Here is a 52719-nt window from a genome sequence, read left to right on the forward strand (position 1 = left end):
CCCGGTGTCCTGGAGGACTAAGTAGAGGGAGCTCGCAGGCGCCCTCTCTTGGCTGATGCGGGGAGGATAGACCATGAGGGCGTGGCCAGCAGCAAGGGGAGCAAGTAGGAGGCAACTGCCCCTGGGCCAGGTGAGCGAGATGGGGCTGGCCCCAGGTGGATGCTGAGGAGGGGGAGAAGTCATGAAGATTCCAGCCTCACCTCCCGCCAGCTGGAGCGGCTCATTCTCAGGGCTACGCCACCACCTGCTAGAGAACTCCCATAATCAGCTTCAGCCACCAACGCTCCCAGCCCTTGGAAGCCCAGAGACATCCAGCGTGCTCCCTAGGTCACCCAGCGGCCCAGATGCAGGGCCAGACGTTGGGCCCCAGTGCCAACTTCCTCGCTGACTCAGCTGTACTCTGCCACCTCTCCAGGGGCGAAGACTAAGAGTTTGTTGGCTCATGCTACTTCTATTGACTTTTTAACAAGTGCTCAGCAAAAGACACTTGCCCCAGCTGCTTCCGTGATATCTAAATGATCTCTGTAAGTGATCCCAGGCGTGTGGGCAAAGCCTGCTGTTTGAACTTTTCACATTTCGTTTGAAGTTGTCACTTTCGGTGTCCAGCTCGTCCTAGTTTGCCCAGAGCATTCCCGGATTTAGCACTGAAAATCCGCAAGACAAGGAGCTCCCCAGCACCGGGTAAACCAGATAGTTGATCATCTTACTCTCACGGGAAAACTGCGCGAGATATATACACACTGTGGGTAGGTGGGATCGGGGTCCTAAGCCGGAGTAGACAGTTCCTATCTCATTAGGTTACGTGAGGAGTAATTGCGATAATGTCCTGGTATTATTTGGGGCTCTGTAATAAAGTACTGCACAGTAGTTATAGTTGGATGGCACGTTTGGGCCTGAGCTTCCTAGCAGCAAAAGAGAAAAGGGAAACAATTTTTTTTTTTTTTTGCCTGACAAAAGTAAATAAATGTTCTGGTATACAGTAAGCACTCGATAAATGCTGGCTCTTACAGGGTAGGTGAGGGTGTCTCATAAGGGCATCTGTTTTAGGGAGAGAGAGTGTTTCAAGCTCGTTCTAAACTGTATTAAAGCAAAAATGACCTTGGATACTCCTGGCCCGTCTCTCCGAGGCACTGTGCGCGCCCTTGAACCCCACCTTGGAGCCCAGATGCAGCCATGCAGGAATCGTGACAAACATTTCAGGGTGGGCGACAGTCGTGAAAACACCGATGTCGACGACGATAAGACAGCCCCCCGTGTCCCATTTCTGCCTCGTGCTGGCCGTGCAGGACATCACTGAATCTGAAGATGCGGGGATCGTGACCCATTTCACAGATCCGGAAACTGAGGCTCGGCCCAAACCTGCAGTACCGAGACTCAAACCCAGGTCTGTGTGCCCCACAGCTCCCAGCTCCACGGTCCCCGGGGAACGCAAGTAAGGACACATCCACACGGGGTGAGCGATCAGGTCTGGGGCGGGTGGGGGTGGGGGTCTCACTGTGCCCTCCGCACTGTTCACAGTGAGTACCTCACCCTTCCTTAGATCCTCCCAGCTTCCGCGTGCATCGTCCGGTGTTCTTTTCACCGTGGACCCTCTTGTCCTGTCACCGCCTGGGCTGGGTAATCAGCATCTTGCCCCATCCAGGATTTGGCAACGAGCGCCTCCTAGCGGCCTCCCTGCTGCCGCTTCCCGTGACGATGCTCGCACGGGCCAGGCGCCACGGGCATCCCCATTTTACAGTTGAGACGGATGAGGCTCCACCGGGGGACGTCTTATTTCCGAGGTCCTGCAGGAAGCTTCGCGTCCAGGGAGCCAGACTCCAGTCCCCAAGGCGGTGCCGCCTGACTCTGCACTTGGCCGCGTGGTGGCATTTTGCTTTATCATTTCCCGGGCTCCCTGTTAATTGTCCGCACCAAGCCATTAGCACTTCCTTTAAATACGGCTCGATGTGTAATTGTCCGGACTGCAGAACCGGTGACTCAAAACCTCCCTTCCTAATTGTCTTTCTTGCACAATTAGTGCCTCGTTATACACGGCTCTGTGGGTGTCTGCATTTCTATAGTCGACGGCCTTGTTTCTAATTGTCCAGACTCTTTAATTAATGCCTGGTACTAGGGCGCCGTCTCTGCTCTGTGTTGTGGGAGCCACTCTCAGTCCTGGGGTGGGAGCTGGCGGTGCCCACGGGAGGAAAATGCAGCTCCTGCCTACAGGGCGGTCACTGTCTAGTTGGGAAGACAGGCAAACGCGGGGTTCGGATGGTGCTGGTGGGACCCCCCAGGCCCTGGTTGTGGAGCGGGGCACAGAACGAGGGGGTCCTCTGCTGGAGGAGGGGCAAAGGGGGCGGGGTCGCACAGGAGGCGTAGGAGTTTGTGAGGTGGAAGGGAATTCCGAGCAGAAGGAACAGTATGTGCAAAGGTTTGGGTGTTGGAAAGAGCTTGGCGTTTGGGTGGGGAGCTAAGAGTTAGGGACACAGTCTGGCCGGCGTGTGGAATTATGACGGAGGACAATACAGGGAGACAGCGACAGATTTATGCGGGTCCTCGATGAGGACATCGAAGGCCAGGTTGTGGGCCTTGGGCTTTCTTTTCTGGGGATGGACAAGAGGGTCTGAGCAGGAGGGACACTAAGCACTCCAGATGCTACAGGGAGAGTAAATTGAAGGAGGCGAGGTTGGGGGCCGTGAGAGCAGGAGAAAGGTGACGTCCGCCATCCAGAGACAAGGTCAGTGCGGTTGAGCGGGTGAGCGTAATGCGGGAAGAGGGGCTGGGTGGGACAGGTGCTTACGGGGTGGAACGGGCAGGCCGTGCAGAGCGGCAGGAGGTGGGAGGAGGGGCAGCAGACCCCCGGGTCCTCGATCAAGGTGGCTGGCGGGACCATTCCCCAGAAGAGGACGCGAAGGTTTATAATAAGGACGCCAAGTTCCATCTGGGTCCTGCCTCGGGGGGAGGTTCTGGCTTCCTGGTCTAGAGCACAGAAAGCACCTCGGGGTGGGGTTCGGACTTGGCAGGAATCTCCGAAGCCGATGAGTTCACCAAGAGAGAGAAAGCGGAGAGCCGTAAGCGAGAGACCGGTGCTTGTCATTACAAGCCGCTGAGATGCGGGGGGCGGTTTGTTGCGTGGCATGGCCGCGGCATTAGCTGACCGCTACAAGCCTCCGTAACGGCCTGAGCTCTGTGAGGTCAAGCTCCTTTTGACAGACACGGCAATGGAGGCCCGAGACGCCCTCACCGCTGTCTATCCATCTGCAGTAGCTCCGTCTACACATCTCAGAAACCCCCGACCAGACAGGAATCCGGCCTCCAGCAGCTCCTCCGTGAGTTAAGAAACCCAAGGGGTTCCGGTAGGTTCTGTGGTAAATTACCCGTGAAAGTGCCAGGGAAAACCTAGCTCAGGGGGAGAGGAAGATCTGCAGTGATGTATCTACGGGAAGAAAAAAGATCTGGAAGCTCCACGGCGGAAGGTTCTATAAGAACCTTTAAAAAGCAAACACAGGAGACATGAACAGTTTTTTAAATGACAGACAATACAATGGAAGATAATATATTTAAAACCCATATCAGTTGTTAACAGACCGTAAAAATACAGCTACATTAATCTGCGCTGTCTGTCACGGGCCCTCAGAGCAGCTGTGTGATTTTATAGTTTCTCTCCTGGAGGTTTCCCTGACACTTTCGCAAATACGTCTCAATTTACTCGGATAAGGACACGAGAAAGACTGAGCTTCTCTTTCTTCCTGTCCCTTCTTCCCCTGGCGCCTTCCCACACGGCTGGGAGATCCCGCGGTGCCGGCCACGCCGGTCTTTTTTTTGATATATACATTGATAATTCTTTTGCTTGGAGAAAAGTTTCTACTGAGTTCTGGGGCCCCCGAATCTCGGGGTCGTGGGGAAAGGCCAAGGGGGGGGTGTCGCTGTGTGTCTGCGGGCACGTGCGTCACCCTCTCTGAGGTCCGCACAGACTTGCTCCTCCTCCTGGGCTCCTTCTGCCTGCGCAGGGCGCTCTCCTCCTGCGAGGCTATCTCCACAGCCCTGTGGGACCCCCACCCCCATCTCTCCCACCGCCACAGCCTCTGCCTCTCCTCTCCCTCGCTCACTCAGTTCCAACCACAAGGGCCTCCTGGCTGTCTTGCCAACACACCAGGCACGATCCTGCCTCGGGCCTTTGCACTTGCTGTTCCCTCTGAAATGTCCTCCCCCCATTAGGGGCTGGCTCTTCTTCCTGTTTCCGCTCTTAGCTCAAATGTCACCTCCTCTGAGAGGCCCTCCCTGACTACCCCCAGCTGAAGAAGCTTTCCTGGTCCTTTCTTTCACATTGTTCTGTTCTCTTTCCTCTTTTAAAATATTTTCTTCATTTGTTTGTTGTTGCCCGTCTCACACTAGGCTGAGCCCCGTGAGATCAGGGATTTGGCGGGAGGGGTGTTGGTCGCGACCGTCTTCCTGGTGCTCAGAACGGTGCGCGGTACACAGTAGGTGCTCACTGCAAACTTGTTGAGAGAATGGACTAGCAGAATGAGCAGGACACTCCCGGCAGGAGGGCTGTCAGGCACAGGCCTGGAGGTGCGGATTGGCCAATCGTGAGCCCCAGGGTTCTGGTGTGGGACCCCCAGACCTCTCTCCTTCCAAGAAGTGGTTTATATCTGATGATTCAAGCAGGACAGACCCCACCCCCAGCACCGTGCCAGCCATTCTGAGCTCTGCCTCCTGTGTGTCCCCCTCCCCCATGAGAGCTGGGGACAGCTACGTGGCCCAAACAAAGGGGCCCCCTCCTAGGCCCAGCCCGCTCTGCTGCCTCCCCAGCCGAGGCATCCCAGATGCTGCCCTGCACATGAAGCCTGCTGGATGCTGGGGAGGGCCCGGCACAGATGTCCCCAGGATGGAACATCTGGGCTGCGTGTTGCCGGCAGCTGGTGGGAGCTGGGACGCCACGATGCACGGTGACGTCTCCAGGAGGCCGGGTGGCCCCCGAGCTGCTCCCGGCCCGCCATCTGTCTGCGGCCAAAACTAGCCCTAGAATTTACCCACGCGGGGGAGGAAAGCACCCCATCCTGACTGTCATCCCTGACTCCATGTCCCTCCCTCCCCACTTCCTTCCGGCTGTGAAACCTGGGGCTTTAACTCCAAACTATGCCTCGAATCCAAGCACTGCTCTCCAGCCCACTGCCACCTCCGCTGCCTGGCCTGGCCACCATCGTCACTCGCCTGGACGAGTGCGACAGCACCTCCCAGGTATGGTCCCAGCTGCTTCCCTGCCCTCAGCACCTCTAACTCTGTTCCAGCCACGCGGACCTCCCTGCCGTTCTTTGCATACTCCAGGCACAGCCCAGCCTCAGGGCCTTTGCCTGTACTGTTCCCTCTGCCCGGATCTGCTCAAATGTCACCTCCTCCAAGAAGCCCTCCTAACTTCCCTTGCATAGTGAATCTCTCTGTCTTAGTGCATTGGGCCTGCTCTAACGGAACGCCATAGACTGGAGGGTTTGTAAACAACAGACCTTTATCTCTCACAGTTCGGAAAGTCCAAGGTCAAGGCGCTGGCGGACTTGGCGTCTGGCGACGGCAGCTCCCGGTTCATAGACGTCCACCTTTTCATGGTGGAAGGGGCCAGGGAGCCCTCTGGGGTCTCTTCTGTAAGGGCTCCACCCTCACGACCTCTTCACCTCCCAAAGGCCCCGACCCCCAACCCCATCACATTAGGGGTTAGGTTTCAGGGTACACATTTGGGGGGACACAGACATTCCGTCCATAGCAATCTCCATGTCCTCTGTGACCCCATCCCCTCCCTCATCACTCTGACCCAGCCTCGTGGGTCACCTTGCGACCCTCTGTCGGCCCCAGGGCCTTTGCACTGTCTGGCCCCAGGGCCTCCGTGCGGGCTGACCCCTCTGCCTGGAACCCTCCTCTCGTTTGCCCGGCCAATTCCTGCTCACCTTTCAAGCCCTAGTTTCAATGTCCCCTCTTCCAATGTCACCTCTTTGCCTGTCCTCCCTGGTCCCTTCTCTGGATCCCCCTAACCCCAAAGTACCGGGTGTGTCTATGCCCGGCCCCGTCCACCCACTACCCCGGGCCCCTCAGTCACCTCTCAGCATGGGACAGACACGCGGGGCCATCAAAGAATATCTGTCACCCTAAGTCACTTTCCTTCGTGACTTTCTCAGCCTGAGTTCCCTTCCAGATGTCCAGGGATCAGGGGGCCAACTGCAGCATCTGTTTGCAAGGGACAAAGTGGCCGGGGGCCCGAGGGGACTGTCCCGAAGCTGGGTTTGCACGGCAGCCACCTCTTAAACTCGGGTTGTCAGTTTTGTTGCGGTGGCTCTACAGTCCCCGTGGAGATGTCAGAAGGGTCTGGAAGCCCCCGGAACTGCCTCTGGGCAGCGGCCGTCTCTCCCGCTGGCTACCCAGGGTCTCCGCCACCTCCTGGCAGCTCCCTCTCAGTCCCAGACCCCTGCCCCCATCTCCACCTGGGGACATTCGGTCACATTTATCAGAGGCACCCAAGAGCCTGGTGGTGACGCTGGAGCCATGTGGCCTGCGTTCGAATCCTGTCCGTTCTGCATGAACTTGGGCAAAGCATTTGATCTGTTTGAACCTCAGTTTCTCCATCTCTAGAATGGGGATAATGATACCTACCTTGCTGTAAGGACTGAGTGAGTTATTATATTATATCTACAACAGGGCCTGGCACACAGGAAGTGACTTCACAAGTATGTTACCTGCTGTCATTTTTTTCCCCAATCTCCCAGTCCCAGCCCCAGCCGTGTTCTCCCCTGCTTCTAAGCACAGGGTCCTGGCCCTCAGCCCCTGCTCTGTGGCAGCCCCCACTGCTGAGTGAAGGTTCTAGAAGAAGGCAGAGAGGCTGCCTGGTGGCATCATCGAATGCCACATTCGCGAAGCTAGCCCAGTGCATTGCTTCTGTTGGAGACTTTTGGGAGCTTGGAGGGAGTGGCTAAAGGTCCCGGCCCCACCCAGGTGACTTGGAGAGGGTCCGCCCGAGGAGCGAATGGGTTAAAAATCAAGATTCCCACCAGACATCCCACGTGACATGCCTGGGGACCTTGAACACAGCTCTGGCCCCTAGAAGTGACCCCGAGGGTGACCTTTACCTGTAAGCTCTGCCAGCCAATGGGGAAGCCCGCTGTGGGTGCCTGGAAACCGTTTCCATGACACCCAGGAGCCTTGGTCCCTGGAAAGGCCTGGTCTGAGGATGAGGGGCTGGCGGGTAGAGAGGGGGGAAGGCTTGCTTGGTAACCATGGCAACACCGGCAGCTGCGGGAGGCAGGTCTAGCAGGCACGGAGGCACGTGCCCTCCGTCCCCCAGGACCCCAGAGCTGCTGCCCCCATGTCCCTCCTTCCGGCACAGACAGGGGGACTGAGGCCCAGAGACACCTGCCATTGCTCTAGGCTTCTGAGATGAAAATTGCGCCCTGTGTGAGCCAATGTGCGTGTCTTTGGGAAGCAAAGCAGAGACCCTGCAGGCTTGGCCAGGGCAATCTGGAGGGCTTCCTGAAAGAGGGGAGCGTTTCCAAAGTATCAAAGGTAAAGGCTGTTGCCACGCCGGCACCCCACCTGTTCCAGAATGTATTTAGTATCTGCCTTCCAACTGACTCATGTCTTCTCAAGCAAGTGTATTTAAAAACAGAGTCTCTGCTTCTCTCCTGGAAATGAGAGCTGGTCACACCTGCCACAAGCACAAGGTGGGCGGCCAAACGCACGCGGTGGAAACAAAACACGGGTATTCTGTCTAGAGAGATGTCGCCACCCGCCGGGGCTTGGAGCCTGCAGCCAGCTCTCGCTTTGCTGAAAGGAGGATCAGCAAGAGACAGAGGAGTTAGAGACCCAAGTCCCAGAGGAGCCTCTCTCCTTCACGTCATCAGAGGCAGCGAAGAGGAAGGGCTCGCTTCTCACTGTGCAAAATTCACGCTACGGATTTAATAATCCAGAGTCACTTTGGGCCCCGGCGTTGAGCGGAATCCTGAGCCGCGGAGTGAGAATTCGGCTGGGCGGAGGCACAGCAGAAGCGGGCAACGGACGAGGAGGTGGTCCAGCCTGAGATGTTCTCCCCAGGCCAGAAGGACAGGGGCCTTCTGGTTTTTCTGGCATATTCCAACAGGGGAGGGGAAACGCAAGTGAACGATGGGGTCCAGTGGGAGGGGCTCGGAGCTCTGGGTCTGGGTTCTGTGGGGGCGTCCGGGACGCGGTTCCAGGAAGGAGCTGAGAGGGAGTGGAGATGGAGACTGGCAACAGAAGGAGCCGATGCGGGGGCAGCGACGAGCAGTGACTCTTGTGACCTTCTGAGACCCGGTCCTGCTGGGGACCTCTGGGAGACTGCGTAGAGCAAGCCTCAGCGCTCTCCTAATTGTATAGTAAAGGCTCTGACAAGTCCTGCAGAAGAGACACCTGGCGAGCAGTTTCCCAGAGAAGCTCAAACATAAATTTTTATCCACAGCAGTTTCCCGGACACATTTTTAGAGGCATCGCGTTACGCCACTGCCTTCTCTTGGTCTCCTCTTGAATCTAGATCGTGACAGGAAAGAGACAGCAGGGTCACCAAAAATTGACGATGAAATAAAATTAATAGTAATTATTATTCTTTCCCCCAAAAGGACACTGTCCGGCTTATGTATCTGAAAAGTCTGAAGGTCTCTGCTTTCAGGTATGGCTGAATCCAGGAGCTGAAATGATGCTATGGATGCTGTTTTTTAAACATATGCCTTTATTGAGGCATACTTGACATATCGATGTGCAAAAGTAAACACTTTGATAGGGTCGAACATATAACTGTTCCCATGAAACCATCACCGCAATCGAGATATAAATATATTGTCTCCTAGAGTCTCCTCGTGCCCCTTTATGATGCCTGCCCAGCACAGAGAGAGCCTGGCACCGTGACAGCACGTGGACTTTGCGCGTAAGAATCCTGGTACCTCAGGTTGTGAGCAACGGAACTTAAACAGATTCGAGAAAACAAAACAAAAACAAAACCCCCCGTCTAGCAACCATGAAGGCCGGGGGCCAGCTTCAGGCATAGCTGGACCCAGGAGTCGAGGCGACGTCAATGGAAGTCTGCCTCTTTCAGTGACAGCTTGGCTTCCTCTGGGGGGGCTTCATCCACAGTCAGGCCCCTCGCTCAGGGCGTCGAGAGGGCCCCAAGCTCCGGGCTCACCTCTCTCTTCCCAATCAGCAACCAGAGCAGAAATAAGGACCCTCCTGCCTATCGGTTCTGGCAAAGTCTACGTCTGATTCTGATTGACTAGGTTTGAGTCACGTGGCCACTTCCAAACCGATCACTGTGCTGAAGGATGTGACAGTCCCACTAACCAGCCCAGGGCTACCCCAGAGCCAGAAGCATGAGGGGAGGGGTTAAGCCGACTGGGGAACGAGGTTCCCCCCCAGAAGCAGAGCAAATATTTGTGTCCTCAGGGCATCTGAGCTGGCCAGGATAGTCACAGTTTAAACCTCAGGCTCAGTGTGACAGGCTGTGTGGCCTTGGGAAAAGGGCTCACCCTCCCTGAAAGTCTGTTTCTCCATCCACGAGAGAGCTGAGGGGAGCCTGTAACTAGGTCCTTGGGATGTGGGGTCAACTTGTCTGGAACTCCCAGAAGCCTGGGGAGAGCCCTGCCTCCACCTGACCTCTGCCCTGTGACCCCGTGAACCACAGGCCCCCAATACTAAGCGCTCACCATTTGCCAGGCCCTGTCCACACCAGGGGCCACTCCAGGGCTGAGTCTCAGCGGATCCTAGAGTAAAATTAACAGACAACATAACCGGCCTACACATGTAATTTCAGAGAACATAACTTTCTCTTGAAATACAAAGGAGAAATAAAAAGAATATTCTTTATAATAAACTTCTATGTATTTCAATATGTAAATGCTCCAGTGAGACCATAAAAGAAGACACAGCAAGGCCGGCAGAGGCCTCTGCCTGGCGGGCCCGACGTCGCTCGCTGGGACAAGGGCAGTGACCTCTATCCTGGTGCCCTGCGACCGCCCTCCTGCCCCACAGCCTGTCTTCCGCACAGCAGCCACCAGAGGGCATCTGTGAGCGCCCGACTCAGGTCCCCGCCCCTCCTCTGCCCACAGCCCTCCAAGGCCCCCACCTCCCTCTGGGTAAAATCCACAGTCCTCCCCGTGCCCACAAGGCTCTGCGCGACCTGCCCTGGCCCCTCCTTGCCCTGGCCCCTCCCTCCCCCTCTCTGCTATTCATGCCGGGTGCGGTCCTGCCTCGGGGCCTTTGCACAGGCTGTTCCCTCATCAGGATTTCTTTTCTCCCAGATTTCTCCTCGCCCTTGAAGGCTCAGCTCAGCTCAGCTGTCACCTCCTTTCAGGCTTCTTCCTGACCCCCAGCTAAATGTCTCCCTCTCTTCCTCCTTCGCTTCCTATCACATCCCTCCATTCTCTTGTCTTTCCCATACGCTGATTTTTTTCTGTAATTCACCTGTTTCTTTGCAGTCTGACCACCCCCCTCCCACTGGCCCAGACATCCCGAGGGAGCTAGGACAGCGCCAGGCTCGTGACAGGCGTCCATCAATGAGCGCACTTGCTCAGGCCACTTTCCGCTGAGGCTGCCGAGGTGCAGGGGGCTTAGGTCGCCAGGAGAGCTGGCCCAAGACAGCCCACGACGGGCGCCGTCGGCTCTGGTCCCTCGAGGACGCGGAGCGTGAGCAGAGAGCAGCGGGCGGCAGTGAAGGAGTTAACCTACACCATTGCCGCCACTTGAGTCACCAGGCCTGGGTCATTTTGTGCCTGTTCACACATCCTCAAGCACTTTCTGGCTCCCTCGGTTCCCGGCCCCCCCAGGGGGAAGCGTATTCATCTCCATGGCAACCATGTTGTCTCCTATCTGACTAGGACTGAGTGACAGCCATTGGGGCCAGATGAAGTTGCTTGCCGCCCACGCGAGAGAGGAGGGAGCCGGCCTAGAAGTGCCAAGGATTCAGGGGTTCACTTTACCAGCAGGCAGGAGCCGAGGGGGAAAATCTTCCGGCTGCCTGCCACCCCACCGCACTATTATAGCTCCTTGGTGTCAAAGACTCTGCTGGCTTTGGAGCTTCCGAGAAGATCTCAGAAGTGTCAGACTGAGTGTCCCAACGGAGAGACTGCACCTAATCCGTCTTTATAACTCCCAGCACTGAGCCTGGCACACAGTAGGTGTTCAACATGTCCTTGACAAGGAAAGGGAGGGCGGGGAGGGTGGGATCTTGGCCAAAGCACTTCCGTTCTTACCTAGCACTCTATTGAGTTATCTTCTGCATTTTCCTTATCAGCCAGCACTTACTTCCCTGATCAGTTAACCTTTTAGTTATCAGCTCACACCTCAGTTATCAGCTCACACTTTAGTTATCGGCTCACACCTCAGCTATCAGCTCACACTTCAGTGATCAGCTCAGCTATCATCTTTTTCAGAGATGTTCAGGGAAGGCTGAAGAATGGGGGGCTGAGCCTCAAAAAGCAGGATTCTCAAACCCCTTCGTCAACCCAGGACTCCTGGGGCGGAGAGAGTGGACTGGTTGTTCAGGGAGTGGGGGAGGGGCGGCTCTGAGACCAACGGGAACCGCAAGGTGAAAAGCCCGGGTTCAGGTCTCAAGGAAGAATCTTCACACTTGTGGAACTATCCGAAACCTGAATGGGCTTCTTAAGTGGTAATGAGGTCCCCATCACAGGAGATAACCAAGACAAGCTAGAGAACTGTGCCCCAGAGGCCATGGAGGGAATTGGAGTGGGAGGATTCCCAGACTCCTTTCCGTCTGACTCTAAGGTTTGGTGACAATTCTAAGTCAGGGACTCAAGAGCAAATCCCAAGCTTTCATAACGCTCGAGGTCTGTGTGGTCATTCTAAGATCTGATTAGTCGTGATCCTCAATTCCACAAACATTTATTGACAACTGTGCTCGAGCCAGGCCCTGGTCTAGGAGCTGGGGACACAGCAGGGACCAAAACAAAGAACAATACCTACCCTGTTGGGGCTGACAGTCTAGGGTGGAGACAGAAAGTGTCAGTTAAAGCAATGGGCTGTAATCTACCTGGAGGTAGAGACAGGCGGTGGGCCAGCGAAGCCGGGGAGGAGGGCCACGGGGAGTGACGGCCAGAGGGAGACTCCTCAGCTTCTAGGTGACTCTGAGCCGAGACCTGAATAAAATGAGGGAAGGAGCTGTGTGAAGCCAAGCTTGTTCCAGACACAGCAAACGGCCAGGGCAAAGGCCCCGAGGCAGGAAAGTGCTCGGTAGGTTTGAAGAACAGCAAGACGATGAGGAGGGTTGGAGGTGAGTTGGATCGACCTCACTGAGGAGGGGGCGTCCGAGCCGAGAAGGAGCCAGAACTGCAAGAGTAAGGGGTACCTGCGAGAGTCCTGGGGTGGAAATGAGGTTGGACAGAGGAGAGAGAAACACACACACACCCACACACACACACACAGATACACACACAATCAGAGATGGACTGAGACAGACAGACAGACAGACAGACAGAAATCAACAGAAAGACAGGAGTCTCTCACTGGTAGGTGCTATGGGTTGGATTGTGTCTCCCACAAATTCATTTGTTGACGTCCTAACCCCCAAGATCCAGAAAGTGCCCTTATTTGGGTCATTGCAGATATAATTGGTTCCATTAAGGTGAGGTCATACTGGACACGGCGGGTCCCTAAGCCAATATGGCTGGTGTCCTTATAACAGGGAAATTTGGACACAGACACACAGAAAGGGAGGACGCCATGTGGACGTGCAGACGACCAGCTACAAATCTAGGCGGGAAGCCTGGAACAGACCGTTCCCTCACAGCTCTCACAAGGGACCAGCCCTGCCAGCACCTTAATCCTGAACCGATAGGTTCTGGAACTGTGGGACCATAACTGTCTGCTGTTTAAGCCCCCAGTTTGTGCCCACCAGAAACCTGCACGGGGGTGAGCCGAGTTAACAAAAAACTGCACTAGGGAAGTCAGAACTGTTTGTGCAAAGCTCCGTGTCTGCCCAGGCCTACCTCCCTTCTGACTGGAGGAATAGGATGCAGGGCTGAAGATGACCCACTGTGCCCAGAACCTTTCATGCCTTATTGCTCAGCATCCTCCCCATGACCCCCCAAAGCAGGGACTTACTGTTCTTCTTACAGATGAGGAAACTGGTAGGCAGGGTACAAAGATGTCCTCATGAGTCTCCGCCTCCTGGCCTGTCTGCCCTTGTGTAATCCAGCCCCCTCCCCTTACTTCTAATAAACAGAACACAGCAAAAATGATGGACGTCACTCCCATGCCCGGGCTATAAAAAGGCCGTGGTTTCCATCTGGCTGGACTGTGTACTGATTCTCTTTCCTGTTACAGGACCCCGTTTGGCCTCACCCAGATTCCTGACCCACAGAAGCTGAGATCCTAAGTGTTGTTTTAAGCCACTGTGTTTTTGCAGAAATTAGTTGCACGGCAATCACTAACCAATACAGATGATCACTTACCTCGGTCACACAGTAGAAAGTAGCAGCTGGGATTTGAGCCATAGATACTTGTCCCACCCCTTGCTCACAATAATAGCCAACTGACCCCTTGCCCAGACTTGCATAGCGTTTGGTCCCCCCACTCATTTGAAAATTAACTTGAATTCTGGTTATTTCTTTCTGCTCCTTGAATCCATCAAGCTTTCTCTTACCTCAGGGGCTTTGTTCTGGCTGCGCCCTGTGCCTGGAGCACCCTCCCCAAGGCTGGCTCCCCCATGTGCTTCAGGTCCCAGATCAATTTCACATCCTCAGAAAGACCCTCCCTTATCCCCCCGCCCCAGCTAAGGTCATCCCTCTGTCTCTTTCTCTAATTCATCACCCATTTTATTTTCTTTAGAATCTTTATCAGAAAGGATTCATTTCAGAAAAAAAAAATTTTCTTTTATATCAGCTGTCTGCTTCACAAGGGCGGGAACTTTTGTGTGTTTTAGTGACCACCGTATCCCCAGTGCCCATCACAGGGTCAGGCATACACAGTAAAAGCCCACGCGGGGCTGGTTGGGGCCTTATGCATGGCCCTTCACAGCTCTGAGACTCAGTTTACCCATCAGTGAAAAGAGGCGACCATCCTCCCTTGCAGGGACAATTACTGGCCCCTGCAACAGGCTGGTAGGAAAGCCCAGGGCTGGGGCCACTGACTTCCCCGGGTGGGGTGGGAGGGCCTCCCTTAGCCCCAGGGCCGCGTTGCTGTCCGTGGTGCTGAAACGCGCACGTGTGAGCGGCTCCCGCGCCCTGCTCGCCACGGCTCCTGGGGAGGGAGTTTATATCCCACACCCGCCTGACTGCGGAATCCGGGGTTTCAGGAACCCACGGGGCTCTTCCCCAAAACTCCCACCTCGGATCCTGTCTTGGCGGCCTCGGGTAGGAAGAGCCTCCCCCACTGGGGGCCCTGACCTCCCAAGCCCCACCTGACCCCAGCGTTTGTTCTATCTACCCAAGTGAGAATTCAGGGGATCATGAGCTGAAAGCAGCAACATCTGATCTAGTCTCTTAGTCTCTCTGTGTCTCTCTGTCTCTGTCTCTCTATCTCTATGTCTTTTTCTGTCTCTCTGTTTCTGTCTCTATGTGTCTCTCCGCATGTCTGTCTTGTGTCTCTGTTTTCCCGTGTCTGTATGCTTCTTTCTGATATTTTCCATATATCTCTTTGTCTCCCTCCGTCTCTGCCTACCTGTCTGCCTGTCTCTGTCTGTCTCTGCTTCTGTGTCTTTCTGTCTTTTTACATGTGTCTTTATATGTCCCTGTCTCTCAGTTTCTGTGTCTCTGTCTCTCTGTCTCTTTCTGTATCACTCTGTGCATCTCTCTGCCTCTCTCTGTGTGTCTCTGTCTCTCTATCTCTATGTCTTTTTCTGTATCTCTGTGCATCTCTCTGCCTCTCTCTGTGTGTCTCTGCCTCTCTATAGCTCTCAGTGTCTCTCTGTCTCTCTCTGTCTTTGTCTGTCTCTGCCTGTCCATCTCTCCATGTCTCTGTCTCTCTCTCCCCCTCCCGACCACTCTGAAAGCTCCAAGCCCTTCCTGCTGCCTGCAATACCCAACTTTCTCCAGCAACTGGGGGGAGCGGTTAGTAAAGACCCTCGCTTCTTACCCTTCCTAAACATCAGCCATCGTACGTCCCTTCGCATCGGGGCATACGTGGTCATTGTTCCCTGCCCCAGCTCTGCCTCTTCACTCCAGTTACCCCCGCGCCTCAGTGTCCCCATCTGTACGATGACATGATTGGTAGACAATCTCTCAGCACTCCTCCGATTCCCAAGGACCACTCCTTACTCCCCGCCTAAAAAAAAATCTCATTAGTCCCCAAACACCTGGAAGCAGAACATGATGTGTGTGAATAATTTATTTTGTGAGTCATTTTAATATTTTATAATAATTGTATGGTATGAGCTGTTTGGTTTTGTGAAGCTGTTTGGGTGTCATTAAGATAGAGCCAGGATGGGCCTTGCCACTGCAGCATCTCTGAATCAGCCAAGGCGACCTGTCCCTGAGGGGCACACAGTAGGGGCCAGGCTGAGGGAGGGAGGCAGTCTCGGGGGATATTAAGGTAGACCAGGTGCCACTAGTGGTCAGTGGGCTCTGAGTGAACCAGTGCTGCAACTATGGATCAGCCTCATGTGCTTTTATTCATTTATTCATTCATCCATCCATCCAAACAGTTACTCACTCGCTCATTCAAACTCTGTTATGATCTGAATGCTTATACCCTTCCCCACCAAATTCCTATGCTGAAGCCCTACCCCTCGGTGAGTTGGTTTCTAGAGGTAGGGCCTTCGGGAGGTCATTAGTGTTGGATGAGATCTTGAGGGTGGAGCCCCACAATGGGATCAGCATCCTTCTAAGAAGAGGGAGGGACCAGAGCTCCTCTCTCCTCCATATGAGAACACAGCAAGCAGGCAGTGTCGGCAAGTCAGCAGGAGCCTCTCATTAGGAACCAAATCTGCTGGCACCTTGATCTTGGACTTCTCAGTCTCTAAGACCGTGAGAAACCAATGTTTGTTTTCTGAGTTACTCAATCTCTGGTATTTTGTTACAGCTGCGTGAGCAGACTAAGACATTCTCCAATCGTCCTTCATTGAACTCAAGTCAAGCCCAAACTACCCACCATGGTCTAAGAGAGCCCCCCACATTCAGCCTCTGCGTGGCCTTCCTGCCCTGACCACCTCTCTGCCCTCCACTCTGCTCCAGCCACACCGGCCTCCCGGCTGCTCCTCCCACCCACGCACACATTCCCACCTCAGGGCCTCTGCCGTCTCCCGAATGCTCTTCCCTGGCTCTTCCGGTGATGGGCTCCTCCTCGTCTTTAAGCCTCAGCCCACGTGCTGCTGCCCAGATCTCACAGTGGTAGGATCTGGAGAGGGGGCATGCAGTGGGAGGGTGTGCTCGGCAGGGAGCTCGTGCGGGCAAGGACTTGATGCCAAGAGCGTTGAGACCGAATCAGCTGAATGCAAGGACGTGCAGGTGGGGCGGTGGGCAGGGCTGGAAGAACCAGGCTGGGGGAGATGACGAAAGGCTGGGAGCTGGGCCGGAGAGGGTCTTGGACATCGGGATGAATAATTTAGGCTTCATCCTGGAAGAAAACATTTCAGTCCAATCCTAGCCAGAGTCACCTGGCCATTTCCTCCCCCAGAGGACCTCATTATGACCTGCTCTGACTGGGCTCAGCCCACCTCTCGGCATCTCACTGTGAGCCCCAGCCACACAGCATGAGCAGGGAGCCGGCCAGACCTTACAAGGAACTCAGATGACAGGCCCCAGGAAAGCCAGAGCTCTGGGTTTGTGCTGGAAATTCTCCATTTGTCCATCATCCTCTTCCCCACATCCCCTCTCAATGCTTTCTACCCATGCCCTCGGGGTGGGAGAGGCTCGTGGGTCCGCCTAGACGAAACTCTCAGTCTCCTATTGGCCAAATCTTGTTGGGTTCAACCAATGGAAAGGAGCGGGGGGGCGGGGAGGAGAGAGACAGAGACAGAAACAGAGACAGACAGAGACAGAGAGGTCCGGGTACTTACTCTCCCAGATCCCGCTCCGCTGCACAGCTGCTGTGCACTGTGCCCCCTCCAAGTGTCAGCTGCCACCGACTCCAGCGACCCCTTTCGCCCCCTGCCCACTCAGGCCTGGACGTGGTCACAGCTCCCACCACACTGCTCCCCGCGGGTTCCCCAGACCCCTGCCCACACCTCTGTGAGTAACTCCTCTACAGCTTCAAACGGGAGGCCTGGAGAGATGCTTCGATGTATCAGGGTCTTGCAGAAGTGAGGCCAAACCGACTTCTTTTTCACTAACTCTCTTTGAGTGAGTCAATGTAAAGGAAAATAGAAGAATGTTATATGTACGCATCTGTGTGAACTTTTAAAAAAACCCTCCAAATAGTCACAGATGTCCAGTAGTATAAGGATTTTAGTAATACCAAATAGGAAAAATAAAGCCAGTGGTTCTATTTGTTTTAAAACTGAGAAAACATAGAATGGTGTATCGTATACCTATCACAGAAAATTCATACAATTCTAGTTTACATATACCTATGATTCCCAAGCATCTATCTAGGGCTTGGTTGCTATATCGATGTTGAAAAATAATTTTGGAGAAACCAAACATGCAAAGACATAAAACTCGCTAATCTACAAATGCATAATGTGAAAAATAATTTTAGATATAAAATTTAATGTGCATTGCTGCCTGAGACTGGCTGTGAGGAGCCTCTATTAGCTCAGTCTTGGAATTCAGATAGAATCTCGACCAGACTCCGCGCTATTCCCACCCGCGTAAACGTAATTACGCATGTATGTGGATTAAACAGAAAATAACTATTTTAGCTGGATGCAAGAATCTATAGCTAGTCCTGGCCGAGAAATCATGAATGCACCTAGAAGACCAACAAACATTCATAGTTACGTGATCCTGAAGGTTTTAAGTGAAAATTCAAGAAATTGGGGTCATCTGCCTTTCTCAAAGTTTATGAATATAGATACATGCACTAATGCAGACGCAAAGTGAAGTTGTTTTTGTTAGTAAACAAGATAATATATCACGAGAGTGGTCCCCGAATGCATCTGGAGTTGGTCTTTATAAATTAAGTTTAGATTTATGTGCACCTTTAACTCATTACTCTTGATATTGTCAGCTCGTTGGGCTATTGTAAATCCTGGCACTCACCAGCACAAAGCAATATGCATACAGCGCTGTACGATGGTGAATTATAAAGCAGTTGTCACCAGTCACTTTCCCATACAAAATGAGAATCGATAAATCAGGAATGAGGTAGCCCGAAGCAGTAGTGATATTCACTTTCACAAGCCATAGAATCGCTAAAGTAAAACAGACGATAACAAATGCTGACGAAAATGTGGAGAAATCGGGACCCTCAGACGTTGTTGGCGGGATTCTGAAATGGGGCAAATACTTTGGAAACGGGCTTCCCCAGAGTTATCATCAGACCCGGGGAGCGATTCCACTCCTAAGTCAAGAGAAATAAAAACATATGTCCATGCAAATTCTTTTCTATGCATGCTCATAGAATCTTGTAGATGCATACTCACAGCTAAAAATTTATAGGTCTGTGGCCACGCCGCCCTGAACGAGCCCGATCCCGTCTGATCTCGGAAGCTAAGCAGGGTCGGGACCGATTAGTACTTGGATGGGAGACCACCTAGGAAGACCAGGTGCTGTAAGTGTAAAAAGAAAAACAAAACATAATAGCTAAAAAATAGGAAAAAAACAAATGTCCATCAGTGAAAGAATGAATAAATAAGATGTACGTTATACAATGAAATATTATTTGACCACAAAAAGAGCGAAGCCCTGACACTCATCACAACACGGAGACCTTGAACACAAAAAAAAAGCCGGACGCAGAGGCCACACAGTGCGTGACTCCATGTATGTGCCATGTCCAGACCGGTCACGTCCACGGAGACAGGAAGCGGGTTAGTGGTTGCCAGAGGCTGGGGGGCGGGGAGGGAGTGACTGCTAATAGGTTTCTTTCGGGGCGATAAAAATGTTCTAAAATTATATCATCTAAATATTATCCTATTATTTGATTGACTAATTGATACTATTACCAATTATATTACCTAAATATATTATCATAATAGTATCTAAAATTATATTATGATGGTTGAACAACTCTATGAATAGACTAAAAACCGCTGAATTGTACACTTTAAATGAATAAATTGTACATCTATGAATTATCTCGATAAAGCTGTTCAAAAAAGAAAAATGAATATAGAAATATCTCATACACCTGTTACTCAGTTTCCCTCAGTGGTAACATCTTACAATATTATAAACAGGAAACTGACATTAATACAACCTTTTGACCCTTCAGGTTTCAACAGTTTTACATGCACTCGTGTGTGTGTGTGTGTGTGTGTGTGTGTGTGTGTGTTTCTAGGCACTGTCATCCCATGTGCATCCACGTGACCATCACCGTGGCCAAGACACAGACCAGACTCCGTCACGAGGGCTGTTCATGCTTCTACAGCCACCTGCCTCCCGCCACCCTGAAACCACTCATCTGTTCCCCGTCTCATAATTTCGTCGTTTCAAGAATGTTATGTAAATGAAATTGTATAGCGTAGAACCTTCTGACACTGGCGTCTTTTATTTCATATAATTCCCTGACATCCATCCGAGGTGTCGCGTTTATCACTAGTTCATTCCTTTTCAGACCTGAGTGGTACTTCACGGAACGGAGGGACCACAGCTGGTTTAACCGTTCACCCATCGAAGGACATCTGAGTTGTTCACACACACGCACAGGTTTTCGTGTGAACGTAAATTTTCATTACCCTGGGATAAATGCCCAGGAGTGCAATTGTTGGGTCATACGACAAGCACATGTTTAGTTTTTTCTTTTTCTCCACGTGTTTAATTTTGAAAAACAAAACAAAATTCCACCAGACTCTTCCAGAGTAGCTGTACCTTTTTACACTCCTACCAGCAACATATGGGTGACTCAGTTTCTCTGCATCTTTACCAGCATTTGGCATTATCGCTATTTTTCATTTTACCCATTTTGACAGGTGTGTAGTGATATGCCAACCGTGGTTTTAATTTGCATCTCCCTAATGGCTAATGATGTTGAGCATCTTTTCATGGGCTTATATGCCATCTGCATATCCTCTTCAGTGAAATGTCTGTTCCTGTCTCTGTCCATTTTTTAACTGGGTTGTTTGTTTCCTTACTGCTGAGTTTTGAGAATCTTTTATGTATATATTTTTTGAGAGTCCTTTATATATTTCAGATACCCATCCTCTGCTGGGTATTTGCAAGCATTTTCTCCCAGTCTGTGGCTTGTGTTTTCATCCTCTTAATTGTTTCTTTCAAAGAGAAGTTTTAAATTTTGACGACGTACAGTTTATCCATTTTGTTTTATGTATCATGCTTTTGGTAGCATATCTAAAAAAAAATCTTTGCTTAATCCATTGTCACAAAAGTTTCCTTCCATAGTTTATAAGTTTCATAGTTTTAGATTTTACATTTAGATCTATGATCAGTTTTGAGTTAATTCCGGGTCTTGAAGATTTGGTCCTGTTTTCATCTAAACGTCTGATGGTTTCACATTTTACGTGGAGACCTGCGATGCGTTTTGGACTCCGAGTGCTACGTATGGCCTGGTAGGGTCTTCTCCTCCTGAGCCAGTGTGGGCTCTTGAGAGAGAGGAGGTGTGGTTGGGAGGACGCCTGGGGCCAGTGGACGCAGGTGGCTCACGACAGCCTCACTCTGGGCCTCCGTTTTCCCCATCAGGTAACAAACGGACGAGACCTGAGGATCTGTAATGTAAGGTCAGTTGTGACTAAATGAGGTCACATCTCTGGACATCTGACTTCATGGCCCCTGGGCCTCCAGACTCAGGTGAAAAGCTCCGGTGCCTCTGGAAAGCGCCTGAGCCTGGGTCCCAGGGCTCGGGTTTTCAGAACAACTCCGAGGGACAGTGACTGGGCGAGACGGAGCGAGACTCCAAGACACTGTGGCTTTTTTCCTCCCGGATGGCAAAATCAGGTCATTTTTCAATTCTAGTCATTCTCCTTCATACATAAAATGCGCCAAGAGCCACTTTCCCGAAAATCTAAATTGAAAGTAAATAGCACGGGGACAATTCTCGGTGATAAAACCGCCGATTCTGGAGCTTCTTGGGATAATATTTATTCTCCCTTCTTGCTAATGGCTCCAGCCGCCTCCCAGGTTATTACAGTAATGCATTTGCTTAACCTGACTGGGCTGCACCCCACCCGGGGCTGATCGCCCCACATGGACCCCCACCCCCACCGCCTCCCCCTCTGCCAGACAATTATATTAACCGCTGATGGTTTGCAATTACTATAAATCAGAAAGCACCGGGCCAGATTTGTTTCTCTTTATCGAAGATGTTGAAACTTCATGCATCGCAAATGTCATCGCCCCAGACTGGATTTAACTGAGACGCAGAGAGTTGGCTCTCAAGGGATTTTTGCTTGGGGTGGTGCTAGGATCATCCCCATTTCCCAGATAAGAAAATGAAGGTTCAGAGACAAACGCCGCTTGCCCAAGGCCACGCAGCTGGTGGGGCACAGCACCAAAACGGCACTGAGATTTCTTTCCGTTTTAGCCCCGAATGGAGTTTCTGGAAAACCAGAAAACAAGTCGGCAGCGAGTCTGCAGGATGAATGGGGGTGCGGGACAGGCGGAGGGGGAGATCGTCATGCAATTCTTAAAGGCGGGAGGTCAAGGTCTGCCAAGGATGTGGGGTCAGAGGGTAACTCCTGGATCCTGGCCAAGCAGCTACAAGGACGGGGCTGCCCTCGGCCAGACTGGGTGTGGGAGCGGGTTTGGGAGGAAGGTCGGGCATAAGGTGGCCACGTTCAGGGAGAGGCCTCCGTGAGCCCCACCCACCCCCATGGAGACACTGATGGGTGGCAGACTCAGAGTCTGGCACTCGGGGGAGCCCGAGCAGAGACAGGTCTGTCGGTGTCATGAGACGTAGACCAGCGGCCCCCAGACTTTTTGGCACCAGGGACTGTGCTCCCACGAGAATCTAACGCCGGAGGATCTGGGGCGGTGATGCCAGCGCTGGGGAGCGGCTGCGAATGCAGATGAAGCTTCGCTCACCCGCTGCTCACCTCCTGCTGTGCGGCCCGGTTCCTAACGGGCCACGGACCAGTACCAGTCCACCGCCCAGTGGTTGGGGACCCCTGCTGTAGACATTGTTAGAGACCCAGGAGTAGACGAGGCTGGGATCGGGGGACGCCCTCGGGAGGAGACCGAGGTGTTGGGGTGAGGGCGAGAGAAACAGAGAGAGGTGGAGACAGTGAGTGTGAACAGCTCTCTCGAGGAGTCTCGCCATGACAGGAGGCAAAGCCCTGGGCCGTATCCAGAGAGAACTGTGGTCGAATTTTCCTCTGTAAGATAAGAATGGCCCGGCCGAGCCAGAAGACTTAACGGAGGAGAAAGGGGTTGTCTGGGGAGCCCCGTCCTCGGGCGAGGATCTGGTGCTCGCCTCATACCTCTGTCGATTCAGCTACGAAATGGGCACGAGACAAGCATCCTCCCTGGGCTGCTGGTCCCAGCGTGGTCCAGGCGTGAGACAAGCATCTTCCCTGGGCTGCTGGTCCCAGCGTGGTCCAGGCGTGAGACAAGCATCCTCCCTGGGCTGCTGGTCCCAGCGTGGTCCAGGCGCCCAGCAAGGGCCGGGGCTGACAACGAGTCCCTCTCTCCTGGGGTGCGTCTGGGAGGCGGTGGCCCCCGGCCTCGGGCTGTGGCAGCATGCAGCCCCCTCCCCTCCAGGGAAGTAGACAGCTTCAAGGGAAAACTTGGTGCTGGATCCCCGGTGAGAAAGGGCCCCACAAGTCAAAGTGCTTTTTCAAAAATAAATAGCTTGATTAGCATAAGGTATGCAAATGTATGCTAATGTGACAACTATTAAAAGATTCCAAATGTCATCGAGGGAAAACACGCCAGTCCCGGCTGGGAGGTTGGGGGATGGGAGGGGAGGACACAGCCCTGACTCTCGAGAAAGGTCGGGGTGCTCAGCCCCAGAGCCACCAGGCCTCAGGACACACACGGGCTATTCCAGCCTGGACCCCGAGTCCTGAAATGACGCCCTGCCCGCCCCCCAGAGCTCTCTCCGTAGTCCCTCCCTGACACACTCTGCCAAGGGTTTGAAAACTTTGTCCACGGTGACAAAGCCTCTCGCTCCCGCGTTAAGGCACAGGTTTATTATTCCACAGGAGAAGAAAAACAGCTCGGGTGACAGACCCCGGCATCCTCCCTGAGAACAGGTGAAAACGGAGTCTCCCCCACAACAAAAGACACCCCCAAACTCCCAAGGACCTGGGAGAGATTTTTGCTCTCCGTAGCGAACATACTTAGCCTCTCTCATTTCGGGAGAAATCTTCCGTCTTTATCTTCCTCGCTTGTTTTTTGAGATGAAATAAGACCCAAAGAGGCTTGGAGGGACCGAGGTCGCACAGCCGGCCTAGCTCAGTGATTCCCCTACACCGTTCCGCACACGACAAGAGGATGGTTTAAAGCATTTTCAGATGAGGAAGCAGCATCAGCGAGGCGAAGCGACTTGCCGCGGGTCACAGAGCGGCTGCGCGGCCGCCTGCGCCTGAGACTGCCATCCGTCCCTGTTCCACCATCCAGCCACCCCCCCAATGACGTCCTGAATATTTCTTTCAAACCGACCAGTTCTTAACATCTTAAATCTATTGAAAAGGAAATCGTTGATCACGACTGTAAATAAAAAGCCCGCATCGCTGAGCCTAAGCGGAAACCGACTCAATAAAAACAAAATCGTGCCGTTAACTCTGATGAGAGACGGTGTCTCCGTGGCTCTGAGCTGGGCCTCCTCACGCCCTTTGTCCGACAGGGAGAACCCCCCACGTGTCACAGGGGTGCGAGAGACTGCCTAACACCCAACTAAGACTTTCTTCTTCAAGAAGTAGTGAGGGCAAGAGCTCCCACTGTGAGATTCGTGTGTCACCTAAAACCACCTCATGGCCACCAGGCTGGCGTCTATCTACCTGGAAGGCAGGAGACTGTCCCAATACCACAGAATTCTAAATTATGATTAGGGTCTACTTGGGGGGCTCATACTGTCGGCGTCCATAGCCATATCAATGTAGCCCAAAGATGGAGAAGGGATGGTTTCACCCCCGCACCACCCCCACCCACCACCCACGCATCCACCCATCATGCGTGTTCCCACCCAGCCATCCATTCACCTATCCAGTAAATATTTTTCCAGCACCTGCTGTGTGCCAGGCACTGTTCTAAGATGTGGCGACACAAAGTCGTGACCAGGACGCATCAGGTCCCCACCCAGCAGGAGCTTCTCAACTACTGAGGATCTTCTTCATCGCTTGACAACATCGCAAGGTGAATGAGAGAATGTCTCTCCATTTTTTTAGTGGTAAGGACCATCCTGGTGGACATGTGTGGCCTTTCCTGGCCCACATTCTCCACCCTGCCTGGTTTTGCTGCCGCCTGGGGGCGCTACCCCACACCAGAGCCTGTGAGAGCCTTTGTCAAGACATGTCCCCTTTCTTCCGGGCACACAGCAAGACTGATCACCCAGCGCCCCTGCAGGTGGCATGCAGCCGATAGAATGTGGGTGGGAGCGATGTCCCCGTCACCTCCGGTCCTGGCCATGCTCTCCGCATTGGTGATGGAGGAGTCATAAGACAGAAGTGGCCGGTCGCAGCGTCCTCAGATGAAGAAAAGCTCGTCTGCTGACCAGGAATGCATCTCGTGCGCTTCACGTAAGCAACAGATAAACTCCTGTCGTGACAGGTCACTGAGCTTCGCGGTTTGTCACGGCAGGGAGCGTTGCCTTAACTGGCCCGCGCCTTGTCCCCTCTCCAATCCTGCGGTTTAACTGTACCCCCAGCTCCGGGTGGGGCTTAGGTCACTTAAGCCCATCGCTGAATCCTATTCTCACTGACCTCCTGACCGGGTCAGTCACGGTCACGTGGCCGAAGGATGCAGATTGAGAGAGCTGATGGGAGTCCGGGGCCGCCGCATTGGGGAGCGTGGGGACTGCTGAGCCCAGTGCAGCACGCCCAAAAACTGGGCTTCTCACATTTGCTACAGGGAGAAAAAAGTGAACTTCATCTATTATTATTATATTTTAAATCTCTGGCCTTTTTCCAGGATGGTCCACTGGTTTCTGCAGCTTCGACCACCCAGATGATGCCCTGACCGCCATCTCCAGCTAGATTTGGCCCCAGAGGTCCAGCTAGTTCGTCCCCGACACCTCTTCTTGGATGCCCACCAGGTACAACCTACCCAACCCCCAAAGCATTGCTTTATCCCCTACGCCAGCCCTTCCTCCTGTGCCCCATCTCAACGGAGGCCTCAGGATTTTTCTGGAAAGCTGGAAACGAGAGTCAACACCTCCGTACTCACCGATCCTTGTCGGTTTAATTATTGTCTCCAGCCCACCCCATCTCTCTACCCCCGCCTGCCTCGTTCACACAAACACTGGCTCCTGCAATGGCCTCCTTGACCACCTCTCGGAGTCCACACAGCGGACAGAAAGACTGACCCTCATACTGCAGACCTGACCCTTCCCCTCCCCCTCCATAGCTCTCCATGGCTCCCCAGTGCCCTCAACGAAAACTCTAAATGATTTTTCGAAATCCCTCCTAATCTAATTACTCTGTTCTCCCCCGCCCCGCCCCCCACTCCTCCACGCTCATCTAAGGTCCACTCATCTCTCGATGTCACCTCCGGGGAGCTTGGCCTGAGCCCTTGCTCACCGCTGAGAGGACTCACCTCTGGGCTGCCACACGTGTCTGAGCTTCACAGGTCTCACTGCCCAATGTTGCGACTGCCTGGATGCGTGTCCTCGGGTTCCAGAAGGATGGGGACTGAGTTTGTCTTGTCTGCCACTGACCCCAGCCCCCAACCCAGCACCCAGCACCCATTAGGAACTTAATAAATCCTTCTGAACGAGCGGCGATGGAAACGGATGCTGTGAATGCGCTGTGTGTCGCAGACGTGGGGGTGCTCCACCTGCACGCCCCCAGCACCCACACTTCCGTACCGGCTGACTGCACCCTTCCGCAGTCACCTGCCTCTCGTGCTAGCTGAGGCTCACTCGGCCAGAGTGAGGGGCAGGCGGAATGTGCCAGGGAGGCCAAGGAGTTGATGCTTCAGGAAGCGGCCCTCAGCCAGCGACAGATAGCGTAACTACCCCCAGCTCCTGCACCTCAAGTACATGCTCTACGCCATCTCCCAGGGGTCCCCAGTGGGACCGAGCCCCAGCTGCCCTTGGCGGTCACCTGCTTATGACAGTGGGCTTCTTCCCTTCCCCCTTGGGGCTTCTTGCAGGAAGCCCAGCCTGAGACATCACACAAGGAACATCTCTCAACTCTCTAGCACAGTTGCCAACACTTCCAGGAAGAACTTTAATGTGCTTTGGGGAAAAAAGAGAAAAACAACATTGCCTCTTGCTCCCTGTCAGCTGTGGACTTCACTGTCTTCATGCACAGACCGCGACATTGGAAGTTGTGTATTAATTGCGTCTCTTTTTTTTCAGGAACGAGATGCTCTCTCGCAATGTGTGTGTGTGTGTGTGTGTGCGCTCGCGCGCGCACTTAATGACTTTCTCATTTTGAGATCGGGCCAGATAGCGTTTTGAAGAAAGTCTGCCCAGAGCCTGGAACATATAGAAAATTCTCTCAGCTAAATAGCACTCCCACTCACCCGCCCATCCATCACGGACGCACCGCAGAATGAAAAACAAGCATATTGACTGGATCTATTTCTAATCGACAGCCTAAGATACTGTTTGAAATCTGCCATTAGATGCGGGAAGCTGGAAGTGTCTGTGTCTCGTTTCTCGAGGGTGTGGGGTCTATGGGAGAAGAGAAAGAATCGTGTCGGCATGCGGCAAGCATTTATCGAGCACCTACTGTGTGCTGCACCCTTGTCTGGGTGCTGGAGACACAGCAGTGACCAGGACAGACCCAGCCCCACCTAACCAGTGTCAGAGACGGAAAGGTCGCCCGTGTCCCATGATGAGGGCCATGACGAGAACGCTCAAGCGGCTCGGGGGACACAGAGGAGACGTCTGATCCAGCCCGGGAGATCGGGGAGGGCTTCCCAGAGCCGGAAAGAGCTGAGAGTTGAAGGCTGAGTAGGAGTTAGATGTCAGACCGAAATACGAAATGGGGAAGAGCATGCTGGGGAGGAGGAACAGCATGTGCAAAGGCCCAGGGGCAAGGGAAGGTAGTTCGGTGTGACTGGGTGATGGGGAGGTTGTGGGAGACGAGGGGCGAGAAGCTGGCAGCGTCTCGAAGGCCACGGGAAGGCGTTTCGACTTTCCTCTGGACACGTGGGATCCGCGGAAGAATTTAGAACAGGAGCGTGAGTGACATTTGTTAAAAATCATTTCGGCATAAAATTATCATATGACCCAGCCATGCTGTTATTGGGCACATCTCCGAAAGGACTGAAAATAAGGATTCAAATAGGTGTTTGGACACTCATGTTCGTAACAGCAGGAGTCACAATCAGCCGGAAGGCGGAAGCCACTCGATGGTCCACTGCCAGGTGGATGAGCAACTGGGGTCCATCCGCACGCTGGATGGAACACCACTCGGCCTTAAAGGAAACGAAGTTCCCACGCATGGCACAACGTGGGTGAGCCGTGAAACGTGCTCGGTGAAACGAGCCTTTGTCCCACAGAAGGACGAACCCCGAGAGACCCCGTTTACACGAGGCATCTAGAATGAGCGAAGCCACAGAGGCAGGTGGCCAGGGGCTCAAGAAAGAGGGACGGGGCTTACCGCTTACTTGTCGTGGGAAAAGACAGTGGCGATGGTCACACAACGTGCGAAAGTATTTAGTGCCACTGAATGGGCCACTTAAAAATGGTGAAACAGCCAGCTTCGTGTTATGTATATTTTACCACCCTTTTTTTTTTGTAAGTTACAATAAAAAAAAGAAAAAGAAAAAGATCACTTCGACTGCTGTGGGTGACCGAGGATGGAGCGATGAGTCCAGGCAAGCACCGATGGCGATTCGGGTCAGGGTGGAGCCAGGGGGGAGGGTGTTTGGGGTGTCTGGGGCTGTGGTTTGCAGGTGGGGCGAACGGGAGGCCGGGAGAAGGTGAGATGTCCTCCCAGGGTCCCCGCTTCGCCTGCGAGTCCCCATGGCCTCTCCCCCTCCAGCCTCTGCCCTTATGGCCCAGCCCAGGGAGACCCCCAGAAAGAAGCCCCGAATGGAGATTAAGGCCACGCCACTTCCTTGGCGCAAAGACCTAGGCGAGACTGGATAAAAACGCTCCGTCTCACAGTGATTCCTCCGCCCACCTCCACTTACAAGGTGCAGATGTAATACCTGCTTTTAAATTCAATTAAGTCGGATTCAGTTCTGCTCCTGGAATACATTACCCAGCCAGAGACAGCAGGGGGGAAAAAAGGACAGGAAAAAAAACACACACAAAACACAACACAGACCTATTTAGAGATTTCCCTCTAAATGGATTTTAATTCTCTAGATTTATCAGAGGCCAGAGGAGCCGCTGACAGCAGGCATTCGGCGTCTGCAGACCTGGTTTCAGCCACAAGGATGGGAGAGGAGAGGCTGAGCTTATTATGTTCTGATGTTCACTTCCAGCGGGGGTGGTGTCTGGGGGTTGCCCAGACCTGGGTTCGAATCCCAGCCCCGCCACTCACTGGGTGCTCCTTAGCCAAGGATGTGTCTCAGCGTGCTCATCTGTAAAATGGGGACAACGGTTGTGCTTGTCTCCGAAGACTGGCGAACGGATTACCCAGGAAGATCCGGGCCCAGCCGGAGCACAATGCCCAGCACAGTGAATGTCCAGTAAATGCGGGGGTGGGCGGGGGGCAAGGCCATTGCTGTTACCGCTTTGCAAGTAGAGGCCCAGTCCTGCGCCAGGTCACTGCCGGGGAGAAGGGTCGGGCTGGGGAAGCCCCGCTTTCGAAGGCTGAGAGGCATGGGGCAGGGCAAGACGGAAGCGAGTGGACGTGGGACCAAAACGGAACTGTGCTGGGGACAGGCCACCGCACAGGTCCGAGGGCCGGACAGGCCAGGGAGACCCTGGGACACAGACAGGATCAGACAGGGTCCGATTCGTTTGCAGAAGCCCAGCTGCCCTTTATCAAAACCGATCCCTCCTGTGACGCATTTCACCGGGGAACGTGCTGACAAAGTCAAGACACCAGGGCACCAACGGGGATCGATCGTGTACGTATCCCCGGCTCCTGCGAAGCTCACCTTTGACCTTGGACTTTACAGGCAGGAAGAAAGCTTCCCGCTGCTGCCATTTTTCATGGTTCTGCCCACCTGAGTGGGGCAGGGGCTGGAGCTTCGGGAGTCACAGCCCAGAGACCGGCACCACCTAACCTAATCCTCAGCCTCCCATTCCACACCTGTGGAAAAGTGAGGCTCAGCAAAGGAAAGCGACCCCCCGAGGCAGTCCCCAGGAGCCCTGCGTCCTAACCTCACTGGGCCCACACTCACTCTATGGGTAAGCGCCCACGCTGGGCCTCAGGTTTGCTGTCTGTACAGGGGGAGACGGAAGTGAAGGCCCCCTGGGTCCTTCAAGGCTCATCTGTAGGTCAAGGACACTGGGAACCCCAGCCTTTGTTTTCATAAGAGCCTGGTCAGCAATAATGGAGTTTTGGACCAGAATCCAGAAGAGTTTTAGAACAAAGGTTGTCCTGGCTACATAGGGACCTCCCTCTCTTGGGTCCTGGTCTGTAATATCCCTTGGGGGCCTAGAGAGCCATACTTGGCTTCTTAGGACGCCCTCTTTATCCACAGGAGGCCTCCCCGGGTCACAGGCACACGTCCCCTCGCTTGGTCCTGCCCTGCAAAGGCAACTGGGAGGGCTCCGGTCCCAGGATCAGGGTAGATAAAGCAAAAGAAAAAGACAAAATACAGTTGCCCTTGAGCGGGCCTGACGGGGAGGGGGCACCGAGGGGCTCAGAGGGCTAGAATATTCTCTCGTGATCTGGTGGTGGCTACACGGGTCTCTACCCACGTAACGATGCTCAGGCCACACCTTTAAGACCCGTGCACATCACGGTGGACCCTGGTTACGGACAAAAGAAGGGAGAAGGACCCTGGGAGACAGGCAAAGACGGAGAGAGAGAGGAGAGAGAGGCAGGTGAAGACAGAGATGGGAACAGAAGTCGAGAAAGAAAGAAGGAAACAGAGAGAAAGTCAGAGGGGAAAGACAGACATGAAGAAAGAGAGGAGGAGAAAAATTCGTTTCAGGGCAGAAAGGTGGCGGGAAGAGAGAAGTTGGGAGGAAAACTGAGGGAGAGAAGGCCGAGGAAGAGAGAAAATAGGAGGAAACAGGCAAATGGCCCGAGAGAAGGGGAGGGAGGCCAGAAAGCCAGAGCCGTCACACGCCAATATGTCCTTAATTGTAATTACACGGGAACATTTAGTTTGTAGATGCAGCAGAAATGAAAACGCTGTGCCTGGCCATTAATCTAATGGCTGTTAGTCAATCACTCTTCAAAGCCCCCCCCAACCTCCCCGCTGTGCCTTGGTGGGGTGGGGGCGGGGAGCCGCCTGGAGCGGATCAGAGGAGATGGTTTTAAACTAATGATGCCCTCAGGGAGAGCCCAAAGGCAGCAGTTCTGGGGGGAAGGGAATTTCGCAAAAGTCTGGGCTGGTGAATTTCAGAGCCCTGCAGGCAGCTACCGATTTAGACGAGGGCAGCTGGCGAGTAGCAATTCTAAACTGCAAGGCTGGGTTAGGAGAGATATAAGGTATATAAGCGGGACAAACAGTTCTTTAACTCCCCCCTAGGGAGTGGAGGAAGGCTTGCTAACGGGTCTGACATCTAAACTGTGCTTAGTTGCATCAAGTGAGGCAGGCAAGCAAAAGAGGAAGGAAGAAGGGCCTTCGGAGTAAAGAGAACAGCTCCAAAGGCTGAGAAGGTAACAGGCAGACAAGGTCGAGTGCGTCTGGGAGGGCTGAGCTGAAGTCGGCAGAGACTAGACTTCACAGGGCCCTTTAAAGCATATGGAAGAGACTTGTTCTGGGGATGACGGAAGACAGAGATGGAAATAGGTTAAGGCACATTCTTAAAAGGTATCCCTGCCGACAGAGGCAGATTTGGCGGTCAACCGTAAGATCTTTTACTCACTCAAAAACGGTGAGCTTCGCAGTCTTGGAGGTATGTGTGCAAGGTAAGGCCGACTAACCACGCAGGGACGGAGGGGGTATTTCAGCTGGGATTACAGAGGTGGGGTTCTCAGCCAAGAGGAATGGAGGACCCCCTAGAGAGGGCTATAATGTTACTAACCTCACTTGGGGGGCACACTGGGACTCAAGGTGAGGAGTCGGGGGTTGTGGATGAATCAAAGACGCCTGGACGGGAAGCCTGAGTCAGCACCCTTGCATACCTACCCTTGCCACCCTCAGCCGGGGTGACTCACTCATTCCTTTGGCCCGGAGTACAGAGGCCTGGTGGGAGTGGGGGAGGGAAAGGCCACCCAATCATCCTGCTACTGCTCACCCCTCCTGCACCTACCGTGGGCCAAGTCACGTGCAGGAACCAAAACTCTGCCTCCCCAATCCCCTGGAAGGAAATTTGTTGACTCCGAAATATACCTGGACCTCATCCACTTCCCACTCCCACTTTGGTTCCAACCCTGGCCTGGGTCCATCATCACACACGTGGGCCGGAGCAGACCCTCTGGTCCCCCTGGTCCCGCCTTGGTCCCTCACTGTCTGTCCTCCCTGCAGCAGCCTCCACAAGGAGACTGTGAGCACCTCAGTCAGATCCGGCCCTCTCCTCTGCCCACAGCCCTCCACGGCTCACACCTCCCTCTGGGTAAGAAGTCCAAGTCCTCCCAGTGGCCTGTCCCCACCCTGCCCTCTCTCCCCATCTCCGACTCTGCTCCAGCCACTCAGGCCTCCTCCTCGCTGTTCCTCCGACACACCGGGCTCGGTCCTGCCCCAGGACCCTTGCACATGCCGTTCCCTCTGTCAGGAATTCCGTTCCCCCAAATCTCATAGCTTCATCCGACCCTACACATCACCTCCTCAGGGGAGCCCTCCTTGATTGCTGAGCTGACGCAGCCTCCAGCTCACCCTCCTTCCACCTTCTGCCCTTGCTTTTCCACATAGTGCTGTGCTGTTCTGGAATGGATGTCCACCTGCTTACGTTTGTTTCCCCTCACCAGGCCTAAGGTCCAGGGAGCTTTGCCAAGGCCTGCTTGCCCACTGCTGTATCCCCAGTACCCAGCGCCGGGCCAGGTACACAGTGGGTGCTCAATATGTGCTTGTTGGTTGGCTGAATGGACCCTCACAGCGCCCCCCACCCCCACACACCTCTCCTTGGGGACTATCGACCCCATTTCACGCAGAGGAAAACAGGAGAAACAGACTCGGAGAGGCACGGCTTGCAACCTGCAGGTGCTCCAGGGCTGTCTGTGGCCGGAGGGTGCACCCCGGGACTCAGGGGGGAAGGGAGTCTGTCCATGTTGCCTTGGTGGCACTTTGTGTATATGGGGGAAGGGGCTCCTCATTTGGCGAGGGGGGAACCACTCATTCCCCTTCTGCTTCCCCCCCCCAAAATCAGCCTCGGGATGGCCAGGCGAGGGGACCCGCGTGAGGGGCGACACAGCGTAGAGGGTGGCACACGTTATAAAGACTCACTCACTGCCCTGGAGATTCTGCAAATTCCTCATCCATGCGCTCCCTCCTCTCCCCTTCTCCCCTTTCTCCCGCTTTTTCCTCCTCCGCGGAGACCCTCGCGACTTGCCCCAGCGACTCCCACCCTGTCCCCCGGGTTCCGCCCAGCGGAAGCCTGCAGCCAATGGCCGCGCTGTCTGATGAGGTAATGCGCCCGCTCCGCACTCCCATTGGCCAGGCTGGAGGCCGTTCTCCTCGCGCCCAGGAAGGCGGAGCCCTGTGAAGCACCGGTGGGGATTCCCGCAGCCTCGGCACGGCCGTGGGGTGGCCCCTGAGCACCTGCACCCCCTCCTGACTGTGGAACCCCCACCTCCCCTTGCCCCTCTCTGGACTCAGGAGCTAGCAAGAAGGGGCGGGGCTGGACTTAGAGACCCTTGTCCGCCACTTCCAGCCCCTAGGGAGGTTGGAAGACACGTCCCCCCTTACAGCTCCAGGCAATCAAAAGACTCCAGAGCTTTATCTTTCAGGCCAAGTGCACGTTTAAGGAGCATCCGCCCTATGCCAGCCCAGGGGACCCACTGGTTATACAGCGGTGGCGAAATAGCACCCAGGTGCCTGCCCTCCGGGGCTCACAGAACAATAGCGAAGGGGAGGGACACACCACCGCCCTCCCCTCCTAGCCCGTGCGGCTGCGGACTGATGGTGGGAAGGGTGGGCAGCGAGGGGGCGCTGGCAGAGGCTGCGGAGGAGGAGATGCGGGGGGGTCCCCTCTTAATTATCTTGGTCATTGTTTGTTTACGGGGAGCTCCGGGTGCGCTGGGGGCTGGCTATGCCGTTCTCACTGCCGTATTCATTCAACAAACATTTATTTATTTGATCCCATCCCCACCCCACTGGTTTCTTGGTTTTTTGGTTTGTTTAGCAGGTTTTTCCCATTACATTTGACAGTCAATATTATTTTATATTAATTTCGGATGTATATACTTATTTCTTCCTCTGGTATCTCCTTTCCCTCCCAGAATCATTCTAATGGGCTTTTTTTTTTTTCTTTCTTTCATTTATGGGCATGCTCGGGACTGAAAAAGGTCGTTTTGTGCGCCTGTCTCTTTTTTCTTAACTTTCTCATTGAGGTGTCATTCCATACCGCAAAGGCACAGATCTCGATTGTAGAGCTGGGTGCATTTTTAGCCAAACCCAGACCCTGGAGGCCCCAGCCCAGAGGGAGAACCCGCGGCGGGGGAGGGCAGTGGGCGGGTGTCTTACCAGTGTCAGGGCAAATGCGGTCTCTCTTTAAAATTTTGATATTTTCTTCATCCTAGAATTTTTCTCCATCGTGGACTTTTATTTGACATTAATTTTGATTTTCCCAAATATTGCCGTCGAATGTCATTTAGCGTGATGGCTGAAGTCTCTCCGACTTTCCTTAGTTTTGCTGTCTGCCTCCCTCCCCTGACCCTGGTTCTTCTGGCCCTGGGTAGAACATTCCACCAGGCAGGGCTTCCTAGGGCCCCCTCCCCCCACCCTAGGTACCTCTTCCTACTCTCCATCCTCACAGTTTCTTTTGCCTATTTTTAAAACTGCTATAAATAGAATCACAGCGGACACGTCTGGAAGCTGGCTTCTCTCACTCACTCTAGCGGTTGTGTGTCTGAATATAGTTCACTCCTTCTCACTGCTGTCTTCTTCCGGAGTACGGAGGGACCCAGGTTTGTTTAGCTAGTCACCAGTTCATGGGCATTCGAGTTGTTTCCTGTGTTTGGCTGTTCTGAATAAGCTGCTATGAACATTGTCGCACACGTCTTCGTGTGGACATATGCTTGCGTTTCTCTTGGGCAAACACCCAGGATGAGGATAGTTGGGTCATATGGTAGGTGTGTGTTTAACTTTTCAAGAAACTGCCGAACGGTTTTCCCGAGGGGCTGTACCATTTTGCGCTCCCGCCGGCCGCGTCTATGAGCACGGGTTGGGGGCATTTACATACATATTTTTTGCCTTTCTTGAGGTGTAATTTAAGGATGCAGTTCGGAGTTTTGACAAATACATACACCTGTGTAACCACGAGCGTAGACAGACAGCAGACAGCAGTTCTACCGCCCCAGAGAGCTCCCTCAGGACGTGTGTTTTGAATTTACAAGGAGAGAGCAAACGAGATCTCACATTTTCTTCCCGTTTGCTTTGTGTTTGGTCTGAAGTTCCAGCCACGGTGCCTCAAAATGAACATCTTTGCTCGTTATGACTTTCTCGGTGATGAGGGTGCCTGTAATCTTAATTCTCCTGAGTCTTTTCCAGTCTATTTAATTCTTATATTCAAGCTTTAACAAAGAACTATCGAGGACTTAACAGTGGCCTGGTGACATTCCAGGCACTTTATCTAAATTAAATATGAACAAAGATATTTAATCCTCTCTCCAATAGCACCACAAATTAGGCCCATTATCGCGTTCATTTTACAGATGGAAAAACCAGGTACAGAAAGGTGCCACTTCCTGTCCCCTCCCCACAGTTCCCAAGTGGGCAGAGCTGGGATTCCAGCGGGCCCTGGAGCCTGCTGGGTGGGTGGGGCAGACCCCACCTCTCTGCACTCTGGTGAAAGCACTGACGAGCACAGGCCACAGGCCCACGCCCCCTCACCCACAATTCCAACATCTGAAAAGCTCTGAAAATAGACAATTTTCAACAGGATGACTCTAAAACTCATCGAGATCAAGAGTTAATAGCCTTTGACTATTAATAAGCTTTATCCCATTTTTTGTGAATGTTCCCATTATATTGCTGTGTTTGATTGGGAGGCGGCGCGGGCTGCCCCAGGGCCTGCTGGGTGGCCAGGGGAGGGAGTGTGTTCCATAATATCTGCTGAGTACATCTTATGAGTATCCTAAATTCTGGGACGTTCTGAATTTTAAAACACATCTGGCCCCAAGGGCTCTGTTATTATTTACTATGATTTACGGAGCCTACTATGTGCCGCCAACTCAACTAGGCATGACAAAGGCAGCTCCAGCCCTCATGGGGTTCCCAGTCCAGTGGGGGAAGAGGACAGACATGGTGCCAGGTGGTTACAACACGGGGTGATCGGGGCCGTAACGGCATAAGCACAGACCTGGTAGGAGCCCAGAGGAAGCACTTAGGTCAGGCCGAGGCATCAGGGAAGCTTCCTGGAAGAGGTAACACCTGGACAAAGCCCTGAAGGATAAGACAGGCAGTGTGGGAGGGACAGTGGCAGCAAACGAAGGTCCTGAGGTGCTTTGGGGGCCTGAAATCGGGCCTGCGGGGCTGCAAGGCATTCTGGGAGGGGCCGGAACGCAGAGGTCCTTGTTGGCCCTCCTGCCTTCCTGGCGAGGCTCCCATGACCCTCCCCTCACCTCGGGAGCTAGGGCTTGAGCCTCTGCGTTTTGGGCACGTATGGCAGGCACCTTGCCGGTCTCCCCTGCGGTCTCCCAGGGCCTTGGTTCTGCAGCCGTCAGGACCTGATTATATACTAACAGGTGTGGGTAGCATTTGCCCCCATCCTTAAGGCTGGGGCAACCTCCTAGGGGAGACTGGAGTGCACAGGCCCGGGCTGGGGGCTTCACTCCATCCTGGCCCTGGACCACACCCCCTGGATCTTGCTACATGAGGCTGCAGACTCCTTTTTGAAAAAGGCTTCAGTCTGTGGAAATCGGGCATCTTTGTGGATCAGCTGCCCATTTCTTCTGCTCCGTGGGCCAGAGACCTGGGAATCTCCAGTTCCCTTCTTTCTCTTTCTCTTCCCCTCCCCCTCCACGTGACAAACCAGGCGATCCCAGCGCTGCTGCCTGCCAAGTCTGTCCCGCGCCGGCCCCTTCTCCCCTCTCCATCCGATCCAGCCCCCATCACAACTGGTCCTGCCTCGGGGCCTTTGCGCTGGCTGTTCCCACTCCCTGAATGCTCTTCCCCAGCTGTAACAACTTTATTTATTTCTTTTGCTTTTAAAAACGTATGCCAAGGAGGCAAGCCCCAAGAAAGCAATGATTATAGCTATCCTGTTCATTATCGAGTCCCCAGCTCCTAGCACATTGCCTGGCAATAAGCACTCAATAAAATTCCTTCCACAATGGGAATTAATTCAAAGAACCTCAGAAAAAAAATTAAAAAGCCTCGTATTTCCAAGCCTTGGGTGGGAGCGTGTGGTCACGAACACCGATAGAGATATTAGAGGGGGAAAAGCCTCCAAATTTTGGTTGCCTCCCTCTGCCTTTAATTATTTTGTCGACAAGGCTCACAATTCAGCAAGTCAAGGTGGCATTTGAGAGGGACGGTTCCCTTTAGCGTAGCTGACAGCTAATTTGTGGGAAGTTTAATTACAGGCGGCATTAATTAACTGGCAGAACGCTGGGCAAAGAAGGCAGCCATCTGTTCCTAAAAACGTCCTCCCCTCCTGGCCCTGCTGGGAGGCTGGGAGGGGTGGGCAAGGAAGAGGACAGAGTGGGGAAGAGGCGGTGACAGAGGAGGAGGAAGGAAGGAGGACCAGGTGATGAATCAGCTTCACGCGCCCCCCCCCCCAGATGCCAGTCTGGGCTGAGATCTTGGCAGCCAGCCTCCTTGTGGCCTCCACCATGTTGCAGCTGCCTCCGTTAGCCACTGGGAGTGGCCGTAACAGTTCCTAGGAATCTGCTTCTCACTGGTCATATCATTAGGAGCAGGGGGTGTGGAGTAGAAGAGGAGATGAGAACACTGTCCCCGACCGGCATTGGAAAAGACTGGCACCCACCACAGGAGGCTGAAAGGAGGAAGTGGGACAGAGCCAGGGGTGAGGGACGCCCTGAGCACCCCGGTCTGGCAGGGGCGGGTCGCTCCGCCTCTCATTCCACCATTCACTCCATTCCAACCATTCTTCTTGGGGATCGGAACAGAAGTGATGCAAACAGCCTCCAAAGTCGGGCTTCCGGGCTTCGAATCCCACCTTTGTCCTTTCTGAGCTGTTCGCCCCGGGGCGGGTCACTTAACCTCTCTGGGCCTCTGTTTCCTCATCTGGAAAATGGGGTTGATTATAATAGGACCTACTTCCTTTTGTCTTTTTAGAATAAAAAGCTCTTTCAGGCTGCTGAAGAGAGCTTTGCTAGGAAGTTGAAGTGTTGGTATGTGTCATAACCGGAAGTGTGAGCGTACGGAGGCAGGGAGGGTTCCAAAAGTTTGAAAGCCCCTGTGCCTTCCAGGGCTCTGGGTCCTTGTGTACGTTGACCCTCACCCCCGAACACCCTTCCCACCCCTGCCCAGCCGCTTCCGTTCTACCCTGGTCTTGAGGTAGATGTCCTGCCTACGAAGGTGCCCTCTGAAACCTCACCTGTGTGTCCCCCATCACAGCCCTAGTCCCCCTGCCGCTGCCTTGGCACGGTCCTTTGCCCCCACTAGACTGGGCACCCCATGCGGGCAGGGACTGGGTCTGTCTTGGTCACTGCTACATCTAGGGCACCCAGCACAGGCTTGGATAAGTAGCTGGTCAGCTCGTATTGTCGTGCAGATGAACAGTTGGAGCTACGGCCCACAGGTGGGGCGGTAGAGGCCAACAGAATGTGGAATTAGACATTACGGCCATTTAAACATGGAAAGGACTGTCTCGGTGGGGGAGTGAGCTCCCCGTTGCCGCTGGCTCGGTCAGCCCCGGGGTGTGTGGCCCGGGGCAAGCCACATCCTCTTTCATGAACTCAGTTTCTTCCTCCAGAAATGGGGGTGTGCCCAGGAGCCTGGCTCGGGGTGCCGGGAGCTGGTGCAGGCACCTGGCAGCCCATATGTGCTCAGTAGTCATGCTGGCAGCTGCTCTCATCCCTGAGTCCGTCCCTGTCACCGAGGCGAATCGCCCCTTCTCTGAGCCTCGGTTTCCCCATTTGGCCACACTCCCCCTTCGGCCACACAGATGGGGCACTGCCTGGACAGGCAGAAGGCAGCCTTCACTGTTGTTTACTTACAGCGGCTGCCAAGCGGGCCCGATGGGGCTGGCACAGGCTGGCCCCGCTAAGCTGGCAGTCCTTGGCAGCACCCAGCTTTCCTGGAGGCGGCTGGAGAAGGGCCCAGCCTGGCTGCTGGGGGACTGAGGAGGCTGCGATGAAGCTGAGCCCCCTTCCGAGAGGGAGCAGTTCCTGATTTGGGGGCGAGGCCTCTATGTACACCTACTAAGGACCCACTGGATGCCAGATCAGGCTGCCGAGGTATTTGCCCCTGCTGTTCCAGCTGCCAGGATCACCGTTCCTTTTCCCACTGCTGATCCCTGCTCGTTCTGGTCTCAAGCCAGAAGACGCCGCCTCCAGAAAGCCACCTGGATTCTCCGGGTTGGGTCAGGCACCTCCATTTGAGTTAACACAGTGTTTTGAGTTTCTCCCACCACAGCTCCGATCACCCAGATTATAGCTGGGCTGTGGGCAGGTCACTTAGTCAGTCGACAAATGCCGACGGAGCACTTAGTTGCTGTCAGGCAATGTGCACGACTACCCAGGCTCAGGGAGCCCTGCGGGGCGGGTGCTGCTGCTGTTCCCTGTTTACAAGTGAGGTCGCTGAGCACAGCAGAGCCTCAGTAAGAGCTTCATTCCCGGTGACGGTGAGCTCACTCCCTCCCCCAGCGATCTGATCGTGAGTCTGGGGAACCAGGATGTGCCGCTCCCCTGTGGCGCCTCTGTGACCTTTGGGGCGTCTGGCGGGCCATGCTGGCCACCCCTAACATGCACTCTCTCCATATCCATGGTAACAGAATTCCTCGTTTTCAGCTGGACCTTCGGCCACTCTGAATAAAAACTACATTTCCCAGCATCCTTTCGGGAAGTGCATCCACACGACTAAGTTCTGGCAGAAGGGATGTGAGCAGAAGTGGTGTGTGGAATTTCCGGGAAGCGTCTGGGAAGGGAGAGGGTTAGCCCATCCTCACCTCTTCTTCCTCATTTTCTGGAATGCAGATGTGAGGGCTGGAGCTCAAGCAACTGCATCGTCCCAGGAGGAAGAAGCCACTCGCTGAGGATGTGAGTAATTATACAGAAGGAGCCTGGGTTATGGACACCGTGGGGCCTCCATGCCCGCTCTGAACTGACTCTTCACGTTCATGAGCAGTTGAGCCCCATGGGCTTAAGCTTCCCCGGGGGGTCGGTCCCACCACACACACGAGCCACAGCAGAGGGCCCACCCTTTGCCATCATCGTTCCAGGAAGGGAAAACCTCCTGAGCCGCCTTGGAGGTCCCCAGCTCTGCTTCAGAGCATGAGTGGAAAACCCTTCCGTGTATATGGAAAAGGAAAAGGAACCCTAACTAAACGAAAACGTTTGCTCGTAAACCCACCAAGACCAGACTGCCAGGTCCGCATCCCGTCATCGCCACACACCGTGTGATCCCAAGCAGGTGACTCAGCCTCTCCAGGCCTCTGTTGTCTCGTCTGTAAAATAGAGACCTGGAAGTTTTGCTGATGGGGGTTTTCCCTGACCTACTTAAAACCTCCAGTGGTTTTACTCAGCACCTTGGAACAAAACCTGAATTCCTTGCCGAGCTTTACACGGCCCTGCACAACCTGCCCTCCCCTCCTCCCTCCCCCCGCCCCCCGCTCACTCTGCTCCGGCAACACAGGCCTCGCCGTTCCTCCTACACGCCGGGCTTGGTCCTGCCCCCGGGCCTTTGCACGTGCCACGCCGTCTGCCTGGAACGCTCCCGCTCACCACCTGATCATTCTGGTCTCAGATCCCTGATCGTGCGCGCCACCCCGTCTCGTTGCCCAGAAGACCCCTTGTGGCCCAGACCTTCTGGGGGGCATGCGGAGGGCTGAAGAAGCGCCTTATGTGCTCACCGTAAAATTAAATCACGTCCGAGCTGGTCTCTGAATCCAAGTACAAATTCACAGGAAATACAGGGGACGGAGGGACATGTGACATGACACCACAGGGACGCCCAGTCGCCAAGACCAGGGATATCTCTGCAGGGTCAATGACCCAGTTGCTCCGACACGACGTGCCAGGCAAAGTTGAGGGAGGGGCATGGAGGGAACAGGTGCAGTTAAGAGCTAGGAGCCCATCGGCAGCTCCCGATTTGGATGATGGAAACAGACGTCCGCCATAAATGTCCGCACTTCCGGGTGTCCCCCGCGTGGTGTCTGATGCTATTAGGCAATGGTCATTTGGAACACGGTACTGGAATCTGTGGGGTTGTTTTTCAAGTTTTTCTCACAGAGCAGGGTGTGTGTCTCTTCGCGCTGTGGACTCTGGGCGATCATTGTCAGTGGGGGCCGTCCCGGGGGCCGTGTGAAGCGGCATCCCCGGCCCCCCACCATCAGAGGCTAATAGGACCCCCCCCTGCAGTGGTGAATACCACAGATGTCTCCAGATACTGTCAAGTGCCCTCTGGGAACAAAATCCCCACCCAGTTGAGAATGACTGCTTTCGTGACACAAACCGAAATATTTACAGATGAAAAAATTCTGGGATTTGCATCGAATAGCGAGAGACGGGGCGTGTGTGGAAGAGGAAGAGTCAGCTGGATCCTGAGTGACAGACACCTGAGGGCTCATCCTTCTGGTCTCCCTCCCTGGGGTGCGTTTGACGTTTTCCGGCACAAAACCCTGGGCTGATGGGAAGAACGCAAATAAAATCTGGAGTCGAGTTTGTCACAAAGGACCCGTGATGCTCTCCTGGTTTTGACAAGCGCGCTGTGCTTACCCGACCTGCGACCGGCAGTGGGGAGCTGGGGGAGGGGCCGAGAGAACTCTGGCATCTCTGCTACTTTTCTGTAAATTTAAAATGATTCCAAAGTTAAAAGTTTATTTTTAAAACAAGTTTAAATGAGTAACGAATGAACATATAAGGGGTCAGCGGCCAGGGTCAGAACAGAGGCATGAGGCCTGTCCTGGAGCCACCGCTGGCCGATGACCCAGCGACCTCGAATGCCCGCCCCTGCCCCTCGCCTTCTCACTCACGTGGAGACACTGGGAGCCAGCCCTGGGCTCGTCTGGGCTTAGTCGCATGGGTGGGTGAGAGGCCAGAGGCCGGGCGGCCCACAGCAGCCAGGGCGCGAAGCCGCTTTCAAACCCATTTTATTGTCTCCAGACCAGAAACATCTGTCTCCACCCTCCCCGACCCGACCTCTGTCTCCCGCCGGGGCTGCGGGGCCTCAGGGATCCGGGGGCCTCTCCGGGGACGCCGCCTCGGCCAGCCCCGCGGAGGCAGCGCTGCAGGGGCGGTGTGGGCCGGCGCGGGCCAGCAGCTCCAGCCTCCGGGAGCGCAGCCGGGCCTGGATGGCCCAGACGGCGAGCTGGCGTCCCGGCGGCATCGGGTCCTCCCCGCCGAAGCTCTCGACCGTGGACTCGGCGCTGTCCTCCGAGCCGGCCACCGACTGCTTGCACATGGGGCAGGAGCGCTGCGCGGCCTGGGAGAACCAGGGGTCGATGCACTTGCAGTGGTAGGTGTGGGAGCAGGGCAGGACCTTGAGCTGGTCGCCCTCCTCGTATTCGTCCAGGCAGATGGCACACAGGTCGTTGAGCCGCGTGAAGGTGCGGACCTGCGCCTTCTGGCAGGCTGGCGTCTTGACCACGGCCGGCCTGCGGGTCCACCTGGCCCACAGCCAGCTGCACAGGCGTCGCAGGACGAAGAAAGCGGACGTGAGCAGGGCCAGGGCGCGGCCCAGCACCCAGGAGACCGCCAGCACCGGATGGCAGTCCAGGTCGGGGCAGGGCGGGTAGTCGGGCAGCAGGAGGACGTGGGCCGACTTGTCGCAGCGCATGATGACGCGCAGGTCCTGCGAGGCGGCCTCGCCCACGAACACCGAGGGGATGGCGATCTGGCGCCGCAGGTCCTCGTGCACGTGCGCCATGTGCACCAGCTCGTCGGAGCGCACGTTGTGCACGATGGCGGCCCCGAAGCCGGCCCGCTGGGCGTGCAGCACCTTCAGGTCGAACGTGCAGTCGTGGCGCCGGATCAGCACGATGGCGCCCAGGGAGCCGTTGCCCACCGGCCGCGGGCCCTCGATGGGGTGGCACGCGTTGGCGGGCTTGGCCTCCATCAGGTAGCCGCGCACGCCCTCAGGGGCCAGGGGCGCCCCGAACATGGCGGGCAGGGCCGCGTAGTCCACGGTGCTCGAGTTGCTGTCCAGCACGGCCCGCACCACCGCCTGCGAGGGCGCCAGCAGCACCAGCAGGATCAGCGCGGCCTTGACCGCCCCCGGGGCCATGGCCGGCAGCTGCCCCCCCATGGCGGCCATGCCCCCTCAGCTGGCTGCGCTGTGGAACTATGTCCCGCTGGGGACGGCAGACCGGAGGCCTTCGGGCATCTCCAGGGCCTCCCCGGAGCCCGTGGCCGGGATGGAATGGAGGTGGCTTGGATGGGGGGGCTCAGAGGCAGGTGAGCAGAGCAGCTGAGACCTGGGTGGCCCTAGGTGGGAACTGCTCCTGGTGGCAGCCACGTTTGCATTGTTTTTGAAGGCTGATCTCAGGAGGAACTGACCTGCCCAGGTGGCCCTCCTGGCAGATGACGCAGAGGCCAGGAGCCCCCAGGGTTCTAGATGCCCCCGGCCTCTGTGACATCGCTCTGTTACATCCTGCCCCCAGGAGCCCCAGCTGCCTGGGCCTGTGGCCGAGACAGCATTCCCGGGGCTCTGACCTGGGGCCTGGGCAGCCTCTGAAAACACCTCCAGAAGTCTCGGAGCATCCCCGGATCCTGGGCTTTCTGGGGGCTGGTGGCCCCTGGTCCAGCAGGCCCAGCCACGCTCTACGAGCATCATCTCCCCGTGCCTCCCAGCGACTCAACAAGGAAGGCGCCAGCGTTACCCCCTTTCGACCTTTCGAGACTCCTAGAAGGACCCGGACCTGCTCAGGGCACCCTCTCCCCGTGAGGTCCGTCCTTAGAACCCACATTCCAGACCTCCTTTCCCCTCCCCCTCACGTGCCCGCTGCAGCAGCCCCGACCTGCTCACCGTTCCTCCAACGCGCCGGGCATGGTCCTGCCCCAGGGCCTTGGCACGGGCTGTGCCCTCTCCCTTCTCTCTGCGGCCGGCTCTTCCTCACAACTCAGGTCTGAAAGAGGCCTCTGGGCGGAGCGTGGGCTGGAGAGGCGGAAAGAGGCTCAGAGAAGGGGCTGGGGGAGGAGGGGATGGGGAGAGACTCGGAGGGGACGACAGCCCCGAACCAGTGGGTGGGTATGAAGGAGAAGACGGAGGGTCCACCTCTCCCCGTCTCGGGATCACTTCCTGAAAGTCGGCTTCGGCGCTACCAGCTTGACCGGTTTGCGGACAGTTGCTAATGTCCCTCAGAGAAAGGTCCTTGGCCCCGCTGGCATTTTAGGACATCGTTTTATTGTGCGTCTTTGTTTCTGTGGGTCCCATCTCTCTGTGACAAGAGATGTGGGTTTCTGATTTCCGACTCTCACAAAGTTTTATTTCTAAAGAAAGACAACAGGTGAGTCGATCTTTAGGGAATATTGGGTGAATAAAGGAACAAATGGATGATAACGGGAAAGATGGAGAAAGAGCTCTCTCCAGAAATGGAACATCGATCGACAGGGTGGATTCGTTTCCTCGGGCTGCTGTAACAAAGTACCACATCCTGGGTGGCTGAAAACAACGGAAATGTATTGTCTTGCAGTCCTGGAGGCCAGAAGTCCAAGATCAAGGTGCTGGCAAGCTGGTGTCCCTTGCTCTGCCCACGTGCAGGGCTGTCTGGGTGAGCCAGATAATTACCCGCCGTGGGGGGCAGCCCAACCAGTGACCCCCGTAAGGTGACTCTGGGGCGCATGTCCCCACCATCTCCTAGGGGGCCCCAGCAGATTGAGCCCCAGCTGCCCCCTCGATAACCGGCTCGACAATCGCCTTCCCTCCCCTGACTGCCCCCCACTCCCCTCCCGGCGTTTTCTGAGATCGCTCCCAGGGTAAATGACCTTCATTCAGATCCTCGTCCTGAGGTCTGCTTCCGGGGAACCCAAACTAAGATGCTCCCGGAGAATAAAAAGATGCATGGGAAAGCAGGAAAAAGAGATGGGGACCCGGGTCCCCAAAACATCATCTGAGCACCTCAATCCAGGTGAGCCTGAGGCCACACAACACCTGTATCCCCCGTGATACGAACCAACACGTTCCTTTTTTGCCTCAGAGAGCATTTCTCTACCCACACTGATCTCACAGGGGATGGTGAGGCTTCCAGAATCTCACAGAAGAGAAACTGGCGTGATTATTAAGTTTGATTTTCTTCTCCTGCTCCACACCCACCTCCTCCCTCCCCAGACGTTTCTAGCAGGACCTCCTTCAGCGATGCCCACAGGGGACAGAGCAGAGGCGCTGGCCCCTCTGACCATTAGAGGTAACACCGCACCGGAGCGGGTGATGGGCACGTCTCGCGTTCACTCTAATTTCCCCAGAAGTCCCTGGCTCCCTGGGGTGCACCTCCTGCTAAACCGAATGACACACTGGCCTGTACGTGGGCAGGTATGCAGCACACACTCGCCCAACAGGAGTGTGATTCAGGAGACCCGCGGGCTGGGCTGGGAGGAGGCCTGCTGGGTCCCTAACCAACAGGCCTGCGAATCGCCACCTGCCCCACCGGAGCCACTGTCTCCCCGTCCTTCTCTGTCTTGCCCTTCGTCAGTGTCTCTTTGTGTCTTTGCCTCTTTGTTTCTGCCTCTGTTCCTTTCTCTCTCTGTCTGTGTCTGTCTGTGTCAGTCAGTACCTGTGTGTCGCTCTACTTCAAGTCTCTGTCTTGTGCTTGCTTTGCCGTGCATGTATGTGTGTGTGTCTGTGCGTGTATGTGTGTGTGCGTGTGTCTGTGCGTGTATGTGTGTGTGCGTGTGTCTGTGCGTGTGTGTGTGTGTGTGTGTGTGTGTGTGTGTGTGTGTATCCCTGGGCCTGCGTCTCTAGATCTATGTTTATGTCTTGGTGTGTCTCTCCCTCGCCCTCTCTTTCTCTCTCCTCCCTCACCCCCTTCTCCCCGCTCCCCCGAGCCTGATGACTGGCCCACAGGAGGTATTCAGTGGATTCTGTCAATTCAAAGGCCAAAGACACGTCTCTGTGGACCCAGACGAGCCTGGGGCGGTCCGAGGCACGCCTTGGCTTTAAGGCCCTGCGTGGCCCTCACTTGCTGCCCTCACTTGTCCCTTCTCCTTGCGGCATCTCAGCGTCCCCATCTGTAAAACATTTTCTGAACATAACCACCCGTGAATCTTCCTGCCACTCTTGAGCTTGGGACTGGGCCTTTCCCCATTTCTCCCAGGAGGAAGCTGGTATGAAGAGAGGGGACGATCCCAGCCCAAGTGCCACCATTCAAAAGAGGCTGGGCCACCTTCCCTGCCCCGGGCTCCCCAAACCTCCCGCCCTGCTGGCTTTGTCCCAGCCTGGCCCCCACCGGGGCAGGCATCTGGCTGCAAATTACCGGGCTTGCTGTCTGAGGTCAGACTGCCTCGCTGGCCTTCCCACCCTGCCTGCTGCAGGGTCCCAGGCTTTATGCAGGATAATTAAACCTACGGAGGGAGAGAACGCTGCCGGAGAGACAGATCTGCCTGCACCGGGCGGCATGCTTGGCACCGAGTACCCAGTCGCGACCGAGACACGACCTCTGACCTTACGGAGACTACATTTTAGCTGAGCAAAGGGGAGACAGCCAATAAGTAAATTAAATGAATGAATGAACCAACCGGCAAACGAAATAGCTTCAGAGTGTGAAGCGCTGTGCAGGGAACAGCAGGCGATGTGACTGAGAGGGGGTGGCCTTTGCTGGGGCGCTCAAGGGACGTCTCCCCAAGCCGGGGCCATTTGAATGGAAGCCCGAAGTCCGGGAAGACCTTTTCTTCTAGAACACACCGGATGCTTGAGGTGCCACCTGGCATTTGTTGACTGGTGTCATCTCATTTCTTTCTTCGTCAAAGATTTGCTAAGCACCTACTGTGCGACAGGCCCTGGGCTGGGCACCGGGGACCCAGAAGTGCCCAAGACAAGTCCGGTCTCCACCTTCGGAGGTTCCGTCCGGAGGAGAAGACAGACGTTCAAGCGAGCGCACGAGAATCTTTCCAATAGCCGCGAGTCCCATGAGGGAAGCGAGACAATAAGGAGATAAGATAAAGTGTCTGAGAAACAAGATCAATATGCCAGAATCTGCGCGTGAACGTTTCAGGACAAGCAGGATATTGGCACAGTGTCAAAGCAACTCTCTCAAGATATTTACTCGTTTGAAAAGGAAAGAGCTAACTTCCCAGGGCGGAACTCTGGCAGACACTGTCGTGACCGCGGGCTCCAGATCAACATCGCTGGGGATGAGACGTGGCCGCCTCAGCGGCTCCTGGGACCCCGAACCCAAGCGGATGCGACGTTGCTTCTGTGGGACACGGTGAAAACGCACTACCTGAGCAGAATCGCGAGCCATCGTCAGACAGACCCGGACTCAGGGGCGGTCCACAAAATCCCTGGCAATGCCCTTGAAAGTGTCAAGGTCAGGGAAGACCAGGGGAGACGGAGGAACCGCCCCAGGGTGCTGGGAGATGCGACGATGAAATGCAGTGAACGGCCCCGGCTGGGATCCTGGACGGGAAGACATTGTTGGGAAAGCTGGTGAGGCTCGAACGAGGTCAGGAGGTTCCTCGGGAACCCGGTACCGGTACCGTGTGAATTCTGGTATTGATCCTCGTCCCAGGGGATGTCATCCCTGGGGAGTGGGGACACGGGACACAGGCGCTCTGTGCTTCCTGCGACTGTGTTTCTGCACCTTTCTGTAAGTCTAAAACGATTTCAAAACAAAATGTTAGAAAACAGGCTGAAGGCTCCTCGAAGATGGAGGAGGAGGTGGGCGGGGAGGGGAGGAGGAGGAAGGTGGTCTGAGAAAGAGACAGGGCTGGCCTCCAGGGTGACCGCGAGGAGGCCTCTCTGCACGGGTTGGCAGTGCAGGGAGAACCGAAGGGTGAGGAGGAGTCGGCAGAAGGAGCCCGGAGTGCCCAGGGGTGGGGACGGCATGGTCACGTGTCTGAGGAAACGAGAGAACGCTGTGGCCGTTGCGGGTGGCAGGGCGTGAAGAGGCCAGTGGGTGGGCTGTGGGGGGCGCTGCATGTTACTGCAGGGGTAACGCAGAGTTTGGCCAGTCTGGGCTCCCCGCAAGCCGTCCAGAAGACAGGAAGACAAGGATTGGGGTACAAGCAGTGTGCGTGGGCGGTGATCTCTGGGATGCCCCGGGAAGGAGACAGGGAAGGGAAGGAGCCATCACAGGGTGCACTCCAGAGCAGGTGACTGTGGTGGGCGGACGGGGCTCAGTCCCACGGGGAACCTCTGGGAGACAGCAGAGAGCGTGCGCCCAGAGATGCCCCACTCCGAGGACGGGGAGCTGCGGGATCGATGCACCAGCTCCTGCCGGCCTTCGGCTGGGAGTGGCATCGATTCTCTGACACTTCTAGCCTGCCCTGGGCACGCAGAGCAGGCTCAGGCAGAGCCGGAGCTGGGGTGCCAGCCCCGGGAAACGGCGAGAGCCCAGGGATCTAGGTGGGCCACCACTGGCACCGGCCACAGAGCCTGCAGAGCTGCACTCACCCACGTGGCAGCCATTAGCTTCGCGTGGTTATTGAAATTCATTAAAATGAAATATCTAAAACGTTCAGCTTCTCACTCACGCTTGCCACATATCGAGTGCTCCACAGGCACGTGGGGGTGACCGTGTTGTCCAGCACAGGCCCAGACCCCTCCCACCCTGACAGAAAGGCCTATTATGCTGAAGCATTTGAAACAAGAGGGCATCCAACACAATCTAGTTGAAGCTCTAGGAAAACCCCTCTGGCTGCTGAGGAAAAACAGCCAGTCAAGGTTGAGGGCAGGAGCTGGGAACCCAGGGAGGAGGCGGGGGCAAGAGTCCAGGCTGGAGGCGATGGAGGCTCAGACCAGTGCAGTAGCAGTAGGGGTGGGGCGAAGCTGTTTGCAAGTGGCATTGATAAGGAGTCCTGACCACGCAGAGCTGAGAGGGGAAAGAGGAGGCGCAATCTGGACTCGGCTGCGAGTGGCAGGTGGAGGCTGCACGGCCGTCCCCGGGATGGGAACCCAGGAGGAGAAGCCAGTTCAGGGGCAGACACCGAGCTTTGTGTGGGCCCTGCTGGGTCTGAGGGTCGGGGGAGAAATCCAAGGGGATGCCCAGTTGGCATCTGGACTCCAGTGGCAGAGGCCTGGGCAGACGCAGGAGTCTGGACCCGTGAGGCACGCTGGCCACGGGCCCCGCTGGCAACTGCTGGGCTGTGATGTAACTTGTCAGGCGGACGCAGAGCCGCGTCCCCAGGCTCGGAGGCACAGCTTGCCTAAACGCTAACAAGTTTTGCCTGCAAACGGTGGCGGGCGTGCGCGTGTGTATGTGTGTGTTTAATTCTGGAATGAATTTAATTCTAATTCCGCCGACTTTGGGGATGGGAAACAGCTGTCTTAATGAGTTAAACAGTGGGTTTAAAATAGCGAGCATCTGTTCGCCGTCTGAGCCAGCGCCGTCGGAGGCCACTCTGAGGCTCGGGGCTCACAGTTTGGGCTCCTGGTCGCGGCTCTGGGGATGGCACAGAACATGGGGCCGGCGGGTCCAAGGTGCATGTTCAAAGCCAGCCCTGCCACTGAGCAAGTTCTCTCCCCGCTGGGATCTCTACTCTTCATCTGTAAAAATAGGGCTGTCTGCCCAGCTGAGCTGTACCCCGTGGGGGACCGGGAGCACAGCCGTGGGTGGCTCGGGCAGGTCCTGTGGGGGTGACAGCCGTCAGTGCATGCCCCTGGCCCTCAGACGCTTCTCGGCTGTGTAGCCTGCATCGCTCCGCGCCTTAGTTTCCTCATCTGTAAATGGAGATGATGTTAGCACCTAATGCACAAAGCTGTAAAAATGTTGAGATCACACCTGACATGCGTGCTTAGCGCAGTGCAGGGCAGACAGCACGATATAAGCGTGTGACGGACCTTTTAAAGAGTAAATAAATATAGACTCGAATTGCAAAGAGCAAAAAGGGCAGGAGGAAAAAAATAACCGGGTAATGGGTGCCACAGAGGGGACTGGGGGGTAGGTGATTTAGGTGGGAAAATCAGGCGGGCTTCTGTGAGGAGGTGACCTTCGAGCTGAGACTTGGAGGAGGAGGAGGGGCCGCCCACGGCGCGGGCAGGGAGAAGAGCAGGTGCAAAGGCTCTGTGGCAGGCCCATGTTAGGCAGTACCAGGAACAGCAAGCAGGCTGTGTGGCTGGAACAGGCCAGAGTCCCAACGAGCCTGTGGCACTGAAGCTTGATCCCAAAGGCCCGAGGGAGCCACTGCGGGTTTCAAGTGCGGGAGGAGTGAGATCTGATTTGCAGCTGGACTTACAGCTCACGCCGTGACTTCCACGGGCATTGCTGGGGCACCTACTTGACACCAGGCCCCCAGGGGATGATGCCATGCAAAATCAGAGTTGCTCACGGCCCAGTTGGGAAACACGGAGACACGGAGGGTGCCCACACGCTTCCATTCCAGCGGGGTGCAACGCAGGTGGTGTCCCAGGCTGGGACAGCCCTGGGTTTGAGTCCCCCCTCTGCCACTTCCCAGCCACGTGGACTGTTCTCAGTTTCCCCTTGTCAAGGGCGGAACAAGGTGATCCCTACCCAGAGCTTGGCAGGTACTGCCACGTTTCAACCGCTTGGCCCTCATGTCCTAAAAAGTGAAACTCACACCCACCCTACTACGCAGCAATTCCACTCCTAGGATTTTACCCAAAAACACAGGACGCGCAGCCCACACAGACATTGGTCCCCACGTGTTGCGAGCAGCTTTATCTGTAACAGCCCCAAACTGGAAACCATCCAGTTGTCCACGCAGGTGAACAGAAAAACACGCAGTGGTCCACGCAGACCACGGCCATTCCTCGCCGCGAAAAGGAGCGCATCGCGGAGGCACACGGCCACACCGAGTCATGACGCGGCCGGAGGAGCCCGGCGCAGGGTGCGCCCTGGGCGGTACCTGAACCGCGCGCGGTCGTCCGGGAGCGGACCGGTGGCTGTTACAAAGAAACTCGAGTAGCAGAAATGCTGACTCATTTTAAGAACTTTTAGGGGCAAGGGATGTGTCCGCCGTCCTTACGGTTTTACAGGTGTGCGCGCACACACACACAAAATGCACACAACTGCGCGCCTTAAATACAATCTATTGTACGCCAGCTATACCTAATAAAGCCATAAAGACAAAATAACCCCCCAAAATCACTTAGTCTAGTGCCCAGGGGGCAGGGGGTACCGGCTGGGTTGGGGACTTCATGGCCATCATGGGGTGGGGGGACCGGCATGGGGGGATAGGGGAATTTAGGCCGAGCTTCCTGCTGCTGGAGTCCAGGGCCATAAGCTTGACCACCCCTCCCCCTCCCCACCCTCTGCCCATTCCCATCCCGGAAAAGGAGCCTGGCCACGGAAAGTCATTTCTTAACCTTCTGCTGTCCGCCAACGCGACGCAAGATTAATCAGGCCGCACACGCGCTGGGCGCCGCCTAAGGAGTCATAGACCCGTGCGCGCTCACGCGCGCGCACAGGGCGCCGGCGCGCCGGGCGCTCGAAAAAACTTTGCTTGTCTTTAAAGGCGGCCGCAGGTGGACAAAGGGAGAGATCCCCTGCCTTCCCCTTCCCCCGCCCCCCGCTCCCCGCTCCTCTCCTGTCTTTTCATTCCTTCCCCTGCCAGGGGGGTCTCAAGGAGAAGGCTGGGGAGGGCGGAAGCCTTTGGCCCCGGATTCACAGAAGGAGTCGGTTTCCCCTGCGGTGGAGCATGGGCGCTGGCCATGACCTTACTCTTGGAGCAACGGAGAGCCTCCTCCCCGTTCCCAAAGTCTCAGGCAGCTCATTTAGCACTTCGACAGACAGACGTTTCCTGGGGCTGTAGAGTGTGGCAGTTTAGACCGTAGACCCAGGATCCCGGAGACCGGGTCCCAATGCAGCCTCCTCAGCTTCTTGGCTGTGTGACCTTGGGCCACTGCCTTCACCTCTCTGGGCTTTGACTTCCCCGCCTTCAGGATGGGGATGATGATAGTATCCTACGGCACGGTGCTGCTGTGCCAGGCCCAAATTAGATCTATTCCTTATAAAGTTCTCACTGTGGGGCGAGGCATACGGTGGGTGCCCAATCAACGTGGCTGTCCCCACAGGGGCATTATTAACGTTTGTTGGTATGTTCTGTGCCATCCCCTGGGGTAGGGATGGAGCAGTGGAGGAGATGGATGGTTACCTGCCCCCTGCCCCCTGTGTGCAGACCTTATTTCTTTTTCCTTCCTTACACTTTATATATGGAGGTTTAAAGCCACAGAAAGGTTCGGTCAGGGACTTGTGCAGGATAAGGCTGAAGGAACTCAGAGATGCCTCAGCGATCTCAAGGCCTCTTTTTCCTGATGGGGAAACTAAGGCCCAGAGGGGGGCAGGGAGGGCTCCCGGGGCTCCCCCTCCAAGCCCAGCCCTGAGTCTCGAGAGGGACCTCAAATATTCCCAGTCACGTCCCCGCCTGTCCTCAGCTCTGCAGCTGTGGGAGCCGCCTGCCTGTAATTTACCAAATGTGACAGTGTCTTGGCCCCGATGGTACAGCCTGAGCCAGTGGCATCTGCAGGGCTGTCACCTCCCACGCCGGGTCCGAGTGATGGATAGAGGAGGCGGGAGTCAGGTGCTTGCTGGAAGCCAGAGCCCCATGGCCTACCGTAGCTCCTGCAGATTTGGGGGGCGGCTCAAGACTCTCAACGACCCCAAGAATAGATGGATCGTGGCCCCATTAGACGGATGTGGAAACCGAGACACCAAGATGGAATGTAAGTCACTCCTGGTCACGTAGGTATTCGTCGGCGTCCGCCCCTCGTGCCGGGCCCTGGGCTGGGGGCTGCAGACAAGCGGTGACTGAGACAGACCCAGGCCCTGCCCTCTCGGGCTCACTTCCAGTGGGGAGGGCAGGCGATGAGCAACAGATGCTGTGACCATGGTGTGGTATGTGGGCGATAACGCTATGGGAAAAGGAGGCCGGGAAGCGGGTACGGGGCACCGGTGGTGGACGAGGGAGAAAGTTATAAATGGGGTGAGGCCACACTGGGGAGGCAACATCTGAACAGACACCTGGAGTTGGTTAGGGCGGGAACTATGTGAGTATCTGGAGAAAGGGCAGTCCAGGCAGAGGGCGCCGCCCGTGCAAAGGCCCGGGGGCAGGACCGAGCTTGACATGCTGGGGGAGCAGCCAGGAGGCCCGTGTGGCCGGAGCGGAGT

The 52719-nt window shown here is 55.3% G+C and overlaps 1 protein-coding gene and 1 pseudogene across 1 annotated transcript; one reads left to right on the plus strand and one right to left on the minus strand.

The window, feature by feature from the left end:
• Positions 1-18518: 18518 nt before the first annotated feature.
• LOC112476026 lies at positions 18519-18637 on the plus strand (annotated as a pseudogene).
• A 23032-nt stretch (positions 18638-41669) lies between these two features.
• Positions 41670-43077, minus strand: ZNRF4 (zinc and ring finger 4). The gene is given in 3 exon segments (XM_015585211.1): positions 41670-42755; positions 42758-42908; positions 42998-43077. Coding segments are annotated over 3 exon segments (1317 nt in total).
• Positions 43078-52719: the final 9642 nt, after the last annotated feature.

This window comes from Pteropus alecto, unplaced genomic scaffold, assembly GCF_000325575.1.
Source record: "Pteropus alecto unplaced genomic scaffold, ASM32557v1 scaffold30, whole genome shotgun sequence".
Taxonomy (NCBI): domain Eukaryota; kingdom Metazoa; phylum Chordata; class Mammalia; order Chiroptera; family Pteropodidae; genus Pteropus; species Pteropus alecto.